General features: G+C 36.8%; 3 non-coding genes and 1 pseudogene across 3 annotated transcripts; 1 reads left to right on the top strand and 3 right to left on the bottom strand.

Moving 5' to 3' along the window:
• Positions 1-28,690: 28,690 nt before the first annotated feature.
• LOC120268439 lies at positions 28,691-33,670 on the bottom strand (annotated as a pseudogene).
• Positions 33,671-40,722: 7,052 nt separating this feature from the next.
• LOC120269681 lies at positions 40,723-40,829 on the bottom strand. The gene has a single exon (XR_005539323.1). It is a non-coding gene; the product is annotated as a small nucleolar RNA R71 (small nucleolar RNA).
• An 8,065-nt stretch (positions 40,830-48,894) lies between these two features.
• Positions 48,895-49,001, bottom strand: LOC120269634. Its single transcript, XR_005539279.1, has one exon. It is a non-coding gene; the product is annotated as a small nucleolar RNA R71 (small nucleolar RNA).
• Positions 49,002-61,579: 12,578 nt separating this feature from the next.
• On the top strand, positions 61,580-61,686 carry LOC120269766. Its single transcript, XR_005539402.1, has one exon. It is a non-coding gene; the product is annotated as a small nucleolar RNA R71 (small nucleolar RNA).
• Positions 61,687-72,089: the final 10,403 nt, after the last annotated feature.

Genomic DNA, 72,089 nt, shown 5'->3' on the forward strand with positions numbered 1-72,089 from the left:
GTTCTTCCTTGTATGTAGCTTGGCGTGCAAAAAGCTCTCCATAGAAAAACTTGGTTAAAAAATAAAGAATCACTATCACTGTATTATATAAAAAATTGAACAAAACCAACACACCAATGGCACAAACTCACATGCCTTCTTTAGAGATTATCGTGCGGTGTGAGATTGTTGGATGAACATGAAAAACTACAATACACCAAATGAGAACCAATCAGAGTAGATCACAACCTGGGCCAAATAGAAAGACAAAAATGATTTAAAAGGTATAAAATGCCCAAACACCTCGAAATGTTGTTCGAGAATATTGCATTTGGGTGATTTGATGGTTCAAAGTACATTTTTCACTTATTTGACTAGAGGTTTTTTCCCCCAATTTTGCAAGGGTAAAGATGGAATAAATAGCCCTGACGAAGTGAGTTCGAGGGGACTAAAAAGAAGTCAAACAAATAGGGAGGGGACATTTCGTCGAATTTTTAAAAAGTCGGAGGGTTGTTTGGGAAGTTTTGAAAACTTTTCAAAAGCAAAAGTTATTTTTCCCTTATTTTTATGGTTATTATTATGTTGTTTATAGTTTATTATTATTATTATTATTATTATTATTATTATTATTATTATTATGTTGGTTATATTTATTATTTTTATTTGTTGTTGTTATTTATTGTTGTTGTTGTTATTGTTTATTATTTATTGTTATTATTATTATTATTATTATTATTATTATTATTATTATTATTATTATTGTATTTGTTGTTGTTGTTGTTGTTGTAAAATTTTTATTTCATTTTTCATTTTTTTCATTTTTCATTTTGTTTATTGTTTATTATTATTATTATTATTATTATTATTATTATTATTGTTGTTGTTGTTATTTGTTATTTGTTGTTGTTGTATGTTATTGTTGTTGTCGTTATTGTTGTTGTTGTTATCGTAGCTAAATAAATAAATCGTCGTCTAAATCAGATAAATCGTCGTCTGTTGTTGTTGTTGTTATTGTTATTGTTATTTGTATGTATTATTATTATTATTATTATTATTATTATCATTTATTATTATTATTATTGTTGTTGTTGTTGTTGTTGTTGTTATTGTTGTTAGTTATATTATTTTATATTATTATTATTGTAATAATATATTTTTATTTTTATTATTATTATTGTTGTTGTTATTATTATTTCTATTATTATTATTATCATTATTATTTATTTTTATTATTATTTATTTTTATTATTGTTACTTATTTATTTATTATTATTATTGTTATTATTATTATTTTTATTTTTATTAGGGAAAATTACTTATAAGTCTCTGGGAAGTTTCAAACTTCCACTACATTCCCTCTGACTTTCCTATTTTCCATTGGATCCCTCTTTTTTTAAGCCAACTTTTTTTTAGTCCTTGCCATTTAGTCTGTTACGTTAGTGCCATATGAAAAGTCTGAAATGCTCATTACGTTTGAATGGAAAAGTTTTTGGAGTTTTTCCCACTAAGTTATGTCACATTAGATATTGTTAGAGACTTTTTCTTCTCTCATCGAGAGACTCTCTCCTCCTCCTTCTCATATTTCTTCAACATCTTCTTTTTCTTCATGCTTTGGGTTGGTGAAGGAGCGCTGAACAAAGTAAGTTTGTTCTTTTTCCCTCTTGTTTTTCTACTTCTTATTTTTTCACTATTTTTCTTAGCTACGGTGGAATCCTCCATCGTGAGGATTCATCATGCGAGTTTCATCATTAATGAAAACTTTTTGTGCCATGGCGCGATATAAAGAAAGAAAGATGTGTGCTTCAATTCACGTATTGAGCTTATGGGAGACGATCATGGGTGAGATATGTAAGTGTTAAGCACTTGTCTTTTTCTCAAGTAAATTTGAAGTTTGTGGCCTTTGGCCCATGACAAAACGCTTTGCCCTATTTGAGTCGGATGTGGACTTTCAACATATGTGTGATATTATACCATACTTTCAGCAAATATGTAGTGGACATCACCATCGAGGAAGTGAGTGGGTCCCGCATGGAAACTCGAGCTCTTTGACTCCCATCGTAATACAATAATGACTGCTAGTGTTTGTTTCTTTTCATTTATGTGTTCATGTGTATTTGTAACCTTTCCTATGTATTATTACCACTTCCTATGTATTATTAGTCTTTCCTATGCTCTTTGTTTAATGGTTCTTGTGTATTTTTGTGTTATGCATTGCCCCACAAAGAGTCCTTCTAGGATAGCATGAATCTTTGGTGTAGAGACACTACACCAATTTTTGAGTTTATAGAAGCGAGTTTACTAGAGGGGTTTTTAAAAAGCGTCTCCATAATTATGTTATAACTTTTTTTAATAAACTTTAGAGTCTGGTTTACAAAACCCCTTAAATTAAAAACAACTCTCTCTCTCTCTCTCTCTCTCTCTCCTCTCTCACACACACACACACACACACACACACACACACACACACACACACACACACACACACAAACATCACTTAACCACTCACACAATTGCCGCCCCGGTATTGATCTTCACCTGCCCGCCTCGTCTTGCCAGAGCAATCACTCATACGATCACGGCCGGGTCGCGATCTTACGTCACACCACAACACCAAAGCACCACCACCAGTGAGTCCTAAACCCCTCAGTCCTTCCTTCTTCATTCCCTCAGGGTCTACGGCCGGCCTGTGTTTAATCTGCATGCGAGAACTTGTATGGTGTTTAGAATTTCATTTACAAACTTGTTTTGAATTTCTTTTTACATTTGTATGTGATTAATGTGGTTTGATTTTGAAGGGCTAAGGTTTGATTCGTTGTCTTTGTGTTTTGTTAAGTTAGATCCTGATTTTAGGGATTGTATGGGTCTTGATCTCTCAGTCAGAAGAAAGGTAAGGTTTTTGTCTTTTTGCCCTTTGACAACGCCCCTTGTGTGTGACCATAGTATCACGGGTTTGTCAAAGTAATAAATCCCAAGTGAGTGGGGTATCGTATCCACAGGGGGTAGGGAATAAAAATACTAAAGTTTCTACTTTACCAAGTAAAGATAAATAATGATTATGATGATAAAGTGTAATGTAAGCAGAAACAAAAGAAACAAGAGCGAGAGACCCAAGTGAAAGTGAGAGGAAGGCAATTGATAGAAGTGGGGTACTCGGACAATGCTTCCCCCTAGTACTAATGTTTTCAAGGGTGCAAGACCCACTATTATACTTCCTAACTAATGCTTAATGAGTCGTGGAAATCCTAAAGCACCAGGTCCCAAACCTAAGGTCCATGGTGACTAACTCTACACTATGTCACGGTGATCGAATCCAGTGAGGGCACACCTCGTCGATTGAGTGCTGAGCGAGCTCCCCCAATAACCTTCTTCCAAGAGATGCGCGTTAGTCGAATCCGTGGGACAACTCCAAAGACTTGTCATAAGCCTCTCAAAACCCTAGCCGACTGACCTCTCAAAAGATGGAGAAAAGTTGGAGAGAAGGGTAAAAGATTCCCCTCAAAATCAGGCTGAACCGCGGTTTAAATAGGGCTGGAATTGGGCATCCACACGCCCTCTGGAGTTTTCACACGAGCACTGTGTATTTCCCTGCAGGCGTGGGGAATTTTCTCACGCCCGTGTGGATTCTCGGAAAACCCTGATTTTTTTGGCGGTGTGAACAATAAGTGCTATAGTGATTTGCTCTGATTGCTCCACCAAAACACTCCCAATTTCACACACTTTTCATCGAGGCAACATAAGCGGGCACACTTGTATGTCATAGATCGCAATTCTTCTTCAATCAAAAGGCCTCATTGGTGAAGATCTTGCTATCAATGAACAAAGTCGGGATCGTAAATATGGCTTAGCACGTGCCCCTTCAACTCATTGTAATGAGCTTGAATACATGGAGGTTGGCACACATTCACATATCATAGAGCTCCACTTGTGTCTTAGCGTTTGTTCCTTCAAGATTCCACCAAATAGTGCGTTCACGATCTACTTTTGGCTTCTTTTTCTAAATACTTAGCTTCACAACCCTACATAAGGAAAAGAACACAAATACACATGTATTAGCGTTTAAACCTAATAAAAGCAATGCATATCATAAGGAAAAAAACACTTCGCATTCTTAACACACAAGCACTTATCACTCTTAGATTTCTGAATGGTTGATTAGGTCAAGTGCTTTGTTGAGGGTTTTTATGAATGTGATGTTAGATTTAGTGATTCTAGTTTTTTTGTTTTCCTTCCCCCATTTTGTTTTTAGCTTGATTTTTGTTATTGTTTTGAGTTGTCATGCAATTAGATTCCATAATAGTTTGGGTTGCTTGCTTGGGTTCGATGTTTCATTTGTGGTTTTCAAAGTGATGCCTAAAGGTAGTGACCCGATGTTTTTCTTCTTGTTGGCTTTGGTTTATTTGGTTTTGTGTTGAATGTTTGTAAACAAATCATTGCTTAAGGATTGCAATTGAACAAGGTTCTAGACCTCTTTCACTTTTCTAGCTACTCAAATAGGGTTCGACTATGCAGGAAAATAATATATATATATATATATATTGATGAATTATTATTATCTTTTCACAATTCATGGTTGTTATCAAAAGATTTCATTGAGCATTATTCTATTTCATTAATTGTTTCCTTGCTTGGTTGCTTTTAAATAATTTAAAATCTTTTTTTATTGATTACAAGAGCACAAAGGTTCTATATTTGGATATATAGGATTTTATGAACTTTTTCCTAAAGTTTAAGGCTCCAACTCTTATGCTTGTTGACTGTGAGTAAAAACCTAATTATGAGAATGGCAGTAAACCTAACAAGGTAACTAAACTACAATAGAATATTGAATTGATAATATTCCCTTGTTCTTCTGTGTGATTATTAAACCATTAATTGTCTTTTCATTTTTAAAAATGGCATGTTGTAACATATTGCATAGAGTTGAAACATTTGCTTGATATGAATTCCCGTAATTAAAGTTACTTAATGTTTGATATGCAATAAACCAAAATTTGAAAGGCAATGATGAAAGCTTTGATGCAGATAAATGTACCCTCTTGTTGCAAAATTAAGTTCAAACCACGGGACAACGCACCTGAATTTTTCAGTTGTAATGTTCATTCAAATATGCTATTAGTTTTTCTATGTAAATAATATGCTGCTGATATGCGGATTGGTTTGTATCATCTTTGAAACTTGTGTCTCAATTCTTTGAGAATGTCTATAAACTTATTTGTGCTACCAGTATGCTCAATGTGTTTCTCTATGATAGATCTGAGACTACTTAATAGACTCTCATTGATTTGACAAATTTGTGTCTTAGGTGTCCATCATACAAATTGCTTTGGAGAACAAAGTTTACATCTTTGACTTGATCAAGTTATATGAAAATGAAAAGGAAGTTTTAAAGCAGTTTGCTGGGCATATTCTATACTCCTCAAACATTCTAAAAAGCTTGGTATGAAATTCTTGTTGTCTACGATGTAATGGAAACCAAGAAATGTTAAGAATAGGTTTTGTAAACAATCTAAAAATTAGTGAACCTAGACTGTTTTTTTATGTTTGGGATCTCGATGTAGCACTCGAGTCCATAGATTGGCTAGGGTTTCAAGTTTTAATTGCTCATCGAACAAATACACTATTATAATATTACTATATCCTTCCCACATTCATTCTGAAGAAACACTGACCCACATTTTGAAATTTTACAGTAGTAAAAACATCTTGTTTGAGATTTGATTGATTTAAATTTGAAGTGTCCTCAACTTGAGCTAAATATCTGAAGCTACATGGTTTATGAACTTCCACTTCTTTTGTAGCCCTTATTTGATATCATTTTAGTGAAACTTTATTTGTCCCTTCCTTTTCTCCCCTTTTCAAAGGAATATAATTATTTGCTGTGTTGGTTGGTCATCCTCTTATTATTTTGGTGATGTGTGGGTCCTAATTTTGCAATGTGATCGCACAGGTTGTGTTAAAAAGCTCTTCGATGAACATAATGGTGGTCTGTCAGGTTTAGCAAAGGTACTTCAATAAATTACTAATTAAACATTTTTCTTGAGAAAAATTCTATTACTTACAGTGAGGCAGTGATTTCTAATCATTCTTTGTTTCTTATAGAAAATACTGGGAGCTGGTTTGAATAAAACAAGACGAAATAGCAACTGAGAACAACAAAGGCCTTTGAGTCAAAATCATGTTTTATTTTGTCCTCTTCGTTCATTATTGCATTTACATGTTCTTTTGGGCATGACATGGTAATGTTTTAAGTTATGCTTATGTCAGGGCAGCTTGTGTATGACTTACTAGACCATTTGTTGTGCTATATAAATTAAAACTTAAAACATCTTTTTTTTAAAACCTCAAAATTTCTCTCATTTAGAAAAAATAAATCCTGACATATTATGGATTATCTGTAAAAGAAATTATTGAAATCATGAAAATATCTGCTGTATTAGTTTGGTTGATATCTGACCTCATCTCACTGGTGATATGGTGCCAGATATATACTACAATACTTGATGTTTGGATTTGGTTTTATGATAGTATCTAATCTACATAATTTTTGAGATTTGGTGCCAAACATCAAGTATTGTGTATATAACTTTTGAGACATTTGCTAGGTTTGTGAACTATTATAATTATAATCATAATTTTTAGTAACCAGTAGTGACTTTGCAAGACAAATCCAACCATCTAAACCCCAAACCTTAGGTCATTTTAAATTTGAACTATATTATTTATTAGTAGAATTGCTTTCAGGACTTGATTAAATATGGGTTAGATATGTACTAAATCCAAAAGTTTGATTGAACTTGATTGTACATGGCTTAGAACAAATGGATTCTTTTAGGTTTATTTTCTAGCCATGTATCCATCATGCTCCCAATTGTGCGGGGTTCTCACATAGACAACACAAATCCAGGAAGAAATCATCTTATAGCTTAATTCTTGTTTACATCAGCGACATTAGCTAGCATTCACCTCAGGTTTGAGTCCCTTCCTATTTTTAGACAATCGCTACATATAAGCTCAAATATGAAACTTGGATCAACAATATTCGATCAAACACACGCCATTTATATTCTTTGGTTATCCGGTGTATATATTTTCCTAATGGGTCTTGGGAACAAAGGCCTTCTTTTCTTATTTGAAAATTTTGTGTGAGCTTGCAAAGGCCATTTTCAAATGAGTGGTTGTACTTGGAAGCAATTATAGTTGCTTTTGAGAGAACTCAGGAAGATCATATATTTTTTTTTTCCTTTTACTATTTCTTGAGAAAGTTTGAATTATAAGTGCCTTACTTGATTGGTTGATGTGCCTTGGTGCATTTGATGGAAGGCTAAGAACCTTGTCCTGGTTCTAGATTTGGTTCATATATTTTTCTATTCAAATTTTTTGTTCAGTAACTTCTTTTTCTTTTGCAAGTGATTTTGTTCTTGAGTGGTTTTCAGCCTCTCAACCAACATATTTTTCCTATTGCCCAATGTTCTTCTTTCCTTTATTTATAGGATGTTGATTGTTAGGGAGCCTTTTTTTTAGGCTTTAACATGATTATGATTCTCATACTTCAGACTAGCTGCTATAAGGATTCTTATGCAGACCTAACATAGAGTAGTTACTTTTGTTAAATAACATAGATCCTTTTTATTTATGTTAAAAATGATATATCAAAATTTTTAGTGAATACCAACCATTTTCCACATCTATCTAGCTATATGGGAGGGGGATTGGCTATTAAAAAGAAATGCCCATGCTTGCCGGGAAATAGTTATGAAATTTGTAATGAACACGAATTTGTTTTCAAGCATTTCTATAGATACACAAAATCATCTTAATTGTTGAAACCAATGAAGCAAATTAGTTACTGAAACTGATGAACCTACCTGCTATCAAAGAAGTGCCCAAAACTTGAGCATACGGTTTTCTACAAGGGGACAATTTCTACACTTCACTATATTCTAATGTTTGACCAAACTTCTGGTATGTCCATATTCATGCTCAGGTTCCATTTTTTGGTTTATTTTTTTTATTTCTTTGGATACAAGAATTTTATTAAACAATGAATTTGCATTCTTAAGCTTTTGTTCTGATCAACCATTTCACACCATTCTTGATTCAATGATTCAATGCCGATGATCAGGATTCCCATTTTGATTTGCTTTCTAGCATATTTATTTCTCTTTTCCTATAATCAAATCCCCGATCCATGTTACAAGACCATTCGGCCGGAATATGTGGTAAGCACTTCTATGACATATTTTGTCATGCATGTTGGATTAGGAAGTCCAGACTTCAGAGCATAAATTGCTTATCAGTTTGATTGAGTCTTAGGCCATAGATTCAACGTGCAAACCTTTTCCTTTTCAGTCTCCCATCTAATACGCTCCCCTTTGGCTCATAATCATCTTATTTTTAGTTCATGCTTCACAAGTCTTTATCTATTGAAATTAGTTTGTGGTCCAGATGAACTTGATTGGTTAGTAGTAACTGGTCCCATTTAACTACCAGAAATTATTATGAAGATTTTGGAGAGGCTTGATTTAGTAGGGGAAGTATCTGGTCTAGCTTGTTTGTGGATTATTAAAAGTTGACGGCATTCTAGGCCCACTTCCCCATGTGCATGGCATGTGCCTGCTCTAATCTTCTTTAACTCTAGCCTATATAATTTTTTGTTGACATCTAGGGTGTGTTTTTTTACCTATGATTCAAATGTTAAAAACAAGATATGGTCATTGGAGAGTTACAATTTTATGTCTTTTTAGTTACCATTGATGTAAATAAAATTTAGAGAAAAGTACAAAAAAAAAAATCTTTGTAGTTTTTTATTTTTGCAAAATAAGGAATGAGGAATTTGTTTTTCGATTCTATGATGTGTGGTTCCCCAAATTTACACAAAAGGAAAAAACTGTTATCAAACCATTAACAATATTAACTCACATGGGCAAAATCATCATTTCATTTAAAAATCGACTTAGATGACATATATATATATATATAAAGTTATTTATCTCTTCCAAAATTCAACTAAAAAAATTTCAATTCAAAAAATCAAACAAAATCATGTTGAAAAATCATGTTTTTTATGCCACATAGTGATTTTTTATATTAAGTTAATACCTTTGACTGCTTTTCCTTTTTTCTTTGTAAATTTGGTAAATTACACATCATAGAATCGAAAAAAAATTATTCTTTCTTTTGTAAAACTCATAAACCACATGTTTTGTTTTTGTACTTTTTCCTAAAATTTAAGGCTCGAACTCTTATGCTTTGAGTTTTTTGATTTGCATCTAATAGTAGTACACATGCTTCAAAACAAGTTCTTACATTTTTTTTACTGAATTCTAATTTTCTAAACATGTGGACTTGCTTCCTTAGTTTACTTTTTTTTTTCCTAAACATGACCTATTGGGGCAACTCCAATAGAAGTCACATGTGGGCTTTCTAATCCAATTTGGATTTCTAATGATGGATACTTGTTTGTTTGCAACCTAGCATTTTTTTTCCTTTTAGAAACACATAAGGAATGCAAAAAATAACTGTTAATGCTTTTTATGCATAACTTGGTCAATTTTTATTTCAGTTATGCTATTTTTCTTTAATGGATAAGAGTTGGATGTACAAGCCTAGACAATCTAGGGAATATCAAGAAGGAGTTGATCAATTTCTCAAGTCTGCTTTTAATAATGAGTCTGTTGGTGGGAAGATAATGTGTCCTTGCAAGCGTTGTGTTAACTCATTATGGCAAACAAGGGATGAAGCTAAAGTGCATTTAATATGTGATGGGGTTTTAAGAGGATACACTCAATGGGTTTGTCATGGTTAATTTTCTTCTATTAATGATATTGTATCATCTTCTTCAGCCCATATACCTGAAGAATCACATGTATAAGAGGCTATTCGTGCAAACTTTAGAGGTTTTGATAATATGGAAGCTTTGCTGCATGATACAATAGCTATGATTAATTAATTAGGTGATCAAGAATTAAATTTTCAGATGTTCAGAGACACTTCTGATGCTCAAGATGATGGTGATGATAATTGTCAAAATTCAGATGAAGACACAGAAGAACTAACAGAAGGAATTTATGTAGAACAATTTGAAGATGGATGTGCTAAAAAAAATAGTAGTTTTTTGAAGTTGTTGAGAGATGATGAAGAAGAGTTGTTTCTTGGATGCAAGAAATTTTCAAAGTTGTCATTCATAATACATTTGTATCATATAAAATGCTTAGGTGGATGAACTGAAAAATCATTCGCAAAGCTACTTGAGTTGTTAGGTCGGGTATTTGGTGAACAGTCATCTTGGCCAAAATCTTCTTATGAGGCAAAAAAAAAATATTAAAACCCTAGGTCTTAATTATGAGAAAATTCATGTTTGTAAACAAGATTGCATGTTATATTTGTGGCACTTCTTGTTGGGTGGATAGCACAAAGAAAAGACCCATGAAGGTGTTATGGTATTTTCCCTTGATACCAAGACAACAAAGATTTTTCATTTTGGAGCAAACTGCAAATGATATGAGGTGGCATGACGAAGGTTGCAATAAAGATGGAATTCTACGACATCCTGCAGATAGTGATGGTTTTAATCCTTTTAGGATGATGAGTAGCAACTATAGTGTGTGGCCAGTTGTCCTTGTTCTATATAACTTACCACCACGGATTGGAAATGAAGCAACATTAATTTATTTTATCAATGATAATTCCAGGAGATAAGGGGCCTACAAATGATATTGATGTCTTTCTACAACCTCTAATAGAGGAGCTAAAGAAATTGTGGGAAGGTGTGGAAACCTATGATGCTTCCAAACATCAAAAGTTTCACATTTGGGCTACATTAATCTGGACTATAAATAACTTTCCAGCTTGTGCATATTTATCTAGTTGGAGCACCAAAGGGAAGTTTGCATGTCCATGTTGTGTTGAAAACATTTCTTCTTTGTTGTTATATAAGGGTAAAAAATATTGTTGCATGTGTTCTCGTAGGTGGTTACCGGAAAGTCCCAGTTTCATTATCAAAAACAATTATTTGATGGCACTGATAAAGTAAGGTTACCACCAAAGTGAGCAAGTGGAAGTGATGTGTTAAATCAGCTAGATGGGCTTCAATTCACTTTTGGAAAATTTATGAAGAAAAAGGCAAGAAGGAAAATAGAAAGAAGCGCAAAAGAACAAAACATCCAAGAATAAGTGTGCAAGAATCTAATGAAGAAAGTTCAAGTAGAAATGAAAAGGGCCCTATTGATCATATGAAGTGGTGGAAGAAAAGAAGTATATTTTCTATGTTACCTTATTGGGAACATAACTTATTGCGCCACAATCTTGATTTGATGCACATAGAAAAAAAAAATGTGTGCGATAATTTGATTGGAACTTTTTTGGGACTTGATAAGTCAAAGGACAACCTAAAGGCACACTTTGACTTAGTCGATATTGGAATAAGATCTGAACTTCATCCTCAAATTCTTGAAAATGGGAAGAAAATACTACCTTCGGCTTGTTTTACATTATTTATAGAACAAAAAGAAATTCTTTGTCAAGTTGTTAAAGGCATCAAAGTGCCCGATGGTTATGATGCAAACATTTCAAGACGTGTAAATCTACAAGAGTGCAAGATTGGTGGTCTTAAAAGCCATGATTGTCATGTTTTGGTTGAAGACATCCTTCCATTAGCTTTATGAACTTGTGATACAACCAACGAAGTCATTCATGTTGTGAGTGAATTGGCAATAGTTTTCAAATCACTTTCTTCTAAAGTGGTGGATGTGAATGAGCTTGAAGAACTTCAAAATTAAATTGTTATGACAACTTGTCAAATGGAGAAGATTTTTCTGCCATCATTTTTTACTATTATGGCACATTTAATCATTCATTTGGTGGAAGAAATAAAATTTGGTGGACCGGTTAAATTTAGATGGATGTATCCTTTTGAAAGGTATGTTGATAAAATCTATAAGAAATGAAATCATTTTTAATATTAAATGTATAATGAAGTAATATATTCTAACTTTGTCTTTTTAGGTTCTTCATGCGTTTCAAATCTAATGTTAAAATCGAAACTCATCTGAAGGTTCCGCCATCTGAAGGATATATAGCTAAAGAATGTTTGACATTTTGTTCAGGGGATATCTTAGGGAGTTTGAAACAAGTTCGACCAACCAATGAAAATCCAGCCCACCTACAAATGACCAAGTAAAATACCCTATTCTCTAGTGTTGGTCAACATATAGGGAAGATTGAAGAAAATTTTCAGATGAAATTTCCTTGGTTCAAAGCACATCGTTATGTCCTCGTCATTGTGGATGAAATTGAGAAGTTTTTAGGTAATTGTTTGTGATTTATAGATTTAATGGAAAATATACATGTTTCCTCAAATTACTATGTGATATATTTATGTAGATTCATTGAATTATGGAAAAAGCGGCTTGACATTCTCATCTCTCTAAAGTTGATTTAGAAGTTAGTGAATAGAAAATTTTTCATTTTCGTGGTTTTGAAGGTGATCTTGTTGTATAATATAGTTTACTTCGTCAAATCTAAAATTTTGTTTTTGAGGAATATCTTTTGCTATATGGGTTTTGGGAAAAGATTACTCGGATATTCAGGAGAAAGTTGTGGCTCTTGTGGACCCTAACAAAGTAGTAAAGAGATACTACTGCGTTCAGTTTATTAATGGATTCAGATTTCGCTCAAATCTCAGCGATGAAAATAGAATGACTCAAAGATGCAGTCGTGTGGTTAACACTTCAGATCGTGAGGTGAGTTCACTATGGTAGATTAAGATATATTATTGAAGAGGTAAAGCAAGAATAACAAACTGAACTTATCAATTCAGAGTTGAGGAAATCAAATAGCATTGTATCATGGACCATTTTTTACTGTTTCAAGAGAATAAGGATGTTTATAACAAAACATCAAGGGGATCATTTTCTAAGTTGCATACCATGGCGTGGAAATTGCATTATAGAAAGATATGGATATTGAGAATTTGCAGTGTTTTATCGGAAAAATAGCGAGGAGATAGCATTACCGTAGAGAGAGCTAGCCTCTCCCAGTCGTTAATATTCAACTTCCCATACACTTTGTGTTTTATCTACATACAATTATTGTTTAGTATCATTCTAGTCGCTAACGTGCTTTCATGGAAATCGATGCGGATCTTGCATTCAAAGAGTCCATTATCTTATGAACTAGGAAGTTGAATTATCAACTTTTGCAAAGAAATGAGTAAGCTTTTGAATCTCTAATTTGATGTCATCTACCTGTTTTGTACCATTTTGATATTAATAATTCTAATTTCAGTTATTAATTACGCGCAAACTGTCCATGAATCCTTGGCATCCAGAGACTTAACATCAGCTATTTATTGTTGTCAATTTTGTGCTTTATATCTTTGATGTTTTGAAGAAATAATCTAATATGAAGTCTATACTTATTATGGTACAAATACATATGATGAATCTTTTAAAACTGCTAGTTTATCAGCTTTTGAATCTTGGATAAATTATTGCTTTTGACTACTACATTGTAGAATACAGTCATTTGTTCCCCTGAATATCCATTTGTATAATATAGTCTTTTGTATTTGTAGAATATAGTTCATTCCTAATTCTTATAAAGATTCATGGATTGTGAAAACTCATGGTTAGTACACAGGAGATTGTTATTGCAATCTAATAAATAGAAAATTTATATAGGAAAACTCATGGCGCAAAGGGATCGAAAGCTTGAGATTATACAGGCTACTAGAAGCTCATACTTCTTCACATCATGAATCAAGCCGGGCAAGAAAAATATGCTAGTACACAAAGCAAGTCTCAACATGGGAAAGGCAGCCAATGGCAAATGTCTGGACATCAACGGAAAAATTTATAATTAATGTAGAAAAATATGGAGTCCCATGCACCAAAGATGTTGCCAAGCTAAATTCCTTCCTTGGTGTGCTTGCAAAGAATGGTGCTTATGCTCCTAATGGTTATTTTTTCCAATATTTTTTATGTTGCCTTCTTTTATTTCTTTTCATATATTCATGGTTAATGTTGCTTGTTATTATTAAATTAATGCTTGATGACAGACAAAATTTGATTTTCCTAATACACAAGAGGCAGTTTACATAAGATTTTGCAAAATCTAAACAAGAGATGGAGAGATTGGAAAGATGACTTGAAGGTTGAATTTTATATTTCAAAGAGAAGTGAGTTCTAAGGTGGAGTAACTTCAGTGATCTCTAGAAGGCAATGGCCGTTGTTCACTAGTGGTATAACCAAGAGTGAGATGAATTGGTATAAGTTTTATTTAAGTTATTATTACGTTACTAGCTTATGACTTGTATTTGAGGTATAGTTATCATTTATAATTGGAATATGGTTTTATTGTGTAGGAACTTGCTGAAATAAAGGACAAAAGTGCAGCAATTACAATGCACATACATGTGAGTCGAAAAGTTTACGCTGAATTAGGGAAAGGAAATAGTAAGCCATTTTTCTTTTTATAATTAATCGTTAGAATGAAATGAGTTAAAGTTTGATGATTGTTTAATAGGAAAGATAAAATGGGGAAAGAGCTGGATCGTCTTAAAGATGTAGCAGTGCAACTAATAAAGAAGATAGTAGCTATGTAAATGACAGGAATTTAAAGAAAGAACTTAGTGAGTGGGTGATATATTTATAAGAAGATTGCTTTTCTGTATGTTCCAATATGTTAATACAGCTTGCATGATGTTTTTCTCATTCTTACATAAAAGCAATGGATATTTGTCCATAACATTTTGTTTTCTAAATGTTCTACACAATTGGTCGTACTACCATCTCTATGTTCATAAGATCTTGACTGTGTTGTGTTGGATATATCAATTGATGGCATATTCCTGGACCATCATTGCATGATATATTATACAAATTAAATAAATTGTTAAACTACTGATGTCATATAATCGCTTGTGGAAAGGCGATAACATTTAAAAGTTCTGCAGCTGACGTACGTGTTTCCTCTTTTTCCTATCAAGGTTGACTGTAGCTACTTTGGGGATGGAGGCATGATCCTTAACTTCTAGATGCTAATTAGATTTTCTATATTGTATATTTACAAATGTCGTAATCCATGTTTGACTATCACGGAGACTCCAAATGTAAAATTCTATTTTATTTTCTCAATATTTCAGTTGATGATATTGTATTTTTTATTTTGAATAATATTTAGTTAAATTTACAGGAAGCAGCACATGATCTCCAAGTTAGTTACACAAGCTCAAGTACAAATTTTGAACAAAATGAAATCAATGAAATGGTATTTCAAAAGATTTATGAAGCTGAACTTAACAATAGGGTGCGTGGTTTGGGATTAGTCCCTACTCCAAGTAGGTATTTAGTATCATATGGAAATTCACTAGCACAAGTGCTTCAACTACTGACAACAATCATAAAACGGAGTTGGAGAATGTTAAATTTTAATTGGCTGAGATGAAGGATAAATATGAGAAGCTAAGCTCAGATTTAGCTGATATGAAGGAGTTCTTTGGAGGGTTTATGGCTGAAAGAAGTTTAAATGATAGGATGCCTAAGGTACCGGCCGAGGAAGTAAATTATTGTCTTACTTTTTTTATCACTTTTCATTCTTAAATAATAAAGTAAAACATATTTTTGTAATGATGTCCATAGGTTGAAGATGTTGCATCTGTTGGCTGATATCACTTAACAAAATCTAAACATCATGTGGCTCAAGAGGTTTATTGGGTATTAGCTTCGAAGAAGAGTTTGTTTTTGCTCAAAATTTACAATTTTCATTATTAGTTTTATTTAGAAAAGTAAATCTTTGTCTCTCTATTCTTATTGCACCATGTTTGGTGCTGTAATGTTTCTAATCTAATTTTTTTTCGTCACTCATTAGGTACCTATTTTTCTTGTCAGAATGAACAAAGGATATATAATGTCCATAAGAAGGAGAACCCACATGCACAATGACTACATATAATCTGTAGTTTAGATCTCCCTACAAACAACTAATAATGTTGCATGTTTGAGTGATTTGACTTATATGTCTAAGTATTTAGCAAGTTTGAAAGAGATATATTAATGCACTGCTTCTTCTACTTGATTGTTGACAAATGGAGACATGTTCATGGACAATGAGAAGTCAACTTCTTGAAAGTTTTTCTCAATGATGTTTCCATTAAAGCTGAATCTCTTCAAATGAATAATTATGACTTCTGGAGCCTTGTGAATATCAAAAGATATTCACAGAAACAATTTTTTTCTTGTTTTCTTCTTTGTATATGTATGTTTTGCCTTGTGCATATGCAAATTTTTACATTTCATGTTTGTATGTCCAATTTTGCAATTCTAATCTTTGGCAAATTTATGAACTATGTGTAATTGTTATTAAGACAGAAAAGTTTGCATTCACATTGTTTTGCTTGTAGGTCTAGGTGTCTTTGAGTGACTTGTTATTTAGACATTTTCGGTTATGAATTGCCCAAGTGGATAAATCCTCTCCAGAGCATATCTTCATTGTCCTATTTGTATTATTAGCTTTGGATTTTTATTGCCACTATTAGCTTTGGAATACAAGTCATTTGTAGCAAAGTAAGAGTATGTAGTGACCTTATATGAATCCATATGATAGCTACATGATTAAGCTATAAATCTCATGTAACTATCCTCAAATTGGTGGATAACTATTGTTGAAATCTTGCTTTAAGGCTAGACTAATGGACATCTTTTACTCCTTTGTATCATTGATTGACTTGTTGGAATTTTTTGATAACCTGCTAAAGCATGTTGCGCAAATTGGAAAGTTAGTTGTGACCGTTTTACTAACAAAGAGAAAGTGAGTGCATTAAGGCAATTGAAAAGGGTAAAGAAAGTTCCTAGAATGTTAGTACTGGTTGTAGATTTTAACTTGCAATTGAAACTCCTTATGTTATAGACAAGTATGTTCTTCTTATCAAGGTTTATATTTAAGATCAGTTTTAAATTTGGTCGATTATTTGCGCATTTTCTTTAATGTTAAATTTTCTTTGAGTACCAATTGGTGTTGTTTGGTTTGTTCTTTCGCTCTGATATTATATTTTTGCAATTATTTTATTATATATATATCTATATATGTTTTGTGTGTGTTTCCGTCTTGCTTTCCCATTGTGCTAGGTGGTTATGTGTTAATCATTTTTGTAATTATAAGAAAAAATAGTGACATTTGCCCTTTTTCCGATCTAGGGAAGATAATATTGTTGATTTAATGGACTATATGTAGTGGAAAATGTGTTTGAAGTTTTGTTTATCATGTGGATTTTAATAAATTTTTTGCATGCGCAAATTTTTGGAGTCATAAATGCAAAGCGTTATCTCTGCATGTATATGATCTGATGAATATTTTGGCTGATATGGTTTTATGTTGCATATCTTGCGTGCCATAAGAGATACGATTGCATGCAATTCTTGAAGTGATCATTGGTTTATCATGTTTCTAAAGCCATTAATTTTTCAATATTGTGACTTCTAGCTGACTTCTCTGGTTGAGGTTTTTCTAATTTAAGATTAGTTATTTTTTTAATAGTTTATAATATTTTCAAGGAATATAAAACTAGCTTGTCATTTCAGAAGCTACCAATGGAGGATACTATCTTCTGAATGTGGATGCCATATATTTCAGTCTTTTGATTTGGTTAAATGTTTCAACTTAAATAATTGTTTGTATACACCCTATCAATTATGATACCGCCAAAAAAGGATCATAATAAAAGAGCATATTATTAAATAAATTTCCATATGGTCACATGACTATCTATGATAAATAGAAACATTATATCATTATGCCATCTTTGAATGATTAGGACATATCATGTGGTCAAATGATTTAACACATTCCATTTTGAAATTCTATTTACTTTGTTTAACCTATCAAGTTTTTTTCCTTAGATGTCACTTGATTTCAGATTTCTATAATTCTAATTACCAATCCCGCATTTGACACGTTCCATTATGTTACCTTGTGGTTCTTACTAAAGGTCTCCTAAACAACGTGGCAAATGGAACTAGCATAAATTGTATATTCAAATTTACGTTATTGTCATATTAGTCACCGACAATCTTCACCAAAAGCAAATTCCTTTTAAACATTGAGTTTCACCAAATAGCGTTCTCTGCACATTGAAGAGATTTTTATTGAACATATTTTAATCTCATTCTTTGTGACATCTTCCATCATGATAGGACTCCTACAGTTCATAGCATGCTAGTTAAAATTAATTTCCATTCATTACCACTCATAGTGTTCATTATTACTAGATAGTCTAGGCTTGACTATTAATCTTGAAGATGTGGTATATTCTTGATTCACTATGCACATAAAAATTTGAATTGTCTTCGATGGGCAAACAAGCTACTTGTTTGGTTGGTTGAAAGTTCTTCATATCAATGTTTTGAATCCTAGTTCAACTGAACATTCTGGTTAAACATCATGTAATATGTTTTTTTAATCTTAACCATTTGTGGGTTCAATAGGTGCGTTGATTGACATTATTTGGTTGATCCTGTCAGGGTTGGTAATGCATTTATGTGAACATTAAGCTGACTAATATCTTTCAATGGAAACTATCCAACCTTAGATTTATATGATTGTTATGCCATTTTAAAATGATTAACAATTTTTTGAAAAAAATGGTTTTTAATTTACTAACCAACAATTTTTATCGAGTTTCATCTAATTTGGGTTTCTTAATTATGTAACTCTTTATTATAGTTTCATCTAGTAATATACATGAATGCACCATATTTGGAAACTTAGTGAAAAATACTACTTGAGCATTGCTGTTGAGTGTTGCATAGAATTGGGGATCTTTATTTATTTTTCTTGTGCCACTATGCGCTGTGTTTAGTTGATGACTGCATAAAGGCATCAGGTTCTGAGATTCCATGACTTTGAGTGATTTGTGGTTTCTTCACTGTAGATAAAGACAAATTTAGAAGAATCTTGTTGGTTTTGGTGTTGATACGTTTTATTAGATTTATGTTGCACCGGTCTACTAACATTGTATTAGATTGTTTGTTTCTTTGCTTGCTTGTTTTTACCTTTCTTCCCTTTGAAAATATCAGATTTGCAATTAAGTTATTTTAAAATTAGTGTATTGTGTGTAGGTTTTATATGGTCATTCTAAATACAAGATTGCATTTTGATTGTGAATAAGATTGGATTTTTTTTTTTAATGTTTTTGCAGATTTTGGATAATTCATGGTTAAAGATCAAGAGGGTAGAAGAAGAAGATACACGAAGCTTTTTCATTTGTGTAATTAACTCAAAAAATATTTTGTAATGAAACTCTTACTTTATTTTATTACTCAAAATACATTGTACTTTAACTCATAACATGTCAATAAAAGTCAATGAAATTGAATTTAGGATATATTTGAATGTAATGAAAATTTTATGTTTTTGATTTACAGGTTAAACAAATTTATTTATAATTAATAGGAACAAAATTAAAATTTAATTCAATTCAATTGATGAACAAATTTAGAGGTGGTTCTAACCACCACTAAAAGTATGAACATCCAAGAAATTATTAGCTATAGAAGCGGTTATAACCACCTCTATCACTTATAATTTTTAGAGGTGGTTATAAGCACTTCTAAAACTATTGTGGAGTAATGAAAACTTAGTAGCTATAGGGGCGGTTATAACCACCTCTACCACTTATAATTTTTAGAGGTGGTTATAACTAATTCTAAAACTATTGAGTAGTAATGAAATCTTAGTAGCTATAGAGGCGGTTATAACTGTCTCTACCACTTATAATTTTTAGAGATGGTTAAAACCACCTCTAAAACTAATGAGGAGTAATGAAAATTTAGTAGCTATAGAGGCCACCTCTACCACTTATAATTTTTAGAGGTGGTTATAACCACCTCTAAAACTATTGAGGAATAATAAAAAATTAGTAGTTATAAAGGCGGTTATAACCACCTCTAAAACTATTGAGGGGTAATGAAAACTTAGTAGCTATAGAGCCAGTTGTAACTGCCTCTACTCTTATTATTAAAAACCGCTTTTGTAGATAAAACTTACCCCAACGGTTGGTATAAAACTTCTTTAAAGTGTAGAACTGGCTTGATAAGAGATCGTTTAGAGGCGGGAAAAAAACCAACGCTATACCTATAGAGGCGGTTATAACCGCCTCTATAGGCCTTGGAAACCACCTCAAAAACACTTTTTTTTTGTGTAGTGAGACTTTTGTCTCCCAACATACTCCTGCGGGGATGCTTAGTATTGATGGGTGTCTAAGGAGGAAGAGAATCGGATCACATGGTATTGATGTCCGCGATTTACATTGTAGTCAGTGCTATCTGTCTTGACGTAATTGTCGATCATGTAATGAAGTCATAGCGGACTGGGCAAGCTATGCATAATGCAAGTGGGTTTTATTTCTATTTTTTTTCTTACAATGAATATGTTTTGTTGTTGTTGTTGTTGTCGTGTATTACCAACATTTCATGTTCATTATATATGTTTCCTGTGTAATATCTATGTTTCATGTGTATTATCTACATTTCATGTATATTATGCATGTTTCATGTGTAGTATCTATATTGCATATGTATTACCTATGTTTTATGTGTATTATTTATGTTTCATGTGTATTATGCACGTTTTTGGTGCATTATTTTACTTTTGTTGTTTAGAGATTCATGTTAGTGTGCATTATATGACTTTCTTATGTAACATTCGGATTCGTATACAAATGTTGTCATTTATAAACAGAAAACAATAAAAGTATTTATACTATTGTTTATGACCATACATTAGGTATCCGACGTAGGTGCGGTGTTTAAGTCAACCATTTTGTTATCTGTCATAAACCCCGTCTCAGCAACTATGTTATCTTCCTTTGGAGCATTGGTTTACTAACCGTCAGCATTCTCTTACCCAGCAGAGCCCTCTTAATAGGCAGCCATCTGTATGTGTGCTGTGGCCTCCTTCACTGTAGCATTCTTATCCACAGCAATGCCATTCTCATCTTCAATAGGAATAATTTTTCTCCGCATACCGACATTGAGTATCCATGCGACGTTAGGGAGCCGTAGGAATAGGATGCCCGATTGAGGGTCCAATGTTTCCCCTTTCAAAAGTTACCCTATATAGCACACGCAAAATATCAGATGATTAACGCTTCCGGAATCTTGTTGGGGACAGTTCCGTATATGACATCCTCTATCATGTATAATGACTGCTCCACAATGAATTGTAACTTTTGCATAGTAAGTGCCAGGACTGTGTGACAACAACACTTTCTTAAAAGCCACTAGATTTATCAAAAACAATTTCTTCATCACTAGTTGGCACAAGTTCAAAGAACTACAAAGCAAACACACAACAAATACAATGTCATCAGTGTATCATACACAGGTAATCTATAATATACACATAAAAATGAAACACTACACAATAATTATGTTTTATACACAGGATGGTAGAAATATACACAGGAAGTAAGGATTCTACATAGGAAGCTAGGATTTTACACAGTAAGCAAGGATTCTACACATGAAGCTTATATATTACACAAATATTGGGTATTATACATATAAAACTATTTCGCATGAAATAACTCATCGCACAAAATTAGCAAACATTTCACACGAGAAAGATGACACACTTACATGTTTTCCTTTGAGTGATTTCAATAGCTGGAATATAGACGCGATGTTTATGAAACTGGTCTCCTCGTAACACATTATATGAGGTGACTGTCCCAATAAAGATTTTTCACACTGACCATCATCTCATAGAACCATATGATCACGAAAATGGCACACCCTTTCATCTAGCATGTTGTGCTATACTTTCCTTTACACCGAAGTTGACCACGGGTGGCCATCATATACCCGTACTCATCACTACAAATGATTGAACTATATGAAATCATTACACATGAGTCAATAAAAATACACATAAAACACATATTCTACACAAGAAAACAATGTTATACACATGAAAGTTATTTGTTACACAGGAAACGTTAAATATACACATGAAACCTATTGTTTAAATAGGAAACATTAAATATACACATGAAAACCTAATGTTTAAATACGAAATGTTAAACCTACATATGAAAGGATAATAATATATAGATGTTTCATAAACTCTGATTAATAAAAAAAAATCCATACCATACAGAGAGAAAAATTACCTGTCAACACAGGTGTTTAGATAGATCAAGATGGTTGCTTGTTCGATTTGGTTAAGCCTACCAAAACCTGCATAGTTCTTCTTCTTTGGGAGGAAACCTACAAATAATTTCAAAATATTAAAGGGAAATAAGAGAAATAACAATTCATTCAATAACTAAAAAAAACTTTTATTTGAGTTTTCTAACTTGAGAGGTATAACTCAAGTTAGAAAAATAAGTGACGATTAAAGTGATATAAAGGAAATTTTATTCTTAAATAAGTGTCAATTAAAACAGTAATAAGATTTTAATTTTTATTTCAAACTCTAACATGATTTTAATTAAAAAATTATAATTCATAGCTGATTTCATCATTTTTCAATGTGCGAAAAGGTTGTTGTAGGGAAGAGAATGAATAAAGTAATAATTAAGGGTGTTTTTTTTTATAAAAAGATGTCTTATTGTTTAGAGATCAAAAATGTCATTTCATGCACTTGGGTTTGTGTTTCTCCACTCAGGAGTAATCAAGTAATTTCCAAAACCATTAAATACCATGTTTAACACCGTTTGAGGAATATGGATTTAAAAGGAACATCCCAATAAAGGAGGAACCTTGAAGGAAAGTGCAAACTTGGAGGGATTTATTGTGAAAGTGCAAATTTTACAAGAATTTTTGAGTACTTTCCTGTTATTATTATTATTATTATTGTTGTTGTTGTTGTTGTTGTTGTTGTTGTTGTTGTTGTTAGTGTTTCTATTTATTATTATTATTATTGTTGTTGTTGTTGTTGTTGTTGTTATATTGTTTAGGGTTTATGGTTTATATTGTTTATATTGTTATTGTCGTTCTAATTATTATTATTATTATTATTATTATTATTATTATTATTATTATTATTATTATCTACTACTACTACTACTACTATTACTACTATTACTACTATTGTTAGTTGTCAATTGTTTTTCGTTTTCATTTTTAATTATTGTTATTGTTTATATTGTTATTATTGGTATTTTTATATTGTTATTAATTGTTAATTGTTAATTGTTTTTTTTGTTGCACCTAATCTTTCGGAAAGGTTATATTTTTATTGGTGTTTTTTCTCTTGCCCTTATTTCTTAATTTTTTTTGTACTCAACTTGATCATTTTAGTGGTGTTCCATGGTAGAACAATTTTACTTATATGGGCTAATATATATCCATATGAAGAGGTTGTGATGATATAACCCTAGTGTATAAACCATATCCTTTAGGTGGGTGGCGCTTGTTGGTAGTCTATCAAGGAAAATAAATAAATAAATAAATAAAGCACCATATGCACTGTGATCTCCAAAGATGGCGAGGCAAGCATTTGCAGGCATTAAAGCATGTTTAGCTCACAAGTATGGTGAGTGGGTTATTCTGAGCCTCATTTATATCAAATGTTTTGTTAGTATTGATTTTTTTATATAGTAATTTTTTTAATCAATAGTCCCTTCATTATGTATCTAATATGCTCTTCATCTTCTCTTTGACGAGATGTGCTATTTTTCACTATTACTTTTAATGACCATTCGGTTGTTGTTGTTGTTGTATTTATTACTATTAACATATAAACAAATTAAGAAATTACTATGAGAGAAAAAGCCGTAGGCTTTAATAGGTGTATAGCATCAGGCAAATCATTGATCTTTGATAGATGCTTAGATAACCAATCAAATAGATCTTTACAACCCTCTACCAAAATCTTAGGCTCAGCTAAAGTGACTGTAACGTATGGAACCTGTAAACCAACAAAAAAACCCACAAAATTACGACAAGACCTGACAGTAAAAAACTAAGAGCATTCATTCAAAGTTAAAAATGGGCATTCTGTCATGTACTTTCTCAAGCCAAGAAGTACCATTTTATTCAAAGTGCACTGTCTCATGTTCTTCTTATTGTCTCCAAATTATTCCAGTTTTATGGTCCAATTTAGACACTAGGCAAGTAAAAAGTACCTATCTTAGCTACCTACCTATGCCTGAAGGTTGGATGCGCTTATGAGCTTCTTCCATAATTTTGTTAACCATATCAATGGACTCTAACCATACCTGCATTGTATTAAAAGCAGTATATGCATATGCTATGATCTATGAATCTCAAACTTGTTAACTAGAACATGAGGCGCAATGAACAATAGAGATTATCTTTGGCAATTATACTTTCCACTCAGGGCTTTCCAGATTTTTAAATAGATTAGGTGTGATCTTGGCACTAATATCTTCCCCAAGCAGGCCATCAGCAACACCAACACCTATAGAGGATGTAGAATCTGAAGCTCTTACAGTTTTCTTTGGAGCTACAGCAGCACCCTATCCAAATAAAAATAAATAATAAGTTCAATCAATTTAAGGTCTCCCAAGATCTGCTTAAATACTAAATTACATACCTCGAATGGGTTCTTTTCATATTCTGCATCAGGTGCATTGTTGGAAATTGTAGTGGATGAAGCAAAGAAACAGGATTACTAAGGTGTGCAGATGTATTGACCTTAAGAACAAATCTGCCTCCTTTTTTTAGTGAAGCAGGAACAGACAATGGCGATGTTCTCCCATAACACAACAGTCGTCTTCTTCAGTTTGTGCACCAAAACAGAGAAGAATAATTGGTGCATTCGTGTCCGCATCATGAGCCCACATGAGTTCAGAATTTTCAAGCCAAATTCTTAATCCAACCTTGAGATTTGCACCACCCCTGCACCTGTACATAAGAGAGCATAAACACGAAACCAAAGTTAAAGGCTACTGAATAGTGGCATATATAAGGTTGGTGAAGTTCTTGCAAATAGGCAATGTGGTACTAAATTAAATAGGAATGTTTTGAAAACCTAAGATAGGCCCAATATACATGGCCCTCTAACAATCCCCCTCCCCCCTGCCCCTAATTTCAAAATATTCAGATTGTAGAAAAGAAAATGAAGCATATGAAGGTAATGCATCATAACTAGTGCCTTGTGGGCTATGAACCAATTCCTAGAATATATGAGAAGTGACTTACAGGAACTTGGTGAAATAAAATTTCTATGAACCAGCATTCCTTATTGTAAATCAATCGTCTCATAAATCACATTAACTTCTTCAGAACTGAGCAACTCTAATCAGGTTGGCACCTCTCGATCATGTGCCAAATGCCTGGAATTCATAAGTGCTCTAGAAAAATTTGCTTGAGTTTTTCATAGAAAGTAGCTCCACTTTCACACTTATATAGGTGAATCCATCAGGTGTAAAATTGTAATTATAAACACTATTTAAAATTAAAATATGGAATTCATTAAGAATCAAATTCATCCTTTGTACATTGCAGTTACACTATACACCATAGGAATGGATAAGAAATAAATAGTGTATATCCAATCAACCAATGACTTGTTTTTACCCATATGAAACCTATTTCTTGGGTTCACCAATTACATAGGTTGGGTTAGTTGAATTTTGTTATAGGAAACAATCCCATTCCCCTCTATGTCTCACACACTAGTCTTCTACCTAGTGCTTTAGTTAAAGGATAGCTAAATTTATCTCTGATCTTACAAAGTTTAGTGATATTACTCCATCTTCAAGCAATTGCCTCACAATATTATGTCTTACGCGTATATGCTTACTCTTGACATTATATGCTTTATTCATAGCTCTGTATATTGGAACCATGCTATCACAATGTATTGAAACCAAAGGAGTTGGTTCCATCCAAAGAGGAACATCAGCGAGAAAGTTACTGATCCATTCTACTTCTGTACATGTTTTCTCAAGTGCAACAAATTTAGACTCCATTTTTGATTTTGCTTTGCAAGTTTGTTTTGAAGAATTCCAAGACATTGTAGCCCCTCCTAAACTGAAAATGAATCCACTTGTTGACTTTGTTTCATCTGAATTTGAAATCAAGTTAGCTTCACAATACCCTTCAAATACTGTAGGAAAGCTAGAAAACTTTAGTGCAAAATTAATAGTTCCTTTCAAATATTTTAATATCCTAATCAAGGCAATTCAATGATCCTTATTTGGACTATGTGTATATCTGCTCAATCTACTAACTGCATAAGCAATGTCAGGACGAGTACAGTTCATCAAATGCATTAAACTACCAACACTTGTGCATATTCATTTTGAGAAATACTATTTCATTTATTCTTTCTTAAATGAAAAGCACTGTCATATGGGGTTGAGACATGTTTGCAATTAAATTGATTAAATTTCTTTAGTACTTTTTCCACATAATTTTCTTGTGAAAGCACTATTCCATCATCTAATTTAGAAATTTTAATTGCAAGAATAAAATGTGCTTCACCCATGTCTTTCAATGCAAATTTAGATGAAAGAAAATTCTTTGTCTCAATTACTATTTCTAAAGAAGTACCAAAAATAGGCATGTCATCTACATATAAACAAATTATAACACCCATATTGTTAGAAAATTTACTGTAGATACATTTATTAGCTCCATTTGTAAAGTAACTATTAGAAACTAAAACGTGATTAAATTTTTCATGCCATTATTTCTGGAGCTTGTTTAAGCCCATATAACAATTTCATAAGTTTACATACCTTATGCTTGTTGCTAGGAATCACATATTGATAGGCTCCAACTTGGTGAAGAAGAAGGAGGTCTAGATGATGGCCCGATCTTCACAGTGTAGTATCTAGGTTGAGGGATAACTAGTTGCGAACAGTGAGGATGGATGCGACTCGTACATTCGGGAGAGATGATCCGAAGCTTTAGGAACGCTGACCCGCTATCTGAACAATTGTAGAACCACAAACCAGAAACTAATCCACACAAAACTCTCAGAAGCGTAGAGCACAAATTAGGAGAAAGCTGAAACTTTCCTCTCACGAATCCGGGATAACTCACAAGAACAATGGTAGTAAGACAACTTTTATTTCTTGAATAATAATCAAAGTTTTGTCCTTCAAAAGAGGAGGTAAAAGGCTATTTATAGCAGATATAAACTTGGGATACAAAAAACTATCTTATTAAAATTGGCTAGGGAATCAATCTAAAAATAAAAAATAAAAAATTGCTAGAAAAATAATCTAAAAATTGGAAAATAAAATTGGCTAGAAAATCAATTTGAATATGAGAACGTGAAGGTGGCAGGTGATTCTCTCCGCTCCTAATCTTGGAATATTTGATTTCCTGATTGATTGGGATTTGATTTTGTTTCTTTGCAGAAATTAGGTTGGTTTAGGAAAGAGATAATTTGGGCTGATTTGTCATAAAAAAACATCTCCCTTTGTTTGCATGAGGCCAGCAAAGATAGGCATAGTTTTCTTCTTGGACGCACATATGAGTGTGAGGCCCACATGTGACATAGCTCCAAATTCTTCTCTCTTGCTATCCTCTTGTTTGACTAAGTCTGAAATTATGTCCTCACTTTCGGTACACCTAAGTACAATTATGGAAGAAGAAATTGGAAACACCACCATATTAATATAATTTAAAAATAAGCTTAAGTTAGCGTTCACTTGGTTTTGTATTTGTTTAGCACGGGTTCGTGTAATTGGTCCTTGATATGCTTTCTCTTCTATACTAGCTGAAGTATTACTATTCATAGATGGTGCAGTTGGTATAGGTGTGATGACCACATCATCCTCCTCCTCTTGAAAAGGAGTCATCCTCTACTCGATTGAATCGAAGAAAAGTGAAAGGTCTGCAATGTTGAAAGTATCATTAACACCATACTCGCCTGGATGCTCGATCTTGTACGCATTGTCATTTATCTTCTCAAGTACCCGGAATTGGCCATCACCTCGTGGTTACAACTTGCACTCTCGCTGCGCCAGAAAATGCTCTTTTCATAAATGTATCCACACTAGGTCGCCTCACTGAAGCAACATCTTCTTTCTTCCTTTGTTCGCTCGCTTCTCATACTGCCGAGTAATCTTCTCGATGTTATCCTTTGTCTTTTCATGTATTTTCATAACAAATTTAGCATGCTTGCTTGCATCCATATTAGCTTGTTCTTGCAAGGGCAATGGTAAAAGATCTATAGGGGCAGTAGGTTTAAAACCATATACAATTTTGAATAGACAAATTTTAGTGGTGGAATGTATTGCCCTGTTATATGCGATTTCGACATCTGGTAGACACTCCTCCCACATATTTAAATTCTTCCTTAAAATTATTTTTAATATCATGGATAGTGTGCGGTTCACAACTTCTATTTGCCCATCTGTTTTTAATAACATGTGGTGGAGAATAATAACTTGGTTCCTAGCTTCCCCCACAATGTTTTCCACAAATAGCTCAAGAACTTGGTATCATGATCTGAGCCAATGGTTTGTGGCACACCATGTAGTTGCACCACTTCCCTGAAAAAATAGATCAGCAACATGTGAAGCATCATCGCTCTTATGACAGGGAATAAAATGAGCCATCTTACTAAACCTGTCAACAACCACAAATATAGAATCCTTTCCCCTCTTAGTCCGCGGTAATCCAAAAACAAAATCCATAGAAATATCTTCCCATGGCACACTAGGAATAGGTAAGGGAGTATACAATCCATGAGGGTTTAAACAAGACTTAGCTTTGTGGCACGTCTCGTATCACTGCATGTAGAGCTCAACATCACGCCTTATTTTTAGCCTAAAGAAGTGGTCGGTCAACACATTTTCTGTCTTCTTGGCACCAAAGTGGCCCATCAAACCACCTCAATGAGCTTCCTACAATAGTAATAAGAAAACATAGCAATCTGATATACACAATTTGTTAGCTCGAAACAAGAACGATCAGACAAATAAAACTTTTACCAACCTTTTCCTATACTACATTTAGAGTAGGGTTCCACAAAGTATGAATCTTTAGTATATAACTCTTTAATTCTCTCTAAACAAAGAATTTTAGAATCTAGTTGGGACATCAAAGCATGGCGCCTAGATAATGCATCAGCTACAAGGTTATCTTCCCTTTCTTATACTTCATAATGTAAGGAAAAGACTCGATGAACTCACTCCATTTTGCATGTCTATGGTTTAGTTTTAATTGACCCTTAAGATGCTTCAATGATTCATGGCCAGAATGTATCACAAATTCTTTACACCATAAGTAATGTTGCTAAGTTTCTAAAGCCCTCACAAGCGCGTACAACTCTTTATGATAAACAGAATAATTGAGAGCTGGACCACTTAACTTCTCAATAAAATAAGCAATGGGACTACCTTTTCGCATAAGCACCCCACCAATACCTACACTACTTGCATCACATTCTATTTCAAAAGTCTTACCAAAGTTTGGAAGTGCTAGTAGTGGTGCGGATGACAATTTGTCCTTTAATTTTTGAAATGTCGTTTCTTGTGCTGCTCCCCATTTGAATGGAACTTCTTTCTTTTTCAATTCATTGGTTGGGCAGGCAATGGTGTTGAAATCCTTCATGAACTGACAGTAAAAGCCTCCAAGTTCTATAAAACTTCTCACTTAGCTCACATTTTGGGGTGTTGCCCATTCACATACCACTTTGATCTTGTCTTCATCTATCTCAACACCCTGAGATGAAACCATAAAGCTAAGAAACATAACTTTGTTAGTGCAAAAGGCACACTATGCAAGGTTAGCATATAATTGTTCTTTTTTCAAAATAGCAAGTACATCACGTAAATGTTCAATATGATCATCTAAAAACTTGCTGAAAATTAAGATATCATCAAAGTAAACTACCCCAAATTTTCCAATGAAGGCTCTAAGTACATGGTTCATCAATCTCATGAAAGTACTAGGTGCATTTGTTAAACCAAAAGGCATGACTAACCATTCATACAATACAAATTTTATTTTAAATGTTGTTTTCCACTCATCACCCTTTTTCATTCTAATTTGGTCATTGCCACTACCCAAGTCTATCTTCGAGAAGATAACAGATCCACTAAGTTCATCAAGTATATCATCAAGTCTAGGTATGAGATGTCTATACCTCACAGTTATGTTGTTAATGGCTCTATAATTGATAAGTGCTTGTGTGTTAAGAATGCGAAGTATTCTTTCCTTACGATGAGCATGACTTTTATCAGGTTTAAGCGCTAATACATGTGTATTTGTGTTCTTTTGCGCATGTCGAGTTGTGAAGCTAAGTATTAAGAAAAGAAGCTAAAATTAGATCGTAAACACACTATTTGGTGGAATTTTGGAAGAAACAAATGGGAAGAAATAAGTGGGTCTCTAAGATACGTGAATGTGTGTCAACCTCCATGTATTCGAGACATTACAATGAGTTGGAGGGGCACAAAGGTAGTCACATTTGTGTATCCCAACCTGTGCAATGATAGCAAGATCTTCACCACGACGTATTGTAGATGGTTACTGTAGAAAAACAATATAATAATCTACACGGGTATGTGGAAATTCCCCACGCCCGTGTGGATGCTCGATTCCAGCCCTTTTAAAGCCATGATTTAGCCCAATTTTAGGATATTCTTTTCCATCTTTTCTCCAACTTTTGAGAGGCTTGTGGCTAGGGTTTAGAGAGGTATTAGCAAGGCTTTTGGGGAGGTTCTACAGCTTCAACACCGCGCTCTGCTTGGAAGAAAGTTATTGGTGTAGCTTTCGTCAGCATCGATCTGGCAAGGTGTGCCCTAGGCTGGACAAAGGGACCTTTTGAGAAGACGAGGCTACTCCAGAAGACCATTGACACAAATACCGAGGGGGTTTCTCTATGGATTACTTGTTTTTACATTCGATTTCATTATTGATTGTAACTAGCTCCATGGAGAGCTAAACCCCTAGTGGGTACTTGGATTTGTGAACCCTAAGATGTATTTGTTTCATTAATCTTCTGTTATATTTTTCTTAATTGATGTCTTTAATTGAGTTTCAATCTTGAATGCTTGTTGCATGATTTCTCCCTTAGAGTGACACTAGGATTGAGAGTCTACATTGGTAACCTTTGTGAGTGAGTGACACACCATGAGGGTTAGACATTGCAAGATTGGAGAGGATCGAGAGGGTCAGTCGAGAGGTAGCGGAGCGTCCCTTTTCCCGTCCGATGTGATTTACCCTACCTCCACGTTCCAGGTGTTCTTTGCAGTCATAGTAGAGTGAATGGGCTAAGGGATGACCTCTGCTGGGGCTTAGTTGCATAGGTAATAGAGTGAAGCATTGAAGTAACTTTAACACCTAGGGCTTAATTGCGACTAGGGGTCTTTCGCCTGGACCAAAGGGTTAGATCTATACATTGGAATGTGATTTATCACTTGGAATTCCTAGAGTGTCTTGCAACTCTACACAGTGTGAGGTGTTGAGGTTGATTGATTTCTCCTCTGAGACATAGTGTAGAGTTAGTCACGGTTGACCTTAAGATTGGGACTGTGTGTTTAAGGATTTCCACGACTGATTAAGCATCAATTCAGAGATATATTAGTTGATTTTGCACTTGAAGCAATTGTCCTAGGTGGAGCAATATCCGAGTACCCCACTTCTATCGATTGCCTTACCTCTCATCTATTTGTGCTCCTCTCTTTCTTGTTTATTTTATTCTTATTTTAATTACATTTTTATCAACAAAATCATTATTCCGTCTTCGCTTGGTTAAGTAGCAACTTAAGTATTTTTATTCCCTACTCCCTGTGGATACGATACCCCACTCACCTAGGAATTTATTACTTCGACAAAGCCATGCACTTGCGAGTTACACGCAAGGGGCGTTGTCAATAATCTACACACATTCTCCGAGAACCATCTTTCTTAGGAACTTAAATAACTGGGACTACACAAGGAAAGAGACTTTCCCTTATGTAACCTTTGTCGAGTAGTTCTTAAACTTCACTCTGGATATCTTTTGTCTCCTCCAAATTGGTGGGCGATTAGGCAATGGTGCTCCTTGTAACAAATCAACTTGATGCTTAATTGCTCTCTTTAGTGGTAGCCTGGGTGGGACCTCATCAGGGAACACGTCCTCATATGCCTACAAAAGATCCAAAATAGATCTAGGTAAATTAGAAGGTAAATCATTAGTAGTTAGCAAATTTTCTTTGTATAGGAAAACAAAGAATATATAATTGGGTTCTCTCAAAGCCCTCATGTCCCCCTTCCTAGCCATCATCACTAAACCCTCCTTTTCACGAAGCTTGGTTAATTTAAGTTGTCTGGTTTTGTTCGGCTTTGGATTCACTTGCTCACTATGATGGTCGCTCTCACTCAAGTGTTTTGCGCGCACACACACACACACACACACACACTCTCTCTCTCTCTCTCTCTCTCTCTCTTAGATCATCCATCAATATTTCCTCTGGAGTCATGAGAAGCAAGGAAATATACTCCCCTTTGTACATAAAAGTGAGTCAGTTAGCATGGCTGCTAATATGGACATCATGATCAAACAACCAAGGGCGTCCCAACAGTAATTGTCATGCTTGCATCGCGACAACATCACACTTTACCTGATCATGATACTTCCTAAAGGAGAACTGAACTGTTATAATATTTCTAACACGCAATGATCCACAATCATTGAGCCACTACATCTTATATGGACTAGGTTAACTCCGCTGCTAGCAATGTTATTACAGCCGCCATTATCAAAAATAATCCTGTATACCTTGTTCTTAATGGTGCGACGAGTGTGGAAGATGTTATGCCGTTGTCCCTTCTCCTCTTCGACAACATTGATGCTAAGCACACGGTGGGAAATAAAGCAATCTCCAACAACATCTTGAATGCTACAATCATCTTTATCTGCTGGCTCATCATTTGCATCACCATCATCTTCAGGGTCACTCTCGGACTCCAATTCACCCTGTTCATTAATGAGCAAGGTCCTCCCACTGGGGCACTCGGAAGCAATGTGCCTTCTCCTTTTGCACTTGAAGCACTCAATGTCGTGATTGCGAGAAGATGCCACGGTGGATGTAGAATAAGATGTAGTTGTTGAAGAAGTGGGTCATCGATTACTGTGGCGAGTGCCCAGCGAATGTGGTCGACGTGCGGCCAAAGGGTGCGGCAAAGGTGGCTATTGTCGGCCTAAGAATAGCGCTACTTCCTATGGTGCCCTAAGGGCGGCGCCAAGTGGGGACAGCTGGATGATTTGGAAAGGTGCGACTGTGACCACCACACTGTTGCTGTTGCTTATGTAGAGTGTTATAGGGGAACATCTCCACTTGATTAGCAATCTCATGGTTCAGAAGGCTCAAGAAACTCAACATGTTTGCCTCAGCACTTTCTCGCATGTTGGTATAGATCATCAGGACCTCCATCTCCTTATAATATTCATCAACGGTTCTTATACCTAGAACAAGCCGTTGTAGCCTGCTATATAGATCTCTCTAGAAGTGAGGTGGTATAAAGCCATGTTGCATAGGCCTCTTCATAGCATTTCATGAGTGAATATAGCCATTACCCGCAAATAACTTGTCTTCCTGTAACTAGTCCCACCATGTTAGTGCATAATCGCTAAATTCAAGAGATGCTAGGTTTATCCTTTTTTCATTGGAAAACTCATGGATCCTAAAAATTTGATCAAACCTCGCCTCCCACTCCAAGTAAACTTCAGGATCTGCTTTGTCGCTGAATGCTGGTATGCTCATCTTGATCTTCGCCATACTATCAGGATCTTCTCTATCTCGACGACCATGGGGAAAGCCTTCATCATTGTCATGGGGTGGCAATTACCGATGTCCATAACCAACATGACCGGGGTCACGATGGTCATGACGGTCGTCAAGCCCACCTTGGGTTGGAACACGCTTGGCAAGGGCCTGGTCAATAGTCTCACACAAGGTATCTTGCATAACCTTCAGCTTCTCCTCCTGTACTAACATAATTGATACTTGCAGCTCATGCTAAAAGTGACTGACAAATGCATCATACTCTACCCGTGTAATCAGTGCATCTTTCTTGTGGTATGAACCAACAGGGTTATCATCATGACATCTAGCTTCTGAACCTACCATGTTAGTGGATATGAAGAAGAAAAATAAGTATATATGTGGATTCATACATATCTCACCTCTTACTTACCAAAGCTCTTATGCCTTCTCTTCGGATCATGGTTGGGCTAGGTGGTAGTTTTCCGTATGTGATTAAGCAATTGAAAAGAATGTGTCAAAAGAACTAGCTTCGGTTTTTAGTGGAGTTTGGTTAGCTAAAACAAGAAGTGAATGGTACTGAAATCTAGTAAGTGCAAAACAAGTAATAATTTGATGAGATATTGTATCTAGATTGCTAGAAACTCCAATCCGATTGTTTTTTTCTTTTCTTCCTTTTTTTTTGTAATGGCCTTTCTTGAACTTTCTTTCTTTATTTTTGTTTTGTTTTGCTTTGCTTTTTTTCCCTTTTTTTGTGACCGGCAACTAAAGGAATATGAACAGATTATAAACCTAAAATACAATACTCAAATAATAGTACTAATGAAAGGTTAGATAAGTTTTGGGTTATTTTTAGGTTTCTAGACTATGGGATTGAAAAAATTATGAAAGAGCTGAGATTGAATCAAAAGATTACTATAGATGTATCCTATTATGTCAATGAAGGCTCTGATACCAAATGATAGGCTCTAACTTGGTGAAGAAGAAGGAGGTCTAGATGATGGCCCGATCTTCATGGCATAGGATCTAGGTTAAGGGATAACTAGCTGCAAACAGTGAGAATGGATGCGACCCATACATTCGGGAGATATGATCCAAAGCATCAGGAATGCAGACCCACTATCCAAACAATTGTAGAACCATAAACCAGAAACTAATCTACACAAAATGCTCGTAAGAGTAGATCACGAATTTGGAAAAAGCCGAAACTTTCATCTTGCGAATCCAGGAGAACTCACAAGAACAATGGTAGTACGACAACTCTTATTTCTTGAATAATAATCAAAGTTCTATCCTTCAAAAGAGAAGGGACAAGGCTATTTATAGCCGACATAAACTTGGGATACAAAAAAAAACTATCCTATTAAAATTGGCTAGGAATCAACCTAAAAGTAAAAAATGAAAATTGCTAGAAAAATAATCCAAATTTAGGAAAATAAAATTGGCTAGAAAATCAATCTAAATAAGGAAATAGTATCCCGCAGGGGTACTGTAGAATGTGAAGGTGGCAGGCGAATCTCTCCGCTCTTAATATTGGAATATTTGATTTCCTGATTGATTGGGATTTAATTTTGTTTTCTTCTAGAAATTGGGTTGGTTTAGGAAAGAGATATTTTGGGCTGTTTGTCATAAAAGAAAACATCTCCCTTTGTTTGCGTGCATGTGAGTGTGAGGTCCACATGTGGCGTAGCTTCAAATGATACTCTCTTGCTATCCTCTTGTTTGACTAAGTCTGGAATTATGTCCTCACTTCTGGTATACTTAAGTACAATTAAGGTAGAAGAAATAGGAAACACCACCATATCAATATAATTTAAAAATAAGCTTAAGTTAGCGTTCATTTGGTTTTGGGTTTGTTTAGCACAGGTTCGTGTAATTGGTCCTTGATATGCTTTCTCTTCTATACCAGCTGAAGTATTACTATTCATACGTGGTGTAGTTGGCATAGGCATGATGTCCTACTCACATACCCTCCCGGTTGATCCGTATATATTTCTTCTTCGAGATCTCCATTTAGAAAAGCTATTGTGACATCCATTTGATGAAAAATTAAATTGTTAATGGCATCTGATGCAATAAAAATTTGAATAGAAAAAATATGAATAGAAGAAATTCTAGCAATAGGAGCATAAGTGCCAAATAATCAATTTCTCTCTTTTGAGAATATCCTTTAGCTACTAATCTAGGTCTATATTTATCAATAGACCCATCTGGTTTAAGTCTTTTCTTAAAAATACATTTGCAACATATAGTTTTAGAACCAGGTGATAGGTCTACTAATTCCCAAGTATAATCAGATAAAATTGAATCTAATTCACTATTAATAGCTTCTTTCCAAAACACAATATCAAGGGAGGTGATAGCTTGAGAATAAGATTGAGGATCATTCTCCACAAGAAAAGTAACAAAGTCACTTCAAAAACTATTTTATTTTCTAGTCCTTTTACACCTTCTTAATTCAAATCCAAAAACATCAATATTCGTAGAATCAAAATTAGAAGTAAAATGAGGCGAATATGCAATGTTACCAACACATGATTTCAAAGGAAAAATATGTTCGAAAAAACTGCATTTTTAGACTCCACGATAGTATTAGGTTCCATAATGTCAATCTTAATGACCATAACTCTATATGCAGCAATATTCAAAGCATATCCAATTAGCATACAATCAAAAGTTTTGTGACCAATTTTCCTCTTTTTAGAATCAGGTAATAATACTTTTGCTAAGCAACTCCAAACTTTAAGATATTTTAAATTAGGTGCAATACCCTTTCCATAATTCAAACGGAGTTTTACCAGTCTTCTTAAAAGGAATTCTATTTTGAATATGACAAGCTGATAAAATAGCTTATCCCCATAAATTATTAGGAGCGTCTAAACTAATTAACATGGCATTCATCATATACTTAAGAGTTATATTTTCCTTTCAGCTATTCCATTAAAAGCAGGTGAATATGGAGGAGTAGTCTCATGTATTATACCATTGTTTTCACAAAAGGCTTTCAGAAAATTATCTTCATATTCTCCACTTCAATATGATCTAAGCTTTTTTATTTTCTTATTTAGTTGATTCTCAACTTCAACTTTATACTTTATAAACATTTCGCATGCTTCATCTTTTGATCTAAGAAAATATAAAATAGTATATCTAGAGAAATCATCAACAAATGTAATATAATATTTCTTACCTCCTCTAGTCATAGAATGTTTTAAATCACCTAGATCAGAATGATTAAAACCTAACAATTCAGATTCTCTTTCAATTGACTTACAACCTTTTTTGGTTGATTTAGATTCTACACAAATTTCACATTTGTCAGTTTTATTAGAATCGGTAATGTTATGAGTTAAGCCTAATTCTCTGAATTTCTTAATGTATGAAAAGTTCACATGTCCTAATCTAGCTTGCCATAAATTAATTGAGTTCACTATGTAAGCAGAAGAAGATGATTTATATCCATTGTCAACATTGAGTACATTCAGAATAAATAAACCTTGGCTACAATACCCCTTCCCGATGAAAATTCCACTTTTAGACATTATTAGTTTATCTTACTCGAAGGCGACTTTTGTTCTAGCTTTTCCAAGTAGTGAGACAGATACTAGATTATAACAGATATCTGGGGCATGCAACCCATCAATCAGAATTAAATTTTTCCCTAATGTAACTTTTAGAAGTACCTTTCCTTTTCCAAGAATATGAGAAGCAGATGAATCTCCCATGTACACTTGTTTCTTCACCTTTGGTGAATGGAATGTAATATTGGAAAGCGTTCCTATCTACAGAAATATGCCTCATGGCTCCAGGATCTACAATCCGCTCATTTGCATCAGACACCATAAGTACTTGAGAGACAACAGCAACTATGACTTCATCATTGCCTTTTTAGTTATGTTGACTTTAGGAATTGTCGCCTTTGTTTCTTTCTTGTAGTGACATTGAGATGCATAATGCCCTAGTTTACCACAAACATAATACGAACCTTTCCTTTTGAAAGTAGCCTGAAAATTCTGATTCTGATTAAATTTGAAGCCATCCTTCTTATGTCCATTGAATCTTGATGCAAATCTTTTGAATTTATTTCCGATGCTTTTGAAGGTCTGGGGATGTCCATTGGAATCTAAATTTTGTTTGATCCGCCTTCAATAAGATTCGCTTTGGATGAGAATTCTTTGACTTTATCTGCATTATCCCTTTGGTGGTTCTTCTCTTTAATTTGTATGTGTACAATGATATCTTTGAGAGTCATAAGTTTCCTTTTATGCTTTTAGTTGTTGTTATAGAATTTCCAAGATTCAGGTAGGCATTCTTTGAGGAAGACAACAATGAAAGAGTCAGGTTAGATGATTTCTTCATTTTTGAGATCATTGACCAGAAGATGATAATCATGAATTTGTGAGGACACATCGTTATCTTCAGTCATTTGAAAATCAGAAATCTTTCCTATTGCATATTTCCAATTTTCGGCATCTTCAACTAAGTACTTCTTGTGTAATGAATCCCAGATTTCTTTCATAGTTTGAAATTGCAGTAGATGTCTTACAATTTATTGGAGAAGGTACTGAGTATGGTATGACGACATATCAATAATGTTTGTGCAAAGTCTTGAGACGTTGTCTCCGCCATCGCTTCAATCAATATATGTACATGGTTGATAAGTGCTTGTGTGATAACAATGGGAAGTGTTCTTTCCTTATGATGAGCATTACTTTTACCAGGTTTTAGCGCTAATACTTGTGCATTTATGTTACTTTCATGCATATAGGGTTGTGAAACCGAATGTTAAAAAAAGAAGCCAATGTAAATCGTGAAAGCACTATTTGGAGGAAATCTTGAGAAGGGTCAAACGTGAAGACATAAGTCGGGTTCAAGATGCGAGAATGTGTGCCAACCTACATGTATTCAAGCTAGCACAATGGTTTGGAAGGGCACAAAGGCAGTCACATTCGAGTATCCCCGCTCGTGCATTGATAGCAAGATCTTCACCAATAAGGGCGGTTATTGAAAAAAAGCAAAGCGATCTACGACATGAACATGTGCCCGTTGACGTTACCTCGATGAAAACATGGATACGGGACTGTGTCGGGCCGGGATTGTAGCAGGTACTCTAGCAAACACTATAGCAATTTATTATAACAGGTATTGTTCACAGCCGGCTAAAAAAGAGAATTCCAGAGAATCCACACGGGCGTGTGGAAATTATCCACACCCATACGGAAATTCTACAGGCCCGTGTGGCAAATCCATAGGGGCATGTGGATGCCCAATTCCAGCCCTATTTAAGACGCGATTCAGCCCCGATTTCAGCATCCTTTTCTCCATTCTTTCCCAAACTTGAGAGGGGGCTGCGGCTAGGGTTTTGAGAGGTATTGGCAGGGTTTTTGGAGAGGTTTTTCGGCTTCAACATCGCGCTCCACTTTTAAGAAGGTTATTGGAAGAGCTTTTGCTGGCACCGATCCGGCGAGGTGTATCCTAGGCCAGACAAGGGGACCTTTGGAGGAGACGAGGCTTCTCCACAAGACTATCATCATGACTGTCGAGGAGGTTTAATTGATGTTTTATTTAAGTTCCAATCTTGAATGCTTGATTGATTGAATCCTGTCTTAGAGTGACACTAGGGTTGAGAGTTCATATTGGTAACCCTTGTGAGTGGGTGACACACCACCAAGGTTAGACAAAGCTAGTTTGGAGAAGGTCAAGAGGGTGAGTCGAGAGGTTGCGAAGCGTCCCATTTCCCCTCCGATGTGATTTATCATACCTCCATTTCCTTGATCTCTTTGCTGTTATAGTAGAGTGAATGGGTAAGGGATGACGTTCCATTGAGTCTTAGTTGCAGAGGCAACGGAGTGAAGCGTTGAAGTGAATTTTAGCACCTAGGGCTTAATTGTGACTAGGGACCTCTCACCTGGACCAAAGGGTTTTCTAGGAAAAGGGTTTATCATTTGGAATCCCTAGAACTCCATACGATTCTATCCGAGTGTGAGGTGTTGAGATTGTTCGATTTCTCCTCCGGGACATGGTATAAAGTTAGTCACGGTTGACCTTAGATTTGGGACCGTGTATTGAAGGATTTCCACGACTTATTAATGCATTAGTTAGGAGGCATAGTAGTAGGTTTTGCACTTGAAATGATTGTCCTAGTCGGAACAATATCCAAGTACCCCATTTATATCGATTGCCTTATCTCTCACTTACTTGTGCTTTTCTCTCTTATTTCATTTATTCTTGTTTACATTACATCTTGTCAACACAATCATTATTCATATTCACTTGGTTAAGAAACAACTTAAGTTTTTTTACTCCCTACTCCGTGTGGATACGATACCCACTCACTTGGGATTTTATTACTCGACAAAGTCGTGCACTTACAGGACATACGTAGGGGTTGTTGTTAAGTTTATGGCGCCGTTGTCGAGGAGTAGGTGTTTAGAGATACTTTGCGTTTTGTTATCTTAGCCATTCGTTCATTCATTCTATTTCATATTTTTTCTATTCTATCATCATTCTTATTTTTCTTTTCTTTTTGGTTGCAACTCCAGGTTATGACACAAAGGAACCATTCGATATTAATTAAAGGAGATCCCGAACTTGAATATTCACTCCGAAGAAAAGGGAAAGAACCTGTGCAAGAACCATCAAATCTAGCTGAAGTGAAAGTTGACGGATCTGACAATATGGCTGAGCAGAATGAACAACAGTGAACTTTGCCTGATTACGCCAGACTGTCAGTATTGGGGACACAATCTAGTATTGTGCGACCCCTGATTATGCTCCGAAATTTGAGCTGAAACCAGCATTCATCCAGATGATTCAGTAGTCAGCACAGTTCAATGGTTTGCCCAGATGAGTATCCAAACAACCACATAGAGAACTTCTTGGAAGTTTGTGATATGCTGAAGATTAACGATGTATCAGATGATGCTATTAGATTGAGGGCTTTCCCATTCTCTCTCAAGGGAAGAGCCAAGCAGTGGCTTCATTCCTTTCCAAAACCATCCATCACAACTTGGAATGAGATGCTAGAAGCTTTTCTTGCTAGATACTTTCCTCCGGGGAAGTCGGCCAAGCTTCGTAATGAGATCTCATCGTTTGTGCAGATGGAAATGGAATAATTGTTTTAGACATGGGAACGCTTCAAGGATCATTTGCTGAGGTGCCCACAACATGGATTTCCAGAATGGATAATTATTCAATATTTAGACTTTCTATAATCGGTTGAATCCGAGTACAAGGCAATTGTTAGATGCTGCCGCAGGAGGAACAATGGGGAGTAAAACCTCGGAAGAAGCTCGATAGTTAGTAGAGGACATGGCCATGAACAGTTATCAGTGGAATGCACGAGAAAAGAAGAAGCTGGTAGGGGTCCATAAAATAGATGCAGTCACTTCTTTGGCAGCCTAGTGGAATCATTGTCTAAGAAGTTAGACCTTCTCACTTCGAATAGAGTGGTGGCCATGACTACTTGTACCAGATTTGGCAGAGGACATGCTCCCTCTGATTGCTCGATCTCTATTGGTGATGTATCTTCGGTGGAGAAAGTTGACTTTGTGGGTAATGCAATGAGGAACCAAGGTAACCCATATAGCAACACCTACAATCAGGGTTGGAAGAATCATCCTAATTTTTCTTGGAGCAACCAAGGACAACCAAAGCCCATGGCACCATCGGGTTTCCAACAACAACAAGCCAAAAATATGGAAAATAGAGTGTCCGGCTTGGAAACCCGAATGACCGACTTAGAGAAAGCCTTGACTAGGTTTGTGCAATCATCGGATACACGGTTCCAATAGGTCAAGGCTACACTTTGCAACCATACCGCGTCATTGCACAATCTAGAAAATCAAGTGAGGCAAATTGCGAAGTCTCTATCAGAGAGACCACAAGGAAGCTTGCCGAGTAATATCGAAACCAATCCAGGAGAGCATGTAAAGGCGATCACTTTGAGAAGTGGTAATGAGATTGAAGGTAGGCTTCCAAGTGAGAAGGAGGTGGCACCCCCACCTTACAAGCCAAGAATCCCTTACCCCTCTAGATTGAAGAACAACTAAGTGGATGAGCAGTACAAGAAGTTTCTAGGTTTATTTAGGCAACTGGATATAAACATTCCCTTTGTTGAGGCATTATCCTAAATGCCGATGTATGCTAAGTTCTTGAATAATTTTTTGACCAACAAAAGAAAATTGGAGGAGAGTGCCTCTGTGATTCTAGATGCATCTTGCTCGACGGTCTTGCAGAAGAATATTTTGAACAAGAAAAAGACCCAGGAAGCTTCATAATTCCGTGTAACATTGGCAACTTGGGGGAAGAAATGGCATTGGCTGATTCAGGGGCCAGTATCAACGTCATGCCATATTCTTTCTTTCAAAAGCTATGTTTGGGAGAGCCTAGGCCCACTCGGATGACATTGCAATTGGTGGACCGAACAGTGAGACATCCGAGAGGCATCATTGAAGATGTGCTTGTCAAACTTGACAAGTATATATTTCTTGCAGATTTCGTTGTGTTGGACGCCGTTGAGGATGCGGATGTTCCTTTGATACTTGGGAGACCATTCTTGCACACTTCCAAGGCATTGATCGACATGGACGACAGGGAGTTGACACTAAGGGTTGGAGACTATAAGCTCACATACCGCCTCGCCGAAGCCATGAGACATTCTCTAGAGTTTGATGATAATTTTTACTTTTTTGACACTATTGATGAGATAATTGATGAATACATGCAAGAAATGTTTAATCTGGACCCATACGATGGGTTGCTAGACCAAGAGGTGGATAATGAAGAAGTAATGGCACTTGGTCTAGAGGAGAAGATATCATCTACTCCGGGGATCATGAAGAAGGTGCTCTAGAAGATGAAGCTGGCGAGGAAGTACCATAGGAAGTGCCCCAAGGCTATTTGGGATGTGCAGGAACCGAACAAGTTGGATAAACTTTTGCTAGGCGGCACCAAGCATGATAACTCCCCCTCTACCTTGAAGAAGCTTTGCTCATCATGCTTTCAAGTTATGGGTAAGAGTCCAACTTTCATCTATGAGCCCCCGTGAGGTAAGACAAGATATGTCAAGCTTAGTGACGTTAAACAAGAGCTTCTTGGGAGGCAACCCAAGTTTTTATAGTTTTCCTAGTTCTTAGATTAGAGTTTGCATGAATAAGCTTGAGTGTTGGTGTCTTGATTGTTAAATGCTTTTGCCATGACTTTTCTTGTGGATTTTTGATGTCATCGTGTGCTTTATTGTGTTTTAGCGTGGAGAATTTTGGTCGCTTGAGCTTATTTTCAGTGTTTTCTCTCGGTAAAGTTGCTTTGTAAGGCAGGCTTTGAGTTTATTTATATGTTCAGGAATTTTCTATAGAGCCTACAGTGTTTTTGAATTGTCCAAAGACAACACACACCTGTGTGGAATTTCCGCACGGGCGTGCGTTTTCATTCAGAGCTCATCCAGAGAGGCAAAGGGGCGTGGACTCACCCCTGTGAATGACCTTGTGATGGTCCACACCCGTGTGGAATTTTTGCACGGGCATGCGTTTTCCTATAGAGACTTACAAATTTATCCCGAGAAAACACTGGGGCGTGGACTCGCCCCAGTGGATGACTCTCCCATAAACACACGAACGTGTGGAATTTCCACACGACCGTGTGGATCTCTACAAATAGTTTCTCCACCATCCCTAGAAGACACAGTGGCGTGCGTCTGCCCTTATGAACCGCCCAATAAGAACCCACGACTGTACATAATTTCCGCATGGGCGTGTAACACACTTTGAAAGTTTTCTCGGTTGGACGGAGATGCCACAGTGGCGTGCGTCTGCCCCGTGGGTCGGGCGCACGGGCGTGGTTATTTTCCGCACGCCCATGTGGTTGCGTTAGAGACAGAGGAGTGGTTTCCCGAGAGCGCACAGGGGCGTGCGTCTTCAATGATCAAGTACATGCGAGTAGGTCACGTCTACGTGTACAACTCAAACAAGAACTAAGGATTTCTCCACATAATAGTTCTAGGCATGAAATACAATGTGCCAAACCATAAATCACACCAATGCATTTCAAATATAAGTGTAACATCCAAAATACATGATGAACCCCCTAAGTTTCTCCGACATCAGGTGACCTTGGGGTCGAGTGTGCCACAATACAAACAAGTATCTCAAACTCAACAAAAATAAGAAGTAAATGCATAAATGACACTCCCTAGTCTGAATGATGATGAGGATGGAGAATGCCGGCCGAATGACGATTCCTCTAACCCAAGGAAGGCCGAATACTTCTCCTCCTTTGATGATGAAGCTCTCCCCTTGAAGTTCAAGCTCTTGATCTCACCAAGCCTCAAGCCAAAACACTCCCAAGAATGATGTCTTCATTCTCCTTTTTTCTCCCAAGTAATGGCTGCCAAGAGTCCTCCAAAAAGTCCTCAAAAATGGCCTTCAAGATACCCTCATATACCCCCCAACATCTCCAACAAATTGGCCTCTACATGGGTAGTATACCGGCTCAATGAGGACCTCATTGAGCCTATTTGGGGTAGGCAAAGGTGCACAAAAGCTCTCAAACAGTAACAATACTGGCTCAATGAGCACCTCATTGAGCCAGTATGCCTTAAAACAACTCATCCTTTTCGGCTACACTAATCATCCCGGGTAGCATTGAGGCCGTATAGCCTGGTTCAATTTCTGACTTGAAAATTGTCCATGTGCTACAGTGCAGTTACAGTAATTACGCTACAGTACTCTAGTCACAGTAAGCTGCTACAGTGAATATGCTGCGATATTGCGACTTGGTTTTCTTCTCTTTTTCACTCAAATTGCATCTTCGTGTTTTCTGTGCCATTTCTGTGCCCTGCAAAGGAAATAACACACGATTAAGCACAAAACGGGCATCAATTCTTATAAAAATTCATGCTAGATACATCAAATATATACACTAAAATATGTACATTTAGACAATTATCATCTAGTGATGTAAGGACCATCGAATAATACTCCCACTCTCACAAATTGGCCCTGATGCCTGAAAACGTTTACCACTACATGCCCCAGGTGAATCGGCACATTGTAGACCATGGAGTATAAATAGAGTAAGTCCTGCCTGCTCAAAACAGCTGTGTTCTCACCTTGACCATATACAGACCTACTGAGGACCGAGTGTAATTATCTGTAGCTCTGCCGAGATAGGTTGGTGGCCTTGGACACTCCCGGTTCATACTGCCCATGTCACACAAAACTCAGTACACTTGCTACAGAGTCGACGTACGAGGGAAGTCCGTCTGCAAGTGTGCATATTCTTTTGTACCTATGTAACTCTTGGCGTACAAACCCATACGAACCGAGAACTCAGTGAGACTCATGCAAAGTGGATGTCTGAATGCTCGGAATTGTATAGTATCCATGACAAGGTCCACTTGCTTATATCCCGCAAGTGCACGGGCTTGTCGAAGTAATAATCCCGGGTGAGCGGGGTCGAATCCACAGGGAGTAGGGAGTGAAAATACTTAATTTGATTCTTAGCTATGTGGAATATCAATAGTGATAAGTGTGAAATTGATTCAATTCTCAATAATAAAAAAACAACAAGTGAAAGAGCAAAAAGTAAGAAGAGGGTAAGGCAATCGATAAAGAATGGGGTACTCGGATAATGCTTCACCTAGGATGATCGCTTCAAGTGCAAGAACTCTCTATTATGCTTCCTAATCAATGCAATGGTGAGTCGTGGAAATCCTTACATACATAGTCACAAATCTAAGGTCAACTATGCCTAACTCTATACATGTCCCGGAGGAGAAATCGAACAATCTCAACACCTTGCACTCGCATAGAGTTGCAATGAGCTCTAGGGATTCCAAGTGATAAATCTCTTCCTAAATATAGACCTACCCCTTTGGTCCAGGTGGAAGGTCCCTAGCCACAATTAAGCCCTAGATACTAAGATCCTCTCAACGCTTCACTCCATTGCACGCGCAACTAGGCCCCATCGGAGGTTCATCCCTTAGACCATTCACTCCATTATGGCCGCAAAGAACTCGAGGAGCGGAGGTAGAATCTATCACGTCGGAGGGGAAAGGGGACGCTCCTATACCTCTCGACTCACCCTCTCAACCATCTCCAACCTAGCTTTGTCAAACGCTAGTGGTGTGTCACTCACTCACAAAGTTACCAACAAGAACTCTCAACCCTAGTGTCACTCTAGGGGAAATGTTCATACAATCAAGCATTCAAGGTTGGAACTCATAATAAACATCAATTTATTGAAAGCATAATAAAGAAGTTCAATGAAACGAATACATCCTAGGGTTCACAATCATCCAAGTACCCACTAGGGGTTTTTAGCTCTCCATGGAGCTTAGTACAATCAAAGAAATCGAATGTAAAAAGCAATGAATCCATAAATAAACCCCCTCGATGGTCGTGTCGATGGTCTTGTGGAAAGTCCTCTACTCGTCGTCCAAGGATTCCTTCGTCCGGTATAGGATACGCCTCGATGGAAGCTCCCCTACCAACCTTCTCCCTAATGGAATCACGATGTCGGAGCCGTAGAACCTCTCCAAAACCTTGGCCAATACCCCTCGAAACCCTAGCCGAAGCTCTCTCACAAGTTGGGGAAAAGATGGAGAAAAGAATACCAAAATCGGGGTTGAATCGGCTTTAAATAGGGCTGGAATCGAGCAACTCCACGGGCGTGGACGATACACGCGCCCGCGCGGAATTTCCAGCAGTGTGAGCAGTGATTGCTACGATGGTACTACAGTTCTACTGCTACGGTCTTGGCTCGATTAACTTCCCAATTCCATACTTTCATCGGGGAGTACGCATAGCGGGCACGTTCACGTCGTGAATCACTTGCTTCTTCAATGATGTACATTTTGGCGGGGCTCTTGTTCTTATATGCATAAGTCGGAATGCTCGGCGTGATCGCCTTTTGTGTCCCTCCAAATAGATGTGCTCACTCGAATGCGAGAAGGTTGACACACACTCTAGCATCTCACACCTGACCTATGTCTTCGCGTTTGAACCTTAACAAGATCTCCTCCAAAATAGGTGCATTATGATCCACATTGGCCCATTTCCTTCATACTCGGCCTCACAACCCTACCTGCGTAAAAGTAACATAAAAACACACATATTAATGTAGAAAACTGAGGAAAGTAATGCTCAACATAAGGAATGAACGCTTCGCATTCATATCGCACAAGCACTTATCAATCCACGATGTCCAAACTCTCATATGACTGATCAAACACGAAAGACGCCAACACCTCTAACGTCAACGCGCGGAAAGCTGGCTCTCAGATCGTCAACAATCTTCTCTAGCTTCGCACTACTAACATCTCATCAATCTCATCGGCTAGCTCGTTACCCTGCCAATCTCTCTTAGCACACCCAAATCCACAACGCGAGAATGACCAAAACAGAGTGCCGATAATCTCTCAAATCGAGCCTGATGCTCGGGATTGGAGAATTCCATGTGTACTACCTCAGGTGGGGTCTCCCTGGTATATTTAACTTCTTGCTTCTTCGAATGAGGCACCATATCTACAAGAATTGATGAGAAAATGATCAATGAAGCTTTGGAAAAAATACTGCAGAATTCCACACGTTCCTGTGGAAATTCCACACGCTTGTGTGTATCTTGGGGCGTGAAAATCGCATAGTTGCATATCAATACTCCCAAAAATACACCTTAAAACCACGTCTAAACTGTTTCTAAATATGCATAAACCACTATAGAGTAAAAATTGCTGCAACTCAACACTTTTAATCCAATAAAAACAAGAATTGGCAAATAAGAAAGAGAGCAAAAGGTTTAGCGATGAAATGGGTATGAAAACTTTGAATTCGGGGTGGAAATTGAATGGAAATCCCTCTAAAACATCGGTGAGATGTCTTAAAATTGATCAAGAGTGTTTTTTGAGTGTCTGGAGGGGTAGTATATGAAAGATTTAACGAGATTTTTAAAGGATAATTGTGTCTCTTGGAATTCTGCACATCCACACCGGCGTGTGGAAATTACCCATGCCCGTAAACCTCCACAGGAGAGATTCCTAAAAGGGGTAATGTTAGACCAACATACCAAGAAATTGGATGTAGGTAGCCCCTCCGAACCATGAGGATAAACTTAGGTTAAGTGCATCCTTATTGCGTGATCTCCACGTACTTAATGCAATCGTAGGAATATGATTAGAGAGAGATCCTTATCATCATTTGTACGGGATTAGGGTTTAACCACTGAGAAATTGGGGTTGAACTATTGTTGAGGTCCGTCGGTCTAAATCTCCCTTGCTATTTTATTCTTATGCATCCATACATCATGATGACCTCTCTTAGGAATTCTCATCCCTAGGCCTATTCTTATCATCATTGCTCTTGTGATTTTCTTGCTCGCCTTGGAATTGTTATACTTCTGTTTTATTTACATTCTTGCATGTATTAGAGTAGTATACTATGCTTAAGTGGTAAGGTTAGAAAGTAAGTGATGGAGGACTAATAGGAGCTCCTTAGCCCCATGGAATACGATCCTTGGGCTTTTGCACAAGGTTTTACGTGGCGTCCCTGTACACTTGCGGACAATCAACCAAGTTTTTGGCGCCATTGCCAGGGACTTAAGGAATTCTAGGAAACTTCTAGCTTATTGCTCTAACCATTTTTCTTTTCTTCTATTTCTTCTTTTCATTTGTCTTACTTCTTTTTGAGCTTAATTTTATTTATCTTTATTGACTTTGCAAGGTACTGTGCATGACACGAGCAAATCCATCAAATTTAGATGCACAAGGCAGTGAAATTGAGAGAACCTCGCGTCGAAGATTTAGAGAAGTGGGTGAAAGCACTAGTGAAAGAAACATTGAGATTGAGGACAGAGAATCTGTAATCATGGCCGAAGAAAGACGTACTTTATCCGAGTATAACAGGCCATAATTCACAGGAGAAGAATTTAGTGTGCAAGCACCATCCATCGCTACAAACAATTTTGAGATCAAGGCAAGCATCTTCGGCATGATCCAAAATTCAGTCCAATTTAACAGTCTTGCAAATGAAGATGCGAATGATCATCTTTCCCGTTTCCTTCAAATTTGTTCTACTTTCAAGATAAACGGGGTGACTGATGATGCGATCCATCTATGACTATTCCCTTTCAGTTTGAGAGATGGAGCATATCGGTGGCTCACATCCGTAAAGCCGGGATCGATCAAAATATGGAAAGATATGGTTGAAAAATTTTTGGGAAGGTATTTTTCTCTAAGCAAAGCGGCAAAGCTAAGGCAAGAAATTTTTGCATTCAAACAAGGAGAGTTGGAGACACTATTTGAAGCTTATGAGAGATTCAAAGACCTTCTTCGAAGATGCCCCCATCATGGCTTTACTTCTTGGATGCGGGCTCAGATCATCTACAACGGGTTGAATTATGCAACTCGTCCATTAACTGATGCCGCAGCGGGTGGATCTCTTAGTAACAAGTACCTTGATGAGGCCAAGCAACTCCTTGAATCAATGTCAAGCAATGAGTCTCATTGGGCCTCAAGAGGTGCACCACAAAAAGGGGCCGGAATTTATGAAGTCAATGCTAATGATGCTGTTGCCGCAAAGGTTGATGTGTTATCTCAAAAGTTAGACATGCTCATGGGTAGTAGCTCGAAGTTAGAGATGGTGATGAGTTGTAGCACTTTGTGGTGGAGGGCATGGAGTCGCCCAATGTCCTATTGCTAGTTCCTCCGTCGCTCCAATTGAGAATGTTGATTATATTGGGGTACAAAGGCCACAAGGTAATCTTTATAGCTCGGCTTATAATCCGGGATGGAAATACCACCCAAACTTTTCATGGAATCAGGGGCAACAACAAAAAGCTGCACCACTTCCATAAGGTCTGCAGATGCAACAACCACTGCTAGAGAAGAGGTTCACTACTGAAGATGGACTGGCCAAGTTCATGATTAACACTGAATCAAGATTTAATAGCATAACTAGCAGTATGGATACTCAGTTCAGTAAGGTGAATGGTTAGCTTGCTCAACATGCTGGACAGTTCAGTAAGGTGAATGGTTAGCTTACTCAGTCCATTTTGCTGAACCTTCAAGCTTCTGTATAGTCCCTCGAGCACCAAGTGGGGCAGCTTGCTAAAAGCAAATTGAAACGACCGAGGTGGTCTTCCTAGCAACTTGCTAGGAGGTGAGGAGACACTTGAGGCCATTGCCCTTAGAGGCGAGAAATAGGTTAGAAGACAAGGGTGAATTTGACAAAGTGTCAAAGCGGGTAGCCAGTGAAGACCCTACCATAATGGAGAAAGTTATTGGGAAAAGTAAGCAAAGTGAAGATAAAACTCCACCAAGAGTTTCATCAAAACATGCAGATACAAACCTCCAATTCCCTATCCATGACTAGATTGGCTTAAGATAAGAAGGATGCTCCAATTCTAAAATTTATCAACATCTTCAAGCGACTCCACATAAACATCGCTATTGTAGAGCTTTAACTCAAATGCTTAAGTATGCTAAGTTTTTGAAGGAGCGCTAACAAACAAGAGAAAATTGGAAGAAGGGCATAGATTTGCACTCACGAGGAAATTGCTCAGCCATTTTGGAAGAAGCTAACACAAAAAATTAAAGATCACGGGAAGCTTAATTCCATGTACTTGAGGATGGAGTTCGAGGGAAAATGCGTTAAGCGGACTCGAGAGCAGCGTGTTGTGCCTATACCATCGCTTGTGTGACTTGGTCTTGATAGCTTAGACCCACTAGAATGATTTTACAATTGGATTGATCAACAAGGAAGCCTCGTGGGATTGTAGAAGAGGTGATTGTCGGGTTGGAAAAATTTGTGTTTTCTGTGGTTACATCATCATGGATATTGAGGAAGATGTGAGGCCACCGGTGATTCTTTTTGCTCGCTATTCACCAACTACTTACAGTGCCCTAATTTGACCTTAAAGGAGGAAAATTAACATTAAGAGTTGGTGAGGAGAAGAAGCGAGCAGCCACCCACCTGATCGCGGCCGTAAACACTCTTCCAGACCATGATCATATGCTTTATTTTCTTGTATGAAACCTGACTTCTTTAATGATTGTGTCTTGGAGGTGCTACTCATTAAACCCATTGGATGAGTACTGGGAGGAGCTAGGAAATGAAGATCAAGAAAGGAACCTCACTCTCTCTTTCAAGTCCTAATTTGAAGAAACGAAAAGGAGAGGTTATGGTACCAATGCCAAAGAAAAAGAAAGAAAAGATACAATGTTGCGAAAATTTGGAAGGAGGTGCAGGGAAAAGAAGGAAGAAAGGTATCACTCATTCTCATCCAACACCTCAAGAAAAGAAGTTACAATCTCCACCTTATTTCACTTATGAAAAATGTGAAGTTTACTCATTGATGTCCTTGAATTTACCGGGAAGAAACACCAACAATTTGAAGATGACCGGGGGAATTTCAAATTACTCGAACCCCCATGAAGTAAGTAAAAAGGTATGTCAGACTCGTGACGTTAAACAAAAGCGCTTCTTGGGAACAGCAAGCATTCGGGGTTTATTTTCATGTTTATGTGTTCTTTTGTGTTCATGTTCTTGTTATTTTTGTATTTTCTTAAAAGTTATTAATTTGAACAAGTCCATGCTCTCATCACTTTGTTTATCATGATAATTGTCCATGTGGTTGTTTACTTGATTTTATTGTGGAGTAGCACTTGTTTGGGCTATCATTTCATGCATTAGATCAAAATTTTAAACCATTATTTCATGGTGGAGATGATCTTAGAACAATTTGTAACCATGGCCATGTGTTTGGAGAAGCAACCAAAGCCTTAGCTTATGTTTTTAAAGTCAGACGGCCTCAATGAGCTGCTCATTGAGGCCATCAAGAAATTCCAGCAACTTTACACTAGCTTAGACGGCCTCAATGAGCTGCTCATTGAGGCCGTATGGAGCCTTATTTTTCATGTAAATGTTGCCAACTTCTCTCTCTTCTCATTCTTCTTCTTCTCCAACCGAGCCCTAGCATCTATTATCCATCTTTCCATGGCCGGATCTCACTAAATATTGTTCTAAATCATCTCCACATCTCCTTTGGGAAGTTGATCTGGTGTTTTGTCTTGAGCTCCCACTCAAGTGTTTTCAAGATCTTTGTTGGTAAGAAGCTATGTGATGGAAAACTCTCTCTCTTTTTCTTCTTGCTTTCTTGAGTTTTTGTGTGGATTATTTCAAGCTTTTGGCTTGTATCTTGTGTTATGATCATCATGTTTTTGAAATATCCTGAATTTATGTAGAAAATTTCTTGAATTCATGATGTGGGGAAACTCTTTCAAAAATGAATAGTATCCATACGGGCTCCATATGCCCGTATGGATCCTATTCACTTCAATTTCTTCATGTTTTACGCATTTTCATGCCACATTATGCATTCTCTTGGATTCCTTTCATTCTTATTTGAATTTTTATTGATGTAGGAATGCCACAAGTCAAGAAATTTGCCTCCAAACGTCCAAGAAACACAATGCCAACCCCAAAGAACCCCACTTTAAGCATGCTCATCATAAGGCGAAGTGTGAAGTTTTGAAGACCAAACCATGTGGCACACTTCATCACATAGAATAGGGTTTTTTGGAAATATTTGGGATGAATGAATAGTTCAAGGAATTACTTTCACATGGTGCTTGGTGAATCTATTCTCAATTGATGATCCTTGCAGGGCATTAAGGGAGCTTGGTGAGCCTATCCACATTCCATGGAAGCCGAACCCGACATGAAAAGCTTGCAACATTTTTTGCTCGGGTCACTCCTCACCGTGTGCACAAGATTAACCGGGGAAGTTTGTTCCACCCTCCTCCATTGTCTTCATTGCATATATCACCATGCTTTTCATGATTAGTGTACATTGGGGATAATGTACAACACTAGGTGGGGGATGGGTATATTGTATGTATTAGGGTTATTGTTTGCATGCTAGTGTTACCCATGATGGCTTGTTCATTATTGTAAGACTCTTATAGAATGGATTAATGATTGATTTGAGTTACATATTTGTTGTTGTACTATATTGAATCATGTTTCACCTCTAGTATTGTCTTGTGCACTGAATCTTGTGTTGATGCCTTGAGAATAGCCAACATGACTACTCTATCTCTCTTGATTGCTTAACACACAACTTTGAGTACTCGGCCTTAGAATTCTAAGTTCTTTTCTTTCAATGAACTCTTAAGAACTTACTGAATCTTGTTGAACTAGCCCTAGTTTTTGTGGCATGTAGAGTGAGTCACGAAGACATGATCTAGGATGAATGTGAAAAAGAAAAATGATGATTATGAATGAATGAAAAAGAAAAAAATGAGTCTATGTTAGTATTCCTCCGCTAATGAAGCATGAGTGCGTCTATGTAGGCGTAGTCGAGTAGTTGGGTGGCTCTTGTGCCTAACCAGCATGTGCACCCTCCAGAAAGATTTTTTGGTGTAGTCTATGTTAGTCAAACTCAAAAAAGAAAAAAAATGAAATGAAAATAAAAGCCCTAGTGATCTTTTTGGCTACCTACTACAGGTTTTGAGAAGAAAAGTGGGAGTTAGTTCTAGTTTAGGACCTAGAAGGATCTTACTTTTTCATTGGAGTAGCACTTAGCATTTTAAGACTGAGTACTCTTGCATGTGGAGTGATTAGCATCTAGAACTGTACTGATTGAAGTCAGTAGGCTCGACCAATTCAGGGTAGATGAAATACTAGGTTCACACACATGGCACAAACATATAAGAGGTGAGATAGGACCTTTTTGTTGTGCTAAATGGTTGTAACTCATTATCTACTTATCATTTTCCGATGCTTGTAGAGTCTTGTATTTATTTGAGCAGGAGGTAATACATTTAGCCACTTATCATTTCCTTTGTTCTTCATGATTTGTTTGCTTGGGGACAAGCAAACGCTTAGGTGTGGGGATATTTGATGTGTTTAAATGTATGTATTTTAGTGTATATATTTGATGTATCTAGCATGTATTTTTATAAGAATTGATGCCTGTTTTGTGCTTAATCGTGTGTTATTTGCTTTGCAGGACATGGAAATGTCATGGAAGACATGAAGATACAATTTGGGCGAAAAAGAAGAAAAAGCAGTAGCGATGCCGTAGCATATCTTGTGGTGAATCCTTATGTGATGAGGCACATGCATGCGTTGTTGTAGCAAAATCACTTTGCTAGCTACCTTTGTAACACTGGAGTGTTTTTCAAGTCAGAGAAATTGAACAAGGGTATCGACCTCAATGCTTGCCGGGATGATTCTTTCGTAGCACGTGGAAGAGGATGAGTTGTTTGAAGGCATACTGGCTCAATGAGGTGCTCATTGAGCCAGTATGGTTACTGTTTGAGAGCTTTTGTGCACCTTTGCCTACCCCAAATGGGCTCAATGAGGTCCTCATTGAGCTAGTATACCACCTCAATGAGGTCCTCATTGAACCGGTATACCACCCATGTAGAGGCCAATTTGTGGGAGATGTTGGGGGGTATATAAGGGTATCTTAAAGGCCATTTTTCAGGACTTTTTGGAGGACTCTTGGTAGCCATTACTTGGGAGAAAAAAGGAGAATGAAGACATCATTCTTGGGAGTGTTTTGGCTTGAGGCTTGGAGAGATCAAGAGCTTGAACTTCAAGGGGAGAGCTTCATCATCAAACGAGGAGGAGCATTCGGCCTTCCTTGGGTTAGAGGAATCGTCATTCGGCCTGTATTCTCCATCCTCATCATCATTCGGACTAGGGAGTGTCATTTATGCATTTACTTCTTATTTTTGTTGAGTTTGAGATACTTGTTTGTTTGGTGGCACACTAGACCCCCAAGGCCACAGGATGTCGGTGAACCTTGGGTGGTTCATCATGTATTTTGGATGCTACACTTATATTTGAATTGCATTGGTGTGATTTATGGTTTGGCTCATTGTGTTTCATGCCTAGAACTAATATGTGCAAAAATCCTTAGTTCTTGTTTGAGTTGTACGTAGACGTGACCTACTCGCGTGTACTGGATCGTTAATGAGCTAAAAGGGGTAATCTTTGACCAACATACCGAGAAATTGGATGTAGGTAGCCCCTCCGAACCATGAGGATAAACGTAGGTTAAGTGCATCCTTATTGCGTGATCTCCACGTACTTAATGCAATCGTAGGAATATGATTAGAGAGAGATCCTTATTATCATTTGTACGGGATTAGGGTTTAATCGCTGAGAAATTGGTGTTGAACTATTATTGAGGTCCGTCGGTCTAAATCTCCCTTGCTATTTTATTCTTATGCATCAATACATCATGATGACCTCTCTTAGGAATCCTCATCCCTAGGCCTATTCTTATCATCACTGCTCTTGTGATTTTCTTGCTCGCCTTGGAATTGTTATACTTGTGTTTTATTTACATTCTTGCATGTATTAGAGTAGTATACCATGATTAAGTGGTAAGGTTAGAAAGTAAGTGATGGAGGACTAATAAGAGCTCCTTAGCCCCGTGGAATACGATCCTTGGGCTTTTGCACAAGGTATTACTTGGCGACCCCGTACACATGTGGGCAATCAACCACTAGACTCATCTTGGGGATGGGATTTCTATCATAACAATGAAACAACATTCACCATTTTTAACCATTAACATCAAGTATAGAGAAAAGAAAAGGAAGGTTTACCAATGATGAAAAGATGAAAACTTTAAAAATCGGCTGGGAAACTCGTGTAAAACCTTGCTAGATAGACGGTAAGAGGTCGGGGAAGGGATTAAAGGTGTTCTCTGAGAGATTGAAGTTGTAATAAAGAAGAAACACAAAGAGATTTTGAGGAAAACCCGCGTCTCTTGGAATTCTATGCATCCACATGGGCGTGTGAAAATTACCCACGCCTGTGTGACTCCATTGGAGAGCTCCACAGGGGTAGACGCACGCCCCTGTACGCTCTCAGGAAAATATCTTATGCTTCTGAACACATACACACGGGTGTGCAAAAATTACCCACGCCCGTGCGCCCGACCCACAGGGGCATCTCCACGCCCATGTGGCTCCTCTGTCTAACCGAGAGAATTCGCTAAGTGTTTCATATGCCCGTGCAGAAATTCCACACGGCCGTGGAACTTCACAAGGGCAGATGCACGCCCCTTTTTATTCTCGGGATGGAGGAGAGCTCTTCTGCATAATTCTACACAGACATGTGGAAATTACCCACGCCCGTGCATTTGTTACTAGATCATCCACAGTGGCAAGTTCACGCTCCTGTGTCTTCTCAGAAAAAATTCTTAGTCTCTGCAGGATGACACGCGCCCGTGTAGAAATTACCCACGAGCGTATGAAATTCACAAGGTTGTTTATAGGGGCGAGTCCACGCCCTTGTGCTGTCTCTGGATGAACTCTAAACGAAAACGCACGCCCGTGCCGAAATTCCATACGGACGTGTGCTTTCTCTGGACACTTAGAAAACTTTGCAAGCTCTGCAGAAAATTACTAAACAAAAATATACACTCAGAGTATATCTAACAATGCAATTTTAACCAGAGATAACACGAAAAACATGCTCAAACGACCAAGATTCTTCACCACACACGATTAGGCACATGATGACTGTAATACCCTGAACCTATGGATAACTGTTGGAAAATATATTAGGGTATTACTACAGTCGCGGTAAGACTTTTCTACAAAGTAATCTTGTTGAGAAACACCAAGTGGAAAAAAATAAGGACCTAAATGTGAAAGTTTATAAAAGATTTTGGGTTAAAGAGTAATAGAAAAAGGATTGATATGAAATGTTTCTGAAAATTAAGGTCTGAAAGGTAAGGCGGTAGGGACCTTTTTGAAATACTGTGTTATACTTCAGGGATCATTGGATAGTTTAAAAGGACCTTTTTAGAATAGTATTTCATAATTCAGGCACCATTTGTGAGTTTTTCAGGGACTGTTTTGTAAGAAATTATGTTTTGAGGGATTAAAAGTGAATTTCGGCTGAAAAGCTTAAGTTAGAGAAAAAAATCTAGATTTTTTTGATGTTTGTTCATCTTCTTCTTCATCTAAGCACTTTCTGAGTACCCAAGAGGAGAAGAAAGAGTGAGAGATTTGGAGAGGAAATTGGAAGAGATAAAGCTTGGTATTTGGAGGGGAGAATGGATGAAGTATTATTTGGTAACTATTTTGATGATTTATTTGTTGGTATACTTGAATGTATGTGTGTGTATTTTGGATTGAGAAATCTAATTTTTTTTTTTTGAGAAAGAAGAAGGATTTATGATGAAAAATGATGAGTTATTGTTAATAATAGTTGTTGCTTCAATTTTGGTTGGAAAAACCTTGTATTTGTGATGGAATTTGTGTGATTGTAGCATTACTGTAGCACCGAGGTTAGGGTTTGGTTTGGTTAATTAAATTGATGATGATGATGATGATTAAGGTGTTAATGATGATTATTGGATTGAAATGGGTTGAGTTAGTTTCGTTAGATCAAACCAAATTGGAATTGAATTGGTTGAGTTGAATTGATTTGGTTGAGTTGGGCTTGATCAAATCAAGTTGAGATGGTTTGAGGTTTGGTTCGAGTTGATTTGGGTTAAGTGTTTGAGGGGTGAATCAAGTTGGTTAGATAGATTTTGAATAAGAGTGGGTTGGTTCAGGTGGTTCGGTGAAAGTGAGTTTAGTTCGGTGAATTTTGAGCTTGGTTCGATGGATTAATGTTGGTTAAGATTGATTGACGGTGTTTGCTAAACTAAGTTGGTTTAAGTGCAATTGAAGGCCGGTTGGACTATACGAGGTCGGGTTTTTAACCGATTAGAGTGAGTGGGCCCAATAGAGTGTATTATTGTTTTTGTATTTTATTTTTGGGTTTAAATGTGTTATTTATTTTTATTATATTATTACGTTGGGTGTTGTTCGGTCTTGGGAGGGGGTTCGGTCTATGAGGAATCGAGGACACGGGTGAGTTAGTAGTGGCTATTATTTTAAATAATTGATTAATTATTACTATTTTGAAATAATCATTTAATAGGTATTTTGGAAATAATGGTTTAAGTATTTCATTTTATCAAGTTTGATTTCGTATATTGTTGAAATATCATTATATTTATTCTTAGATTGATGTTCATGATAACCGTATTGATACATCGGGTTTTCGTATAAGTATACATATTTATAAATAGTAAAAAAATACATATATATATGATTTAATTATTCGGTTCATGTATTTATTTTTGGATGGTTACATATGCTTTGATTTGGAATGATTTGTGAAATCATGTGCGCGTATTAAAATATTTTCTACGAAACAATATTTGTGGGCGGTTTTTCATTCCTAGTATAGGAATGGTATCTGCAGTTTGGACTTTTCTAATATTATGCATGTATTGTACTGTGAATGCTTGTCCTGGATAAGGACAACTGTGATATGATTTATCTGGGTTTGTATTATTCTTTGCATTTACATATTGGTTTGGATGGTGACGTTGGGCTAAGGCCCGACTACTGCAGTAGTGGGTCCCCATGGGCCAGCCTATAGAGGTGACATGGTGGACCTGAGTGTAGATTTGTCCAGATTAGGTGGGAGATTAGAGCCCTGATTGGATGATACATCGGGATCCCGTGGGTCACTTCACGGGACGGTGGGCCAGCGTCGAGGTTATGAAGACCTTGGGTCGCTCCCAGACCCTAGTTGCGAGCGGCTAAGTCGGGGAGAGTTTTGTTTGTGGATTTGTGACCGGTTTTTACATCACTTGCTATTTTTGAATTATGATGAGGCGAAGCCCAGTTTCTGCAGCTTCTTAGGAGGCGGGTCTCTCACAACAATTTGGATTTTCTTGGAAAATTGGTTTGATGTTGATCTGTGATGAATTCATGTTTTAAGAAAAAAGCTCTTTAAAACTTGTATTTTGCTAGAATTCGGATATTTGTGAAAGTTTGAAAAATTATTTGAGAGATTGATGTCTATATGCTTTATATATCCTGTATTTAAGTATTTAAAATTATTAAGCCACTACTGAGCCAACTAAATATATTTGTAGGCTGCGGGGAGGCGGGACCCTAGATTGCTTGATCGAGGTTTAGAGCTAGTGCAGGGTTGAGTCCAAGACCATGATGGGTCACTTTTTCTTCCTATTTATTGATGTCATGATCTTGTAGCTGTTGTACCCACAAATTAGAGTGATTATATTTATTGTATTTTTGTATTTGAACCTGTAGTTGGTGAAAAATTGTAAATTGTGATCGTAGCTACGATTTTTGTTTTAAAAACAAGGTGATGGGTTTTTCGAGTTAAAAGGGAATTTTAACTGATTTGTGCCACATTTACCTCGGTAGAAGGGGTAGGCGTGACATCTTTTGGTATCAGAGTTGTAGGTTGAGATATCCCTGGTTGGTAGAGATCACGGGTTGTGATCTGAGCCTATGTTTAGAAGTCATGTCTAGACTTAGAGGTTTACTAGGGATTAGACAGAAGGTTGAGGGCCCAGTAGAAGTTTAAGAGTCTCCAATCGGGTTAAAACCTAAGTTGAATATTGTAAATAAAGCTAATAGTAGGTTTTGACATTTGAGGCGAAGGTGGCGATGCTGTTGTGATCCTGATCACTGGTTGAGATATTTATTGGAATTGGTTTTATCCAAAATAAGTTTACCTAAAAGTTGCCAAAGAAGGGTATTTGGCATTCTCTTTGTTGACTGGTACACAGTGATTTGCATTGTGATTTGAAAGATGCTTTGGACATACTGGTGCTTAAGTTATGAGGGGTTTAGCTCGTGAGTAACCAGTCTTCTTTATCACTTTTCTGTTGATTCTTAAAAGGTGTGTCACGATGTGACATTGATTCGAGCTTGATTTGTCGGACTTTAGATGAATTATAGCCAGCTCCTCTGAGTGTAGTTTAATTGTGTTTAAATAGAGGAGAAGATCAGACTTGCATTTTTCATCAGTGGAATTTTGAGTGTCTAAAGGATTTTTGAGTAATGGAACCAAACCGTTTGAGACGACTGAGACGAGGACCTCCTCCAAGGTATAATAGAGAAAGAGTAGAGAGATATTTCATGAAAGAGCAGTAAGGAGAGGAAGAAGAACAGAGAAGAGAAGAGGAGGAACGAAAGAGGGAAGAAGAGATGGAAACAAATAATGCTGCTCAAGTACCCTCTAGCTCTACTCTTGTTGCCTCAGCATCTTCTAGTTCTATTATTGCACCTGGTAATCAAGAGCAAGCATTGATTGATGTTTATGTCCCACGAGCTCGTTATGTGATAACCATGAATGCCAGAGATTTTAGCTCTATAGTTGCCTCAGAGCTGAGAAATATTTACATGGAACGTTTTCACCTAGATGAGAGTCATATGCCAGAATTGAGAAGGAGGTATGGAGTTCATGAGGAGTTTACAACTGCATATGACGATGCCCATATAGTCCTTAATTATGGTGCATCAGTTTAGCAATGGAACTGGGAAAGGTTGAACCGTAGAAACCGTAGACAAGAGTGAGGTTCAGTACTCATATGAGGACTTGTGAATAGTGAATAATCTGTTTGTATTATCATTTGTGTGCTTGAGATGTTTGTATTCTACCTGTGTATCTCCAGTATGATGTATTTCTACTTGCGAATAAGAAGTTGCTCTTCTTCTGGATTGTGGAAAAATACAAGATTATTTTATTTTATGAGTGTTGGAAGTGAGGAAGTCAGAGTAACCATTCGGTCCGCTAATTGCAATGTCATCCAAGTGGGGCTAGGCTCTCCTAAGCCTAGCTTGTGAAAGAAAGAATACGGAATGACGTTGATACTAGCCCTTGAATCCACCAACGCCATCTCTTCACCCAAATTGCCAGTGTTGCACGGTATCACAAAGCTTCCGGGGTCTTTCTTCTTGTTCGGCATATTCTTTTGCAACACCACAGAATAAGAGGCATCTAAGATCACCGATGCACTCTCTTACAATTTTCTCTTGTTGGTCAAAAGATCTTTCAACAACTTAGCATACCGAGGCATTTGAGACAACGGCTCTACAAAAGGAATGTTGATGTGCAATTGCTTAAATAGACCCAAGAACTTCTTATATTGCTCATCATTGCGATCGTTCTTCAATCATGAAGGATAAGAGATTCTTGGCTTGTAAGGTGGTGGGGTGCCATCTCCTTTAAATTGTTGCCTCTCTCCTCAACCTCCATGACCTCGGGTGCTTCAACATTGGTCTTCTCCCTTGGAAGCCTACCCTCAAACTCACGACCACATCTCAAAGTGATCGCCTTCACATGTTCTCTTGGATTAGTCTCGGTATTGCTTGGCAGTCGTCCTTGTGGTCTCTCCAATAGAGACTTCATGATTTGCCCTACTTGATTTTCTAAATTATGTAATGAAGTGGTGTGGTTGCAAAGTGTAGCCTCGATTGATTGGAACCGTGTATCCGATGATTCGAAAAATCGGGTCAAGGCTTTCTCTAGATCGGACATTTGGGTCTCCAAGGCTGAAACTTTATTCTCCATGTTAGGGACTTGTTGTTGAAAACTCAGTGGTGCGCTGGCCTTATGTTGCCCTTGGTTGTTCTATGAGAAATTAGGGTGGTTCCTCCAACCCGAATTATAGGTATTGCTATAAGGATTGCCTTGGTTTCTCATTGCATTACCCACATATTCAACTTGCTCAATGGAGGGTGTACCACTAACAGCTATCGGGTAATTGGATGGGGCATGTCCCCCTCCACATCCATCACAACTTGTTACAGCCACCAATCTCGGAGAAGTTAGGGTGTCTAACTTCTTACTCAATGCCTCCACTTGGGCCGCCAACGATGTAACCGCATCGATCTCATGGATGCCGGCCATTTTCTTCTTCTTTCTAGCATTCCATTGGTAGCTGTTCAACCCAATTTCTTCAATTAATTACCGGGCTTCTCCGGGGATCTTGCTACCTAAGGTACTTCCTGTCCCTGTATAGTGTAACTGCCTTGTACTTGGGTTCAAACCATTGTAAAAAGTCCGAATGATCACCCACTCTGGAAACCCATTTTGAGGACATTTTCGCAGGAGTTCCTTGAACCTTTCCCATATCTCGAATAGAGAATCCAATTCCATTTGAACAAAGGATGAGATCTCATTCCTTAGCTTTGCAGATTTTTCGGGAGGAAAATAATGGGCAAGAAAAGCTTCTACCATCTCCTCCCATGTAGTGATCGATGCTCTAGGTAATGAGTGCAGCCACTGCTACACACTCCCCTTTAAGGAAAATAAGAAGGCTCTCAACTTGATGGCATCATTAGTAACACCATTGATCTTGAGCATATCACACACTTCCAAGAAATTCTCAATGTGACTGTTTGGATCCTCATCGGCCAAACCATTGAATTGTGAAGACTGCTGTAATATGTGGATGAATGCCAGCTTTAGCTCAAAATTCTGAGCTGTAATTGGGGGCCACACAATGCTAGAATGTGTCCCCAATACTGACGGTTTGGCGTAATCAGAGAGTGTTTTTTGTTGTTCATTCTATTTTGCCATGTTGTCAGACCTTTCAACTTCCACATTAGCTAGATTTGACGGTTCTTGTACAGGTTCTTTACCCCTTCTTCTGAGTGTACGTTTAAGTTCAACATCTCCTTTAATCAATAGCGAAGGGTTTTCTCAGATCATAACCTAGAGCTGGACCAAAATAAAGAAAATAAATCAGAATGATGGTAGAACAAGAAGATATGAAATAGAAAGAATAAATGAATATCTAAGATAACAAAGTGCAAAGTATCTCTAAATGAATACTCCCTGGCAACGGCGCCAAAAACATAACAACGCCCTTTGCGTGTGTGTGACCCACAAGTACACGGGTTTGTCGAAGTAATAAATACCAAGTGAGTGGGGTATCGTATCCACAGAGAGTAGAGAATAAAAATACCTAAATTGCTACTTAACTAAGTGAAGATGAATAATGATTGTGTTGATAAGATGTGATGTAAAAATAAATAAAAGAAACAAGAATGAGAGGCACAAGTAAGTGAGAGGTAAGGCAATCGATAAAAGTGGGGTACTCAGACAATGCTCCCCTAGGACTTATGCTTCAAGTGCAAAACCTACCAGTATACTTCCTAATTAATTCTTAATGAGTCATGAAAATCCTAACGCACACGGTCCCAAACATAAGATCAACCGTGACTAACCCTGCACTATATCCCGGTGGAGAAATCGCTCAGTCTCAACACCTCACACTGCACAATGTTGCATGGAGTTCTAGGGATTCCAAGTTATAAACCCTATTCCTATGTGTAGATCTAACTCTTTGGTCCACGCGAAAGACCCATAGTTACAATTAAGCCCCAGATACTAAAGTCACTTCAACGCTTCACTATATTGCTCGTGCAACTAAGCCTCAGCGGAGTTCATCCCATAGCACTTCACTCCATTATAACCGCAAAGAGCTCTAGGAAATTGAGGTAGGATAAATCACACCGGAGGAGAAAGGGGATGCTCTGCTACTTCTCTACTCACCCTCTCAACCCTCTCTAATCTAACTTTGTGTAACCCTCATGGCGTGTCACCCATCCACAAAGATTACCAATATTGACTCTTAACCCTAGTGTCTCTCTAGGGGAGAAATCATTCAACAAGCATTCAAGATTGGAACTTAATTAAAAACATCAATTAAGCAAAGCATAATGGAAGGTTAAAGAAACAATAACATCCTAGGGTTTACAAAATCCAAGTACCCACTAAGGGTTTAGCTCTCCATGGAGCACAATACACTTAACGATGAAATTGAAAGTAAAGACAAGCAATCCATAGGAAAACCCTCTCGGTATTCATGTCAATAGTCATGTGGAGTAGCCTCATCTTCTCCAAAGGTCCCATTATCCGGCCTAGGGCACATCTCGCTGAATCGGTGTCGATGAAAGCTCCACCAATAACCTTCTTCCAAGCGAAGCACGGTGTCGAATCCGGAGAACCATTCTAAAGACGTGCCAAAAGCCTCTCAAAACCCTAGCCGACAGCCTCTAAAAAGATGGAGAAAAGTTGAAGAGAAGGGAGAATGAAGATTCCCAAAATCGGGCTGAATCGCGACTTAAATATGGCTGGAATTGGGCATCCACATGCCCCTGTGAATCTGCCACACGGGCCTATGGAATTTCCACACGGGCGTGGGGAATTTCAACACGCCCGTGTGGATTCTCTGGAAATCTGATTTTCGGTTGCTGTGAATAGTAACTACTATAGTGTTTTGTTGTAGTAATTTGCTACAATACTTGCTACAATACTCTGCCAAAACACTCCCAATTTGACACTTTTCATCAAGGCAACATAAACGGGCACACATTTATGCCGTAGATCACAACTCTTCTTCAATCAAAAGCCTCATTAGTGAAGATCTTGTTATCAATGCACAAGTCGGGATAAGCAACTGTGATTGACTTCGTGCCCCTCCAAGTCATTGTAATGGCATGAATATATGGAGGTTGGCACACATTCACGTATCTTAGATCCCAACTTGTGTCTTCGCATTTGTTTCTTCTCTCAAAACATAGCTTCACAACCTACATGCGCAAAAGAACACAAATACACATGTATTAGCGCTAAAACCTGATAAAAGTAATGCTCATCGTTAGAAAAGAATACTTCGTATTACTAGTACACAAAGCACTTATCAGTTTCACCATTGAGGCTATATATGTGATAGCCCTAATGACATGTTGTTGGACCTGCGTCAGTAGGAGTGAACTTTGGTGATTGAGTAGAAACAAAAGAAAATTCATCAGTAAGCCTAAAATATGGAATGTGGATTCAGGAGGCAAGTAAGCTAGTTTTCTAGATAACACACCAAAAGTGCAGAAGCCCAAAAAAATTAAGCTGAAATAGCAATGTTAATCCCCTCAGCAGAAAAAGAGTTTTTATTCTCAATATAAGCTAACAATGAGGTATTCATTTCTTCTAAGGAACAGGCAAGAAAATAATTACTTAATATACTTTCCCTATCTAATCAGAATAAGAAACCTTATTCTTTTCCACTAATCTAATCGCCATCAGTCTCTATTATTCCTTTAATTTTGATCCCAAGAAACATGTAACAAACATATCCCCTACCATATAATTGAATATCTCCAATACGTGGGCATTCTTCACACCCTATCCAGGAAGAGCACATAACATTCGAACCACAATCTCAACAAGCTGATCAAGGTCTCCAAGGTTTTTGACTTCCTGTTTAAGTGATCCCATCGCTTCCAAAAAGGATATCAGGCATAAAATATACTCAAAACAAATAAACCAAAAAAGGTTACCAAAGAAAAGCAAAGTGAAGCATGAAGGAAAATTTTAATGTTCAATCAATAATTAAAGGTAGAATTGCAACAATATATGCATATGTATGTATGTCTAATAGAAATAGAAAAGTTAACTGGAGATACCTGTAATACCCTGAACCTTTGGAATACCTGTAAAAAATTATATTCAGGATATTATCACCGTTGCAATAAGATTTTTCTGCAGAGCAATTTTGTTGAGAAACCCCAAAGTGGAAATAACAAGGACCTAAGTGTGAAAGTTTGTAGAAAATTTTGGGTTTATAAGTAATAAAAAAAAGTATTGACATGAAGTGTTTCTGGAAACCAAGAACTGGAAGGAAAGGCGGCATGGACCTTTTGGAATTATTGTGCTATAATCTAGGGACCGTTGGACAGTTTGAAAGGACCTTTTGGAAATATTAATTTAGGATTGAGGGACCATTGGTGACCTTTCGGGGACCTTTTTATAAAAAATTTTATTTTCGGGACTGACAATGAATTTTGGCAGACATTTAAGTTAAGAGATAAGGTTGGAAAGTTCTGATGGTTTTTCTTCTTTTTATTCATTGTTGCTACATCAACACAAGACGAAAAAAAAAAGAAGAAAAGATGAGAAAAAAGAATGAGAGATTTGAAGAGAAATTGGAAAAGATGAAACTTGGTGGTTAATGGAGTGGAGGATGGGATGAAACTTTCTTTGGTAAGGGTTCTAAATAATTTTGTTTTGAGATGTATGGGTGCATGTGTGTATGTGTGGTTGGTTTGATGAAGAAGAAGATGAGATTTGAAGAATGAAGGATGGAGAGGATGAAGGATGGCTATTAGATGATTTTATGTTGAAAAATCTTTGTATTTGAGTGAGATTTTGCTTGAAATGAAGAATGAATTTTCGGTTTTACTGTAGTGTTACTGTAGCCCCGAGATTAGGGTTTGTTTGGGTGATTAAGTTGATGATGATGATGATGATGATGATTAAGTTGATAATGATGGTGATGTTGAAGATGGTTGGAATAGAGTTGGTTGAGTTTATTTGATTTGGTTGATTTGGGTTGAATTTAGGATGAGTTGGTTGAGGTTGATTTGGGCTTGGTTCAGATTTTGGGCTAATGACTTTATGGTGAACCAATTCAAGGAGAATTGGGTTCAGTCAAACCATGCTGTTTCCAGAGATTTTGTATAACAATTAAACTTGGTTCAGTGGAATTGGGGTTGGTTCATGTTGGTTAAGAATGGTTTGGCCCTAATTGAGTTGGTTTAAGTGCAATTGGAGACAAATTTGATTATTCAAGGTCGGGTTTTAACCGCTTGGAGTGAGTGGGCCCAATTAGAGAGTCAGTTATATGTTTCATGTATTTTCTTTTGGGTTCAATTCTGTCATTAGACTACATTTCATTTATTTTTATTCCGTTCTCCTGTTAGTTGTTGTTCAGGCTTGGGAGGGAGTTCCAGGTCTAGCCAAAAATCCAATGGAGACCAGGTGAGTTGGTAGTGCCTACTATTTTTGAATAATTGGTTAATTGCTATGATTTTGAAATAGTTACTTAAATGGCTACTATTTGAAAGAATTGTTTAATTATTTCATGTTTTATTGTTTAATACGTTTTAGTGTCTTAAGGATACTTATTTTATTTGCAGTATGCCATAGCACTCGTTTTAGTATATCCAGCTTTGATAATCATATGTAGTTTCAACTGTGGGATTAATTATGCACAATTCTTCTAAGAAAATGAACATAATTATTTTATATTGCTTAAGAAAAGTTTTATTAGTTATTACACTTGCATTGAGACTTTATTGGAATTGGAATGAGTTATTTACGTATGTTTCATACTTGAAAAGCATTATTGTTCAAAGGCAAGGATTTTCGGATTGTTACCTTATTCCTAAATTGTGCGTTGATTTATGTTAAAATCTTTGGATATGCTTGTGTTTATCATTTCCGTGGGGAAATGTCAGATATTTTGGATATTTATTATTGTCCTGGTTATGGACTCCTCGTTGAGAGATGCATGTTTGTATTACTTGGTTGGTGACATCCTGCTGCAGTAGGGGGTTTTCGCGGCAAGCCTGTTAAGGTGGTGTGGAAGACCGGCAGACTTATTAGTTCTGTTCAAGTGGGAGAGTAGAGCCTTGACTGGATGTTCATCAAGAAGCCGGGGTCACCACACAGTGGACCGATGGGTCAATGTTAAGGACATGAGTTCCTTAATGGCTCTGAACCTAGCCGTGGCCACGACAAAGTTTAGAGAGGTTTTAGACCATGTTGCGTTCCTTTTGTAGTGCTATATTTAAGTTGTGATTTTGGCGGCTCTCAACCTAGTCTCAACGGTGGCTATGTTGGGGAGTGTTTTTTTTGGCTGATGATTTCAGGGTGGATTTTACTTTACCTATTATTTTGGATTGTGATGAGGGGGCAAAGCCCAGCTGTCACTCTTATGAAGGCAATCTCTCACAAAAATTTGGATTTTTTGTGAAAATTGATTTGATGTTGATTTGTGACGAATTTATGTTTTGAAAGCTTTTTAAAGTTATATTTTACCAAAGTTCTGGTATCTGAGAAAGTTGGAAAATCATATGAGAAATTGATCTTCATGTACTGTATATACATTATATTTTATTATTTGAAATTATTGAGCCACTATCTATCAACTAAAGTTTGTTGCAGTTGCAGGATCAAGACCCTACTAGTTTGCCTGTACGAGTATAAAGTCATTCAGGGCTGATTCCGGGTTGCAGTGGGTCTTTTTTCTTTCTACTGTTGGTGTCATGATTTTGTAGCGGGTGTACCAGCATGTTGGAATAATTGTACTCATTGTATCCATGTATTTGAACTTGTAGCTGTGTAAAGTCTTTAATTGTGTTCTGTAAGTCTAACTTGGTTTTTCAGGGGTCAGTTTTCCAGTTAAAATAGATTTTTAATTGATGGGTACCACATTTACCTCTGTAAAAGGGATGGGTGTGACAATACCAGTTGAATATAAACATATGCAATTCACACTTAAAAACTACTTGTTAATTATCATAAGTTGTGCAACTTTTGTGGGAAATTTTACTCACTACAAAAACATCAAAGACTAATTGTCATAATATTATAACTGAAATTAAGATATCTCATGCCACATTTAGATTTAAATCAATAAAGATATTGGCAGATCTTCATTTAGAAATAACATCAAATCATTGATTATCTTCACATCCTTTCGACTCTAATTTATAACTTTTCTCAAAAATTATAATTTCCTTGTTTAAGCCCAATGCTATTTAATTGTTTGCATTAGAGAAAATATATGAGTTCTAATGTACAAAAACCAATTATACAAGATAACCATTTAAAAAAAACCAAGATGTAACTTCAAGACTAATTAAAAAGTTTTCAATAGAACTTTTACTGCCGATAAATGATTTTGTAATAGCATGAGCGGAATTAAGTGAGACCAAAAGAGAAAAAAGTAAAACATTGGATTGAATTCCCAAAGAGACTAGGACTACAATAAAGGATTTTACATAACCTTTAAGGAGCTTTTTACAAATGTTGCTTTTCAACTGTACAATTGTATCACCTTTTATAATGGAACCTAATTTCCTTTCAATTTCTTCCAAACTCATTTCATGCGGTTGTATAATCATGGAGAATGGGAATGTCATCATCCAAATTAGTGTTGCCGTACAAATGCATGAAATAGAGAATCTCCAAGCACACATGACTTAGATTTCAACCTCTTGCTAATGTTGTATTTCTATTCAAAATATAATCTATATGTACAATAATGAATAAAATTTGAAATCTAATAAAGTAATACCTCCACATCTTCACTCTCAACAGAGACTTTTGTCTTCAGTTGCCCACCACCTTCAACTTTCTTAACAACACTTGGTTTGGCAGGGCAACTCTTTTTAGAAGTTGGGAAGTCAACAACTACTTGAATCAGTACGATGCTATTATATAAGAAGATGCCACATGACCAAACGAGTTTTCCACTATAACTTACAACAACCTGAACAGGCTTCTTCCCACTAAGCATACTAGCTGCAGATCTTTGAACAAAGGCACTACAAAAACCTTTAAAAAGATAGATTACTTTTTAGAAAGATGAAAAAATTAAAAGAAATTGTTTTTTATTTTCTGGAACAAAAAAATTTAACTGAAAAGAATCTGTTGATTGTAGGATCAATAAAAAACAAGAAGAAGCTAAGTGTTTGATGAAATGTCCAATGAAAAACCAAGTGTTTGTGGAAATGCCTAGTTGATTTTGGTTGCAGGTTTCTCCAGTCAAAGCACAAGAAAAAGGAGAGACTTTTTCAAAAGTGCTTGACCAACCAACCAGTATTCAACACTTACTAATATTATATATCAAACATAATACAAACAAGGAAACATAACTTAACCCAGCCATTTGTCAGAGACACTCTCTAACACCTCATTAGTCGCATAATCTCTTAACTTACTCCAGCATTGGCTTATTACACAACTAGAGATTGAGTTAATATTAAACTCTTTTCTCTCTCCAAAACACAATTAATATAACTAACATAAAGAGAACTTTATCCATGCCTCTTTCAACTAACGCCCATGCTCTCTATTATACTTGAGTACAGTGCCATGCTTGTATAGCTTCTTCTCCCATTCTCACCACACGCCATCACCTACAACATCATGCATTCAATCTATTACCCATGTTGCGATGTTAGGTGTCTTTGTTGATCTCATGTTTTCAGTCAATGCCAAATCTTCAATCACATCTTCATCACCCCCTCTTGATTGAAGTGTGCTCATCCTTATCATGCTTCTTATGGCCACATGCTTCTCTAGTGATAGAGGCTTGGTAAAGATGTCTGCTAATTGATCACTAGTGGAGTAATGATGCAGTGAAATTACCCAGTAGTGACTAACCCTCGAATGAAGTGAAAACGCACATCAATGTGCTTGGTCCTTCCATGATGAGCATGGTTTTTTGCTACTACAATCGTAGACTAATTATCACACCATAATTTTGTTGTTTTGTTGAACATAGCACCATAATCTTTCAACATTCTCCTAAGCCATACAATTTTACATGTTGTCAAAGTTGCAGCAATGTACTTAGCCTCCGTTGTGGACAATACTACTATCTCTTGTTTCCTTGACCCCCAAGAGATTTGACTTAAACCAAGGGAAAATAAACAACTCTATTGTGCTCTTCCAATTTGATTTATAACGTCCCCAATCACTGTCTGAATATGCTTCTAGGATCCCCTCATCACCTCGTGAGAACCATAAGCCATACTCAATTGATCTTGCAATGTATCTTACTACACGCTTGGCAGTAGAGAAGTGATCCTTGCTGGGATAATTCATATACCTTGACAAATAACTCACAACATAGCATATATCTGGTCAAGTGTGAGTGAGATAGATTAACAATTCCCTACTAGGCTTTTTGTAAATCCTTGGATCAGGAAACTCCTCAGCTTCATTATTCTGGAGTCTGTCATTCACCCTAATTGAAGTTGACATTGGTTTGCACTGCTTCATGTTGAGTTGATGCAGTAAATTCTCAACATAGTTCTTCTACATAACAAAAATGCCATCAGACCTTTGCTTTACGTCAAGCCCAAGTAACTCATGATTCCCAGATCTGACATCTCAAATGTCTTTTGCATCTCAGCCTGGAATTTACCAATAAGTGAGGCAGATGAACTGGTATAAATAATATCATCAATATATAAACTTAACAATAAGCTTTCACCATTCTCTTGCACTTTCCTATAAGTAGTGTACTCATTTTCACTCCTTACAAAGCCATGCTCTCTGAAATGTTGATCAATTCTTCCATACCAAGCATGAGGTGATTGCTTAGCCTTTAGAGGACCTTCTTTACGTGATAGACTAGATGTTCGCTTCCTTGAATTTCTTAGCCCCCTAGTTGAACCACATAGACTTCTTCTTGTATCTCCCCATTGAGGAATGTTGTCTTGACATCAAAGTGATATACAGGCCACCCTGTATGAGCTGCAAGAGCTAGTATAAGTCTCACTATTTCTAGATGAGCAACAAGTGAGAATACTTTTTCAAAGTCAATATCGCATGTTTACGAGTATCCCTTGGCCACCAAATTGGCTTTCTGTCTCATAACTTCACCCTCAACATTACATTTGGTCTTATATATCCATTTAAGGCCCACAGCATGTATCCCTAAAGGTAATTGGCACAATTACCATGCATGGTTGCTTATAATGGATGCCATCTTTGCATCCATAGATGTTTGCCATTCCTTATGCTTCACTGCCTCTTTAATCTCCACCTAGCAACATGAAATTCAAGAGTACATGTGTTATAATTTCTGCTAGTGACCGGGTTCTCCTTGCAGGTGACCCATATGTAGGTGCAATAGAGGACTTAAACTCGATCTGATAGGACTTGCTTCAGGTGTTGCTATTGTAATTGCTGCCCCTCCTCCATTTGTATCATCTACAATAGTATCAGGATCCCTTATGACATCTTCAACTGAGATCTCTTGGCCACCTTGACCATTTCTCTCCAATTTTCACTGAGAACCTTCACGAAACACCATGTTTCTACTTTCAATGACCTTGCAAGTAGATGGATTATGTAATTTGTATGCTTCGGACTCTGAGCAATATCAAACAAATATGCACTTCTTTGATTTATTATCAAGCTTTTGAAGCTTGTGTGAGGGAATGAGAGCAAAAGGCAACACACGCAAATACTCTAAGATAGTTTACATTAGGTATAACATCATGACATACCTCATAAGGAGTCTTGTTATCCAGTGCTTGAGTTGGTGATCTATTGATTAAGTGTACTGTAGTTGAAGTAGCTTCTTCCCAGAACTTTGTTGGTAATTCCCCACTCTTGAGCAGTCCCCTTGCTATATCGACGATAGTACTCGGTTCTTGTACTCCACCACACCATTATGTTGTGGTGTGTATGGAGCCAAGAACTTTATCTTGATTCCAAACCTTTCACAGTATTTTTAAAATTCATGTGAAGAAAACCCTCCTCCATGATCACTTCTAATATTATTGAGCCTCCTTCCAGTCTGACTTTCTACTAGAGCATGGAAATTCTGGAACTTCTTAAATGCCTTTGATTTGTCTTTGGGGAAAAAGACCTAGCTCCACCTGCTATAATAATTAATTAGCAAATAAAAATACCCATTTCCACCCACGGATTCTTAACTCATACGACCACGTAGATCCATATGTTTGAGTTAAAGACATGAATTTGCTCTCCAAGATATGCCACTT

Source organism: Dioscorea cayenensis, chromosome 9 (genome assembly GCF_009730915.1).
Source record: "Dioscorea cayenensis subsp. rotundata cultivar TDr96_F1 chromosome 9, TDr96_F1_v2_PseudoChromosome.rev07_lg8_w22 25.fasta, whole genome shotgun sequence".
Classification (NCBI taxonomy): Eukaryota; Viridiplantae; Streptophyta; class Magnoliopsida; order Dioscoreales; family Dioscoreaceae; genus Dioscorea; species Dioscorea cayenensis.